At 50.9% G+C, this 71,234-nt stretch overlaps 4 protein-coding genes across 4 annotated transcripts; all 4 read left to right on the plus strand.

Annotated features, from left to right (window-relative positions):
• Positions 1 to 14,521: 14,521 nt before the first annotated feature.
• On the plus strand, positions 14,522 to 16,927 carry LOC123054420 (ubiquinol oxidase 1a, mitochondrial). Its single transcript, XM_044478196.1, has 4 exons — positions 14,522 to 14,974; positions 15,163 to 15,291; positions 15,940 to 16,428; positions 16,545 to 16,927. Exons 1-4 carry the CDS (start codon positions 14,642 to 14,644, stop codon positions 16,602 to 16,604), a joined length of 1,011 nt encoding a protein of 336 aa, XP_044334131.1. The 5' UTR covers positions 14,522 to 14,641; the 3' UTR covers positions 16,605 to 16,927.
• Positions 16,928 to 36,048: 19,121 nt separating this feature from the next.
• Positions 36,049 to 37,998, plus strand: LOC123049915 (glucan endo-1,3-beta-glucosidase-like). Its single transcript, XM_044472767.1, has 3 exons — positions 36,049 to 37,255; positions 37,337 to 37,655; positions 37,781 to 37,998. The coding sequence occupies exons 1-3, from the start codon at positions 36,218 to 36,220 to the stop codon at positions 37,804 to 37,806; spliced, it is 1,383 nt and encodes a 460-aa protein (XP_044328702.1). The 5' UTR covers positions 36,049 to 36,217; the 3' UTR covers positions 37,807 to 37,998.
• A 3,999-nt stretch (positions 37,999 to 41,997) lies between these two features.
• On the plus strand, positions 41,998 to 42,717 carry LOC123049916 (pathogenesis-related protein PRMS-like). Its single transcript, XM_044472768.1, has one exon. It carries the CDS (start codon positions 42,169 to 42,171, stop codon positions 42,715 to 42,717), a length of 549 nt encoding a protein of 182 aa, XP_044328703.1. The 5' UTR covers positions 41,998 to 42,168.
• A 7,102-nt stretch (positions 42,718 to 49,819) lies between these two features.
• On the plus strand, positions 49,820 to 50,362 carry LOC123049917 (pathogenesis-related protein PRMS-like). Its single transcript, XM_044472769.1, has one exon. It carries the CDS (start codon positions 49,820 to 49,822, stop codon positions 50,360 to 50,362), a length of 543 nt encoding a protein of 180 aa, XP_044328704.1.
• The last annotated feature ends 20,872 nt before the right edge of the window (positions 50,363 to 71,234 follow it).

The raw sequence follows: 71,234 nt of genomic DNA on the forward strand, positions 1-71,234 counted from the left end.
GGAATGGTGATGAACATGTCCTACTGTGTGTGAGCTAAGTGTGTGAACACGATTTGGTAAAGGTAGCGGTGAGAGGCCATGTAGGAGTACATGGTGGGTTGTCTCATTGAAGCCGTCCTCAGGAACTGAGTTCTGTGTTTGTGATCCATGATACAGTTACTACCACGCATTGGGCCCGAAACCAATGGACCCTCTCGGCTTCTTAATCACCCTTGTCCTCTGTCCAGGAGTTGCAAGTAGTTTCTGGTGTTTGTAGTATGCTGGAGGCCGTGGACAGCGCTGACCGAGGGGTGGGCTGTGATGCGGTAGGCACGTGGCACGGTGTACCGGGCGCCCGTTTGGTGTCTCGGGAACCCTGCACACATCGTTCGGGGCCGTATGTGGAAACCTCGGCCGGACTCCCTGCGGATGGAACCTGAATAGGCGATAAACCTGGACTAGAGACTTGAGTGTTTAGGTAGGCTGTGGCCGACTCCCTCGCCAGGCTTCCGCTTGAAGGTTGCCGAGGTACACGACGTGTACATGGTGGTAAGTGGCGAGAGCGTGTGTGACGAAGTACACCCCTGCAGGGTTAATATGATCTATCCGAATAGCCGTGTCCGCGGTAAAGGACTTCTGGGTTGCCTATAACAGTTCATAGACAAGTGAAAGTGGATACTCTAAAATGCGCAAGATAAGCGTGAGTGCTATGGATGGCGTTCTCGTAGGGAGACGGGAGCGGATCCATAGTGGTGTATTGATATGGTGAATATGTGGACTCGTGTGCGCCACCTCAAAAGAGTTACTTGCAATTGTAGCTTAGGATAGCCACCGAGTCAAAGCTGGCTTGCTGCAGTTAAACTCCACCACCCCCTTTTGGTACCGATGCATATGTAGATAGTTCTGATGTAAGTCTTGCTGGGTACATTTGTACTCACGTTTGCTTATTTTATGTTTTGCAGAGAGACGTCAGTCTCGCTAGTAGTTCCGTGTGGACTTCGACGTTTAGCTTGATACCTCAGCTACGATCTTGTGCCCTCGGCAGGATCTAGTAAATAGTCAGGCTTCGCAGCCTTTTTCTTTTGTAGATGTCTGTACTCAGACATGTTAAGCTTCCGCATGTGTTTGACTTGTATGCTCTGAATGTTGGGTCATGAGACCCATGTTTGTAATATCTGGCTCTTCGGAGCCTAATGAATAAATACTCTGAGTCGTAGAGTCTTGTTGTGATGCCATATTGTATTTGCACATATCGAGCATATGGTGTGTATGATTGAAATGCTTGGTATGTGTGGGATCCGACAACCTAGTTGTTTATCCTTGGTAGCCTCTCTTATGGGGAAATGTAGTCTTGTGCTTCCATGAGCCATAGTAGTCCGCTACAGCCCGGTTCACCGGAGTCCTGCTAGCCCAGCACTACTGCTCCGGAACACTTGACTGGCCGGCATGTGATTCACTTCGTTCCTGTGTCTGTCCCTTCGGGGAAATGTCACGCGGTGACATCCGGAGTCCTGCCTAGCCTGCTACAGCCCGGGTTCCCGGAGTCCTGTTAGCCCAGTGCTACAGCCCGGATTCGCACGCTGCTGACCGACACGTTCGATGTTGATTCATGTATGCCTGTCCCCATACGTTAGTGCCACTTTGGGTTCACGACTAGCCATGTCGGCCCGGGTTCTCTGTCATATGGATGCTAGCGACACTGTCATATACGTGAGCCAAAAGGCGCAAACGGTCACGGGCCATGGTAAGGCGACACCCGTGGGAATACCGTGCGTGAGGCCGCAAAGTGATATGAGGTGTTACAGGCTAGATCGGTGTGACTTGGAATCGGGGTCCTGACAATTTATTAAATGTTTTAGATATCTCGCTTGTGAATGCTCATCGGTAGCTAATATCCTGAGTATTTTGATAACGGGTTTAGGTCTGGACGGTTATTGAGCCTGCATTGATGAAATAGTTGACAAAGAAGGAACTGAAATGAGGTTATTGAGGCTGCATTTAAGAATCTTGGTTGATGAGCTCATATCTGACCAAAAACTCAAGAACTAGAAGCAAGCCTGACATCCTTTTTCTGTAATCGGTATGTTCTCGGTAGCAACCCTGTCATCCTTTCTATCCACATGATGCTTAGGGGCCGTTTGGATTAGCACCAACGCCGACCCTATCTGTTTTTTGGCATGCCCTTGCGATTTGGACCCTGTTTGGACCATCGCCAAAAGATTGGCTCACCCTGGCTCGCCCCGAAGGCTCAGTGTTACTTCTGCCAACACGTGGGCGCATCGAGGGCGCTGAAATTGGTCGCCAAAAAATTGGCGAGCACGTCCCTCGCCGGCTGATACGAGGATCTCGTGTTAGTTTTTTTAATCTCGTATAGTTCGAACAATCGGTGCGGCGGATTAATCGGCTGAGTATTTCTTTGGGTTGTTGTGATCACTTAGATCGTGCAACTAATTCTGTTTAGCACAGTCCAATAGCCGGAGAAGAAATTGTACTACTAAATTACGGTTGTTTGTCTCTTTTTCTTTTTTTGCGAATGAAATTGTCTCTGTTTTCGTAAAGGCAGCCGCAAGTTTCGTTGAGCACAAAAGTTGTATCTTTTCATTGTTTTTGTGAATGACCCATTTCATTTCTTTCTGCATGCTACAGTTAATTAAGTGTCCATATTACAAAAATAAAGTTTTGAGTTTATTTGTTATTGTCTCAACATTATAACTAAAAACACAAATCAATTCAAGTGGCTATAAACCAAACAATAACAACTTGCCAATTTTTTGGTCATGCCCTCACTTTGGTCATGCCAAAAATTTGATAGGGCAAATTGGGGCACAAACCAAACACACCCTTACTGTTTTTTGTACTTATTCGTCACCAATCAATAAAACATTGTGTATTCATTACATATGGTGAATGGCCTTCTAGATTTGTGAGTTCATAGGTAGTTATACAACAGCAGAGCCATGTTCTAAAAACAGATTCGAGCCTTTCCTTGGTTTGGAGTTGGGTCCCGAAGAAACGTTCGAGCGCATGAAATCAGTTCTTTTCAAGAACGCAATTGCTTTTTTTCTCTCATAGATTCCACTCGTAACATATCACAAGTATCTTCAGTCTAAGAAAATAAGAAAAGTGAACTTACATGATTTATTTAAATTACTAAATAACTTACTAGATAATGTATATTTCCGTTTGAGCATTCCAAAAACTGAATGCCACTCCATTAAGCTGTAGGATGCATAAGGTAAGGGAAATATAGGAAGCCCAGACATCTGTAGTAATACCAGAAGTGGAAGAACAAGGGCAAGAAAATATGTAAAAGGGCCAATGATAGGCGGAAAAAGATTCACATGGTTAATAGTTCATGTTTTGCACCAAGGAAGAACAGAGGAATGGAACCAAAGAGAAATGAGTGAACATACACCTTTGCCAGATTTTATGAACTGAACTAATGTACAAAAACACATATTGTTATCTTGGTGCATGTAGTTATTTAATTTAACAACTTGAATTCCACATGAAGCGTACTGTACTGGACTTCTCTGGGCTTTACATGTGCTCATATTCCATAATTTGAATCAAAAATGAAGCCTATGCGTATGTATAAAGCATTTGCATTATACTAATATTGTGTGTGTTGTTTTCATGAACTCCATAGCAGATATCCCGATTCAAAGTAATATAGCCAGAGATGTTAACATTTGTTGTTGGAAACACAAGCACCAATTTTTTTATTGCATTTGAACTAGATATGGTTGTATCTTAGAGATTGTTGCTTTGGACAGGATTTACTATATTTTTGCAGCAGGCTACATGCTTCTCTGAATGACCGTTTAAGGAGTGAACATGAATTGCTGATGTATATGTTCCATGCTCCATGGGGAGGGGAACAAGGATTGATTTTCGCCAGGAGTAGGGAGAGTATGGTGAGTTACTTCTATGCTTCAAGGGGCTTCCAGAACTACTTGATTTTGAAACAAGTCACTAGGTACTGCTCAGATGAATTATATGGATTGTACCACCGTCCGTCCAAGCTGTAGAAACTCCTATCCCTGAATTTCTATTTATTGGAACCATTAGATTTATTAGTATTTTAGTCATTACATTTCTACAGAGGCTATGTGAAGCAAAGAAACTCCTATCCCTTTTAAATTTTAATACATGTAAAGTACTACATGTCAGTAAGGAGCTGACACTCTTGGACGGTGAGAAATTATTGACGTTTGGTAATGAGAAATTATTGACGTTTGGTATAGAAATATAATTACATGAAAAACAGAGTTTAATTATTGATGTCATAATTTTTTTTGGCCATACCTGCATATTTACAACCCTCTTATCTTTATTACTACACTGTTCTTTGCTATACATGATAGTTCAGCTGTGAAATTGACTACAGCTTACATGCATACTTACCAGACTTGCCTAACAGAAGCACAAACACAAATGGACACTCTGCAGTTGTATCAGACACACCACCACAAGACATGCTGTGTGCGTCACAATTCTTAGCAGCGACCGTTACGACCGTGCAATGCCAAGATTGCTAGCGACAAGGATTTGAGGAGGACAAGACGGTAGCTATCAGTCGAGACGAATCTGAAAAAATTGAGTCAAGATGTGGAGATATGATGGATTTTGCAAAAAGAAATCGAGTAATTTTTTGCTACAGAGAACATATCGGTGTGCATGTACTGATTGCATTTGCTTCATGGCGCAATACGTTTATCCTGCTACGAAAAAATGTATTATTTTTTATTAGAGAAGGGTGGTTCCAAGGCAGAGATAGTGAGTAGAAGAAAAGTTATCTACCATAAAAGACGACAAGGTCACATGACATGCACTGATTGCATTTGCTTTATGGCGCAATATGTTTATCCTTCTATTAAAAATGTATTATTTTTTATTGGAGAAGGGGGCTTCAATGGCAGAGATAGTAGGAAGAAGAAAAGTTATCTACCATAAAAAATGTCACATGACATGCATGACGATCCTAACATTACATGTTAGACATGTTTTTAAAGGAAAGGGTTCCAAAAAAAAGAAATGTCTCGCTATGGCAGGAAAACGAGTAGTAAGGAGAGGGCCAGGCAGAAAAAAGAGAGACCATGTGTTGGTGATAACAGTCGGATAGTCTGGACAACCATATTTCTCCTCCAGAGTAATGCTACATCTACAGGAAGTTCTTTTACGGGTTCAACGAACTATCGATTGTGGACCAACATGATTTAAGATCAGGGAAGGATGGGGCCAACCCCAGCTGAAAATCAGCGGGAGAAAGATGAGTTAGAAGGAGATTCTCTAAAACTCTCGTAAGGGTCCGTGCGTCTAGGATTATTGTCTCCTTCATATATGGTATGTATTTAAGATAGTCCAGACTGTTTAGATGGATAAATTTTATGAAGACAAATTTATTATTATGCATTGTGGCCCGTAGCAACACACGGACATTTTACTAGTTATTGTAATGGTACGGTGTGTTGCATCTTATCTAAGTTATTAGGGTTTATTATGTGTGTTAAAAAATGTCCGTGCCCAAATATATCATTTCTTTCCTAAACCAAGTCATGAAGTTCGAGAACTTGTGGTTTTCATTAATGAAAATCGGAGGGGGTGAGAAGCCCTCTGTTTCATTCAAAAAAAAGAGTCATGAACTAACATGCAAATTTATTCCCTTTAAATCCTAAACCAAGTGCCACTCTAACCAAAATCATGTGGCAGTGCAAACATACGTTTTCAACCTTCCAACCCTTCAAAATTTCAGTGCAAAACAAAGGAAAACCACACTCACGCGTGTGCAAACATTCACAGTCTCACTATTTTTTTTAAAAAAAAATTCACAGTCTCACTATGTATACCTTCCTTCCCTACCCATGTCAAAGTCTTGCCATTTGTCCTAGTGGTTACCAGCGCAGCCCTAAACACCACAAACCCACGCGGTCCTGGGTTTGAATCCCCAGTCGCACCAATTTTTTGTGCATTTTCCACCCTTCATTTTTTAGACAAATTATTTTTTTCTCAATGTAATGCCCTTAAAAAATGTTCATTTATTTTGGCACCAGGTGTAAACCTCTACCAGAGCTGAGGCACATTTTCCATGACATTTTGGTCTTTGATTTAAATCACGGTGTATTTGAACTGGATTAATTAACAGCTCCAAAAAAATTCTAACCTTAATTGTTTGGCTCCAGAATAATTCAATTAGCTTTCACAAAAAGTTTCAGCATTATGATTTACTGCCTAAATTAAATCAGAACAGAAAACAGAAAAATACGCAAGAGAACCCCCGAATGGGCCTAATTGGATGCAGTTGGCCCATTAGTCTAGCCTGCACTTGGCTCTACGCTCTGAATTTGGCCCAAGAGCAACCTTTTTTGGACAGAAAGGCAGAGCAGAGAGCTGCATTTCATTGATCAAAAGTTTCTGAATTCCTCATTTCTTCTTTTTTTCAACATATTTAAATGTTGGTCACTTCTTCTCTTTTTGTTTCAACATTTAAACAACTTTAACCAACATTTAAACTAGGTGAATTTCTCATACAATTTCAAGATTACAAATTCCTCCATAATTCATGCCTTTCCATACATTTTCAACATTACAACCAATGCGATTACCATACCTACAAATGCCCAAAAGTATTTGCAAATGGGTATTGGTAGTGCTTGATCTTCAAGCTTCCTAACCTTCTTCTTCAACATACTAAGCTCAACAGCTAGCTCTCTGTCAGTGCGTGCTTCGCCCTCCATCTCTTCTTCCGGAGCTCGTGCTGCGGCCACTGCCGTTCGTGGCAGCATGCGCAACCATTCTTCATGCTCTTCTTGCAGTTCATTCATCAGAGTCTTGGCAGAGCATCGACCCAAAGAAAGAAGCATGTCACCTGCATGAACACCAAACAGATCAACCAATTGCTCAAAGATCCCGACCATGAAAATTGTGCAATTGCCCCAATTCTTACCCCATTCTCGCTGCACACGTAGAACGGACGATTCTGGTTCCTCGGTGTGTGAGAAACCCTCCGATCAACGCCCGCCCGGCACCGCGGACAGACGAAGACAGGCATGTCCACACGCGCCCGGCTCTGCATCCGCGAGGTGGCGCGGGAGCTTGAGGAAGACATGGAGCTCGGAGCCGAAGGGGATCTCAACGCCACCGCGCCCTCCACATCTAGCTTCCCACCGCCGCGCCCTCCACAGCTAGCTTCCCACCGCTGTGCTCTCTCTCGCCGTGGTCACCGCCGTGCTCTCTCTCGCCGTGGTCACCGCCGTTGTCGCCCGCTTATATAGCACACCTGCAACGGCTCTCTGCTGGGTCCCACAAGCCACGCATGCAACGGTCTGAATAAAATTGGCCGTCCCTGCTACCTGGTCCCACCTGTAAGGGCCGAGTCAAAAGGTTGACCTGACGGAGACGGCTGAGTTCACGGAACGAGTCAGTGCGCTTGGACTAGGGGCAAAACTGAGCACAATTCGCATCTGAGGACAAAACTGAGCACATGGACACCACTGAAGGCAAAAGGATAATTAACCCCTCTTCTTTTTCTTCTTTTCTTCATCTTTTCAGTTTCTTTGTAGCACGGCAGGGGCAGGCGTTCCCGACCAAGTAAGTACTGTAATATGCATGTGGGATTGTATCCAGTGGATTATATGTTCTTATATTTGATTTGTTTTCATGTCTGATCGCCTCAGGTACCAGAGGATAAAGTGCAGGAGTTGATTGCAGAGGCAGTTAAAAAGCTGGTACTGTGCTTGAATGAAATTGCATCTTGATATATACATACCTATTCAAAGATACCATTATGCTAAGCGCAAATCATTTATTTATTCAGAGGATAAAACCCGAATCCTGTGATGATATCAGAGAGAAGATAGAAATTGGCAAACCTGTATGCAACGAACAATGAACCAGAGATCAGACTCGTAGATCTTACCAAGTAGGAGCACAGTAGTATAGCAAGTACTGCTACTAGTCATGTGATGTTTGAGTGTGTTCCTACAACTTCCTGCGTCATGTTATGTTTATGAGCCACTTGTCTGATTTTCTGTACTTGGCTGAGATTTGTTTTTTAGGGTAGCCACTTGGCTGAGCTGCTCTCGTATTTTTCACTGGGCCGAATTGCTATCAGGCCTCGCTGCTTGGGCTACATTGGGTCGTCTTGTGCATATACTCCCTCTGCCGCTGGGATCGCTGTTTGCTCACACTTTACTTGGTACTACTTACTTTGGTTTTAGCAAAAAGTGGAGTCTCACAAATCACCAAACACCAGGGCAGGCTGAACTTTTTATGGTTGATAATGCAAAATAATTCATTGTTTAAATCAGGTGGTGCGCAATGGCGGAGCTACAGCAAGGCCGGATGGGCCATGGCCCGCCCAATATATTGAAATTTATACACAACTTTCTTTACTGTTCGGCCTTAGAACTCCGGCCCACTGGCTATTTCTTCCATTTTGGCCCTCCCAGGGTTGGCCTTCAAGCTCCGCAACTGGTGGTGCGCATCTGGTTGTGTGTGCAGGGATGTAGTTGGATTAGAGCATCTACAGCCGGACATCTCAAATCCGCCTCATATGTCCGGGTGGGCCATCCGGTCATGATTTTTTGACCCAGACGTGCCTCTCAAACGGCCCTCAAACGCTCGGGCTGACCGACGGATATGGGGGTGCCCGGGCACGCACGCCATGTGGATCTGACGACGGGGTCCCACGCGGAAACGCCCGGAAACCTGGCGGTCTGACGGACGCCGTGTTCGTCGCCGCGGTGTGAACGCCGCTGGTGCCGCTCCGGCTCGCCGCCCAAGACCAAATCCGGCTATTTAAGTCAGTCGGTGTCCCGCAACCCTAACCCATCTCCCTCCCCCATCTCCGCGCCGCCAGTTCGAGCCCATCCACCTCCTCCCTCTCCCGCTCCGGCGCTCTGCCCACAGACGCTTCGCCCACGCTCTGACACTCTGCCATGGTCCGGAGCAAGATCACCTACTACGCCATGCTGACGCTGGAGCACTGCTACGAGATCCAGCAGGAGATTCGGGTGAGGCAAGCGGTGCGCATCGCCCGCATCGCTGTCGGGCTGCCTCCAGACTCGCCGGAGCCGAAGGAGGAGGAGCAGCTGAGGAAGCGGAGGAGAAGGAGATGGCTCCGATGGAGGTGGAGGAGCCGGACCAATAGGTGTCGGCCTTCAACTTGGAGCAGGAGCAGGCGGAGTTCGCCGTTGCCCAGTCCGATGAGATGGCAGAGCAGCAGGCAAACCTGAAGTCCATCCAGGATGAGGCCTATGTCGAGGCCAACCGGGCGTTCCTCCGGCGGGAGCAGGCGGAGTCGGACGCGAGCGGAGGCGCCGGAGCTGCAGCTGCCGCCCATTCTACCGGAGCCGGGCACGGAGATCGTCGTTATCTCCGATGAGGAGTAGCTAGGATCGACGTAGTACGTAGGTTCTACTTCTTTTGCATGTCTTTATATGGATATAAAAATCTAATATGAGATGTTCGGATGCAAGAAGTGAAATTTAAGGCGTGCCTCGTCACTTGTCCTCTCTTTTTTTCTTCAAATGTTGTCAGATAGTCCAAGTGAACCGAACAGAGAAAATGATGAATCCCGCACAAATCACCGTTGATCAATAAGCCCAACCCATAGTGTGTGTTCTATGTGTGTATCTTAGTTAATCGAGGAATGGATATTCAAATTGAATATCAAGGCCAGTCAATCAAACTTTTTAATCGAGGGGTTCCTACTCTGCAAATAAAATTCATGATCAAACAGTCAAACTTTGCAACCAATGGGACGTTGTTTTCATGATCAAAGAATCAAACTCGATTTCTACTCTCCAAAATGGAGTTCACGCGCGCGCACAGAGACGCAGCATGGGAAGTACGACCTCTTAAACTGCAAAAACGTGTTACATTAGTATACATAGAGAGTAGCACTCTAAACAAAATCTCAGATGCTTCTAGCTGTTATCTTTTTTTTTTGAATTTTCAACGGGGGGGAGAAGAGTTCCTCCCCACCTGAATTGTATTTATTTGTTGCCTATAGGCTTTGCAGCCTAATACAAGATAGGGTTCAAGTGAACCAGAAGTACAGGGGCACAGAAGGGAGAAATAAAGCAAAAACAACACACAAACAAAACATGGCGAGGGGGGACACAACATAACAAGAGGGCACCACGAGCGCTCGAACTGCAGCGGCGAGCCAAGACTAAACCAAGACACTGCACCATCGACGCAATCGAAATGCACCAGGCAACCAAGACTGCACAACGCCGCGACACCACCTGTGTCATGGGGTACATTCGAACGGTCACGCCGGCGAGACGATGCCACGGCACCTGTGTGCCACCGGCATAGTCGGAGGGCATCTCCAAGCATAGAACTCCACAGAGCAAACCCAAAACATCACAACAAGGGGGCACCACAGGCGCTCGAACTGCAGCGGTGAGTCAAGACTAAACCGTGACACCGCACCGTCGACGCAATCAAAAAGCACCGGAGAACCATGACTGCACAACGCCGCGACACCACCTGTGTCATGGGGCACATTCGAACAGTCACGCCGGGCCGAGACGACGCCACGGCACCTGTGTGCCACCGGCGTAGTCGAAGGGCATCACCAAGCATAGAACTCCACTGAGCACACCCAAAACATCACAGGCCGACCAAGGATTTCTCCCCATCCCCGAACACATCCTCCACGCGACAAGACACAGAGCAGCCGCCAATAGCGTGGGATAGCGCTGAAGATGGACGGCCCCAGATCCAGATGAATCCGACCGGCGGAGCGACGCTGGCAGGCACCCTTGACGCCGAGGGCACCGGTGAGGACCACCGGTGCGGTGCCCCCAGCGGGAAAAGCCACGAACAGCGGCAGCCCACCGGGGGAACTAGGAGGTGGAGGGCTCTAGAGCACAGGAGCCACGACGCCACCTTCGTTGTCGAGTACGCGTAGAAGCACGACGACGATGGGCGGTGGAGGCGAGAGACATGGCAGTTTGGAACTACCGAAAGGCAGGAGGTGGAGCGTCCGACAGACAGTCAGCCGACGACGGCGAGCGGTTGAGGGCGGGGAGGCGGCGGAAGCCGGCGCAAGGCACGGAGCAGGGGGGCGGGGCGCAGCGCCCAGCCCAGCAGAACGGCGGGATGGAGCCGCCGCCAAGGCAACCACGAGGCCCTGCCACGGGAGCCGCCCCGAGGGCGCCGGAAGCCCGCATCCGCGGCGCGCCGGCTGAATCTGGAAGGAGGGCGCCGGGCGACGCCAGGGGAGCGGGCCAGAGGAAGCACGAGGCAGATCCGGCGCCCCCCGACGCGGATGAGGGGAGGGGCAGCAGGAGCGTCAGATCTGGCGCAGGAGCAGGACCTCCCAGACGCCAAGCGCTGGAAGCAGGGGTCAACGGAGACGCCCCGCCACCACCTTCCTGCGAGCAGGCACGGGCTTCGCCGGCCGCTCCTCCGGCGGCGGCGAGGTGCGGGGTGGGGGTGGGAGGGGCTGCGATGGTGTGGGCTAGGGTCCCCCGTCGCCGCCAGGAAGGGCGACGCGGGGGAGGGGAGGAGCGTGATGGTCCTTAGTAAAGAAATGTGTCGTGTATCGTTCATGCAAGAGTACTGCTCAGTGTTGTTAGAGCGTCTCCAGCAGCAAAATAAAAAACACCGTGTAAACAAAAACAGTTTTTCTTTTTTGGGGGGCAAAAAATCGGCTCCAACAGCATACCAAAACCTGTAGAGCAAACATTTTTTTTGTCTAGTAGACCAAAAGATTGCTATCAAGCAATGACCAAATCCGAGGTGCATCAAGGTGTCGACGTGGAAGGCCCACAAAACTGAATCAAAAGCACGCACAATATTAAGCTTGAGCAGCATCCACGACAACTTCAGGTTGTGTAGGAGGCGCAGAGTCTATTGCACCAACAAGTTATCGTGGATGTAACGTTCAGCAATCAACACCCTCTGATTACCCAAGACCATTGCCCTAAGCCAGGGCATGAGGCGAAGTGAGAGCACTTTCACGAAAGCTTGGCAAAGAGGTTCGGCCAAAAATCATGAAGGGACTCAGGATGCGGCTTCTTGGGCAGCAAAGTAATGAAAGCCTCGTTGAGCTTCTGGAAACCCCTGCCGTTTAGAGTGTATAGCTTATCAAAGGACACACAGACATTGGCCTTGATCATGGTCCAACAACTGCGAATGAATTCCGCCAAGAATCCATTGGGGTCGGGCACCTTGCCGGCAGGAAGAGACTTCACTGCCACCCAGATCTCATCCTCAAAAAAGGGGTGCCTAGTTTGGAAAGATCGAACGTAACATGATGGATCTTGGCCAGATTAATGGTGAAATCATGCACGTCGACGGTGCTACGGATGTTGGTGAGGTGGTCATATGCAGCCCTGCCAGATCATCCAGTTTCGAGACGAAAGTATCCCCCACCTTGAGAGAGAATATGTGGTTCTTTTGCATCCTGTGCGAGGCATGCAAATGATGGCAGGCGGAGGTAATCTTTCCATTCATGAGCCAAAAGAAATGAAGGAAGGTAATGGATCGGTCGAGGCGTGCCAGCCCAAGGTACACAACCTTGTGCTTGCGGCTGAGCCAGATTTCAAAGGCAGAGAGCAGCCGAAGGTCTTGCACGGCGCCGAAGCAAGTGATAACCTTACGGGCGACCTTTAGATGAAGGGTGACGTTGTCGATGGTGCAGGCGCTCCAGCTCTGGAGTGGGCGAGGAGTAGCCAGAAGACGCGAATAGAGGTGGCGGAAATGGTCGGGGTACGGGGTCACCGATTGCCATGCTTTGAAGATGACTTCTAGGAAGCCCTCGAGCTACGGCCAGAAGTGCTCAAAGTGGAAGCGAGCCGTTCAATCCACAAAAGAGCGGGCAGTTATCCGATGCACCAGAGGAGCGACAACACATCGGGCAAATGCAGGTGAGGATTTCCCAATAGAATGCGAAGAGAACGCGATCATTCCGAAAGAGCGTGGATGATCGCGCTCGTTCGACCAAGTATAGCGGCGCCCATGAAGATAGAGGTCACGAAGTTCCTCATCCACGATGAATAACCGGAAGCAATGCCTGACACAACAATTCATGCAGTGGTTGTTCTTACCAGCGGTGGATGTAATCATGTTGAAGTCACCCCCAAGAGCCAAGGCCCAACATGCGAAGCCCGTACTTCCTGAAGGTCGCCGATGAGGAAGCTTTCTCCTCGTCGTCGTCTTGAAGGTAGGTTGGTCGCTCGCCGGAGAGGAGACCAGAGCGTGATGTGATGGGTTGGCATTGGTTGAGTTTGAGATGGAAACCTCGAAGGGGGGCGCCGATGATTAAATAGTCACAATTTTGTAATCACGGGATTTGTACCGCGCATCTCAAATTTCACAACCAAACAAAATCCAAAATTTCACTATGCATTTTTCATTTTGCGAATCACAAACTGGCTAGCATGGTGGAATGAGTCAGACCACGGTGAAAATAACCGAGAGAACAAAAAGGAAGCAAGAGCCAGCACATCCAACTGATGGCACAAGTGTGATACAATCCTAGAAGAAACACAAGCGTGGCAAGCACAAGGCCACCAAAAGATGATTGCTAGTCCCAAGCAAAGCAAGATCCCAGATGCTTCTAGCTGCTACAGTAGTTAGCTCACGCAGGACAGGAGGGCCGTATTTGGTCACGTTCCGGTGCTGTTTAGCTGTTGGATTAAGGGAAGGATCTATTGATAGCGGTTGCCTCGTTTGACGGGTTCTTTCTTGGTCCACAAGCAAATATTAGGACGGATGGATGGATGGGCATCTGCCGGAACACATCTCCCATTTCGCTTTGTTTCCTTTCCGCCAGATATTTGCCAACCGTAACAAAGATAAACTGCACGCACCCGCCAAGTGTGAAAGGGTGCCAAACAGAATATTCCTCTCCTACGAGAACTACTTCAGAACCTGATTGTACAGCTCGGCTTCGATGATCCTTTTCCCGGTTTTTAAAAAAATCATTTGGTTTTTCGAAACAATCGTCGTTCATTGTACAGGACACTGTCTCAAATATTATATTCTACGTACTAACCAAACTCCATGATTGGACGCACAATGTCTCAACTTGAATACGTTCACTTTTTGCAAGCTTAAAGTTAAAGTAATCCCTTAGCAGCCACGGGCCTAAAAAAAATACTTACAATACTAAAAAAATCCCAGCAAAAAAGCAAAATTCGGAATTAAATCAAACGAAGTTAAAACGAGTGCTTACATGGCTAACACCGAGACGTAATTCGTGTCCCGCCTGAGCATCACACGCCGGTCCGGTCGCAAAGCTGCAAACACGTGAGCCTTTCGTTGGATGCCAGTAGTCACAGGCCGTTTCCACGCGGAAGGAACAAAAAAAAAGCAAGAAGAAAATCGCAACGACCAAAATTAATGCGATCGATCGACTTGGAGGAGAAGAAAAGACCCCCTCAGTTCCTGGGATCCCCGGGAGGCAGCGGCTGGCTCCCCCGCCACTGACGCCGCGGCCCCACCCCTGCCCTCGCCGCCTCCGCCATTGATCCCCCTTCCCATATAAAATCCCTGCAACGAATGACCCTTCCATTAGCAAACCGCAACCCCCACCCCACCCCACCCCACCCCACCCACCACAGCAACGAGGGCAAGCGTGCGTCAACATCAGACGACTCGTCCCGGATTGTGATTCGCGGAGGCGTTTCCCGGCGCCCAGATGAGCTCACGGATGGCCGGATCGGTCCTCCTCCGCCGCGCCGGCGCCGGCGCCAGCCGCCTCTTCGCCACCACCCCGTCTCCGGCGGCCAGGGCCGTCCTCGGTGGAGGTGAGGGCGCGTGGGTGCGGCTGATGTCCACCTCCGCGGCCTCGCAGGTCAAGGACGAGGCGGCCAAGGCGGTCAAGGCGGAGGCGGCCAAGGCGGTCAAGGCGGAGGCGGCCAAGGGCGACGGGGAGAAGAAGGAGGTGGCCATCAGCAGCTACTGGGGGATCGAGCAGTCGAAGAAGCTGGTGCGCGAGGACGGCACCGAGTGGAAGTGGTCTTGCTTCAGGGTACGCTCTTCGCTCGCTTCCTCCGCTCCGCCCCCGCTCTGCTCTGCTTTTCCCGTTTCGGTTCCGGCACCGGCGAGGGATCGCCAGATCGGAGCGTGTTGTATGCGGTCGATTGGCGCTATTATTTTATTTCCTTGTTGCGCCGCCGCCGTATGTGATTGACTGATTGGTTTTGTTGCCCGCCGCAGCCATGGGAGACGTACACCGCGGACACGTCGATCGATCTGACCAAGCACCACGTGCCCAACACGATGCTCGACAAGATCGCCTACTACACCGTCAAGTCCCTGCGCTTCCCCACCGACATCTTCTTCCAGGTATGCGCGCCTCCCCCCTCCCTTCCCCTCGCCGGCCTTCACGACCGCCGGTTGATCCTCCGGATGGTTCGTTCCGTGTTTTTTTAGTCCAACCCGTTTCGCCGAAGACGGCACGAACGGCGGTGTCTGCATCTTTGCGTGTCATGGCCTCATGGGTGACGGAAGTAGCATGGTCCCTGTCGCGCTTTTGATTCTGTTTCCCCCTGCTTTCCGGGGAGACGGCGTTTGGACTTGCTATTTAGAACGCCGACCCAAGCGGTCTAGCGGATTATTTTTTACCTAATCGTTCGTGGGAATGGGTGTTTTATATTCTACTGTATCAGATTACTGTGGATAATCGCGTGCTGGAGAAATCCGCTGATTATTTCTATCTGGATACAAGTAGGCGACAGTATCGACAGATTATAGACTGTCAGCAGACATTAGGAATTGAAAACACAAATAACATGGTGACCTTGACATCGCTACTGCATAGGATATTTTATTGATTGTAAAGCACCAGAGAGGATTCCATTTGTTTTGCCATGTACTTTACTTTATTAAAGCATCTGTTTATCATGATTTTTGCACAAGTTGTATCATCTTGATCTCCTCTCTGTATTTCGAAGTTTATCATGATCTGAAGCTGACCCTTCAAATTGGATGCAGAGGAGGTATGGCTGCCGCGCAATGATGCTGGAGACTGTTGCCGCAGTGCCGGGGATGGTGGGCGGCATGCTCCTCCACCTGCGCTCGCTCCGGCGCTTCGAGCAGAGCGGCGGCTGGATCCGCGCGCTGCTGGAGGAGGCCGAGAACGAGCGCATGCACCTCATGACCTTCATGGAGGTGGCGCAGCCCAGGTGGTACGAGCGCGCCCTCGTCATCGCCGTCCAGGGCGTCTTCTTCAACGCCTACTTCTTCGGCTACCTCATCTCGCCCAAGTTCGCGCACCGCGTCGTCGGGTACCTCGAGGAGGAGGCCGTCCACTCCTACACGGAGTTCCTCAAGGACCTCGACGACGGCAAGATCGACAACGTCCCCGCCCCGGCCATCGCCATCGACTACTGGCGCCTCCCTGCCAACGCCACCCTCAAGGACGTGGTCACCGTGGTGCGCGCCGACGAGGCTCACCACCGCGACGTCAACCACTTCGCATCGGTACGAATCCCACATCCTTTCTTGACCCCATTTCCTGACCAGTCCATGTGCATCTGTTTTGTGTGGATTGGTTCTGAATTTTCTGATGATTTTGATCTGTCGCATGTGTCGTGCAGGACGTGTACTACCAGGGTATGCAGCTGAAGGCCACCCCGGCCCCGATCGGATACCACTGAGGCTGGCCGTGTTCTGCTGAATTTTGCATCGCTACTATTACTACTACTACCAAGCAAATGAGTGTTTCGTTTTGAAGGCAGAGGAAATGAGAGCTCTTTAGCTGTATAGGATGTTGCAATTGTTGCTCGTTTGGTAACTATTCCGTACTGAGAAATAAGCAGTGTGCTTGTCAGTTACGTATCTAGGATATTGTTGAACCACCATGTCGCTCTAAGATGAACCTATTTGGCGTACGCCACGATGTCTTCGTTATCAGACCACCATTGATCTACCTCGCTATGTACATATCCCTTATTTGAAATATTCTTCCTTTTCCTTGCCACTGTTGCAGTTTCTGATCTGCAGTAGATCAGGTGTTTGTGGCTTGACTGAAAGCAATTGATGTCTTTTCTCATAGTCGGGCTTTGTTGGAGTTGTCACAGCATCTACAGCTGCACCCCTCCGGGGCGAACGGCCAAAAACCCGACTCGTCCGCCCGGTCATTGACCGGTCACAAAACCCCGATTCAACGGAACCCCGGGCTGTCCGGCACCCTTCAAACACCGCATATTTTTAAGGGTAGTAGATATTAAAAGGCATGACGCGTCCATCATGTCGGATCCGGCCTAAGTTCGCCCCCCCCCCCCCCAAACCCTAGCCACTTGCCACTCCACTTCCTCTCTTCCTCTCTGCCCCCTCCGATCCAATCATAGCTCATCTCCGGTGATCCCTGACATGGAGGGCAACGGATTCGAGTTTGGAAACTTCTGATGCGGGGAAGAGGAGTTTGTTGTCCACTTGGCTCGTCAACGATCCCAGAAGGAAACGAATCTGTCCCACGCTTCGCCATTCAATCCTTCCCATGGGAATCCATTGCTTCTGTGCAAGTGGGCACTGGCGGCTCGAGGCGGTCAACCGCGGAGGATCCAGAACTGGCGAGCAGAGGGTGGCAGGCGCTCTGCACCAGCCTTTCCCTGGCTGGTCGCAAAACCCCTATGGTGGGTCATCATAGCGGGAGGATTGGAGAAACCCCTATGGTGTTCTTGAGTTCTTAAACTAGCTACGGGGTGTAACTTGCCCAAAAGATCTGAATCCCCCTCCTGGACGCCTCGGGCCTCCTTTTATAGACAAAGGGGTTGCCACAGTGGCACACAGGAGGTGGAAAGGTGTACAGTGGATGAGTTTATCCTCTGGCACCGTCGGACAAACGCATTTAATGTGCTGCCGACGTGCCCCTCTCGCTTTATCGGGGACGGCAAGGAAGCTTGTCCCAGCTGTCGCCGCTTCGCCTGGCTCCGACGCGCGTCCGGGCTGACGAGGCGCTGAAGCGCCACGTTGGCTGGTTGCTGGGCTGGCGCAGTGGTGGAGCCTTCACGAATATCTGCATGCCACCACGCAGGTGCTTGCTGAGTCGGCGTAGAGGCCGCATGCTGCCACGCAGGTGCCTGCCCAATTGGTTGAGCTAGCAGCTGCATGGGAGCGGCGGTGGGGCCTTGGCAGACGTGGGCCTGGCCGCGACCTTGCTGGTGTCCTCGGCAAGGGTCTTGCCGTGGCACCGCGGTCGTCCCCGGCAAGGCGCTTGCCGGGGGTCTCGTGTATTTCCTTGGCAAGTATCTTGCCAAGGGCCTCGTCTTCTGGTTCTCATCTAATCTTGTATATTTATGATCTTGACAAAGATCTGCATACCACCACGGAGGTGCCTCCCGAGCCTTGGTTCCAATGTAGTTATTGGCGGCGTTGGAACCCTTGGGCTCAAGGGTGGCTCGCTCTGCCGGTGTTGGGCAAGCTTCCCCGGCCGCGATCTTGCCGGGGGAGTCCACCTCGCCCCTTTGCTCTTTTGTGTTTATTGGTCTTGGCGTTGTTTTGCCTGTCTTGTGCTTCTGTTCCTTCTCCCTGCCCTGCTCAGGGTGGCCGCAGGCGCGGCTCTGACTGCCCGTGCACAAGTAGAGGGGTACAAAGGAGAGCCCATACTTTTGTACACCGACATGAGCCCCCAGGCCTGGGCCACACATAAGCGCAACGCGTTGTTGGGCCAGGCCCAGAACGGAGCGCGGGCAGGCGGAGCGGATTTTTACCGGAGTAACTTTTCCGTCCGCTGCGCTTCCCCACGACCCGCGTTGAACGCGCGACGTGGAGGATCGTGCGTGACGTGGGGGTCATGCGCGGGGTGGTTCTCGCACGCATGCGTCACATCGCAGTAAATGGAAAAAGAGGCGGCCCGCGCCTTCCCCATAAAAAAGGAATAACTGCAGGCGCGTTGCTCATTTACCCTCTGCGCTTTCTCCAATCTCGGAATCGCCGTCCCCCTTTTCCTCCCTCTCAAGTTCTTGCCTTTGCTCGCCGCTGCTGCGCCTATGTTGCCCTTCATCCTCCGCTTCTCGCAGCCGCCATGGCACCCAAAACCAGCAAAGGCAAGGGAGTGGCCAAGGACGCCGGGGCGAAGGAGCCGCTGGAGAGCGAGTTGGCGGCGTGGCGGATGCAGTTCACCTACTTCCCCTCGACGGTCGACGCAGTCCACCTCCGGGACTACTTCAAGCCCCTGTGGGGGTGCAAGACGGGGGGGGGGGGTGCGACGGGGCATCCGGCCACGCGCGTCATCCCTACTGCTTTCGCTGAAGCCGGCCCGCATCGGTACCCATTCTTCGTCGACTACTTTTCTTGCGGCCTCTGCCCCCCCTTCTCCGATTTCTTCAATGATGTCATGCACACCTTTGGCTTCCACCTTTTGGATTTCACGCCAAATGCCGTGGCGTGCATGGCTCTTTTTGCCCATCTCTGCGAGGGCTTCGCCGGAGTGCTCCCCAACACGGCGCTCTTCCGCCACTACTTTTATCCTCGAATCCAAAAGGGAGGCACCATCTCCGGTTGTGTCGCCTGGATCCCAAGGTCCAAAGGGACATACCCGGAGGGCGCTCGGAAGGAGAGGTGGGAGGAGTGGCGGGGCCGATGGTGCTGGATTGAGGAGGAGGACCCACAGGAATTCTGCCGGGTTCGCCAGGCGCTGCCGGTTCGCAGAAATGATTGGGGCGATGTCGACGCCCAGGATGAGAAGCTCAAGGTCGCCACCACCAGGATTCATCGCCTCACCATTGCGGGGCTGACCCCAGAGATGATTGGGGCGGACTTCATCCACCGCCGAATCGCTCCACTGCACGACAAGGGGAGGCCGACCTGGCTCTTCAGGAACACGGCTGACATCATGAGGCTTCGCCCCGGCCTGAATCACAACTTTACGGTGATGGGGCACGCCCACTTCTGCCAGCGGCTCCTCCAGCTGGACGTGAACCGCGACGGCAAGGCCGAGAGGTCCAGCAAGGCTGCGAAGGTCGGCAAGGTCGCCAAGGGGCCCTTGTTTGGGTTGCCGGCGGGGGTGGTCCTGCTGAGCAACAACTCACACCAAACCGACATCATCGCCATGATGCAGGACTTCAACGCGCACGGCCTCGTCCCAAATTGGGCCGAGCCGCCGGCGGATCAGGTGCAGGAGTTCTTCGATACCTTGGTGGAGAGGTACGTCCGCGACGAGCCGCTGCTCATCCGGGACACCACCCAAGCGGAGCTGGACTACATTGCCGCCAGGGCGGCGGAGGCGGAGCTCGCCACGGAGGCCGGCAGAGCCGGCGGCGTGGAGGACGAGGCCGCGGCGGCCGCGAAGGAGAGGGAGCTCGCCCAGTGGGCGGAGTCCGCTGGGGAGGCCAGCTGCTCCGGCACCGGGGCCCTCTTATCGAAGATGTGTTCGACGAATCGTCGTCGGAGGAGGTCGAGGCCGTCGACCCTCCGGCCACAGGGAGAGGGCGAGTCCTGCGGCGGGCCAGCTCCGGCGAGCCGGTCCGGCCCGGCAGGGCTATGCAACCGCAGCAGACCCAGGAGGGGTCCGTGCGCCAGACAACGGCCGCGGCGGCGAGGAAGTTGGTGAAGGCCGCGGTGGCGAAGAAGAAAGCAACTGCCTCTTCTTCGCCCAAGCGTGGCCAGACTCCAACTTCTTCCCCTCCTCCGGCAGACGTCGACGCGGAGGTCTTCTTCGATTTTGGGTCCCTCAGCCCAAGGAGGAAGAGGAAGGCAGCAGAAGAGGAGGTGGAGGATGAGTAAGTACCTTGTTCCTTTTTGTCATCTCCTTCTCCTCAGACTGTGCCGCTTATCTTGATTTGTTCTCATCTTTGCAGGGATGCGGAGACGCTGGCTTAGAGGGTGAAGAGGGCCAGGGGCTCGGCGGGCGGCCAACCCCCGTCAGGCACTTCCGTACACCGCTGGTGGTGGTGAGCAGCCCGGACAGCAGCCCCTAGCGTAAGTTCGTCACTCGCCCCTCCTCAACGTGTGTCAGGGTACGACCCCTTGGTGCTGACCTTGCCGTGGTTGCAGGAGGAGGACGGCAGCAGGAGGAGCCACTGGGGGCCACCCCAAACACGCCGCCCCCATCAACCACGCCGCCCAAAGGGGCGTCCCCGGCAATGGCGCCAAGCGCCGAGCCCATGCACGCGGAGGAGGAGGAGGAGACAAACTTGGGCGCCGGTGGCTCCACCTCGGCGCCAGATGTTGGCGGGGAAGGGGCTACTTCTTCTCAGCCCGGCACGGGTACGTCACTTGCCTCCCGTCCCTGCTTTTTCTTCTTCTTTTTGAATCTTGGTCTTGGCTTCCCCTCATCCCCTTCTCGATATCCAGATCCTCCCTCGGCGGACCGAGAGGACATAGACACTGTCATCAAGGATGTTGCCAAGGACGCCGTGGTGGAGGCCGAGAAGAGTGCCGCCGAGGAGGCCGCCAAGGGCGCCGCCGAGGACGCTGCCAAGGAGTCTGCCAGGGAGTCCGGCAAGGCTGCTGCCGAGGAGGCCGGCAAGGCCGCTGCCGAGGAGGAGGTGGCTGACAACCAACCTTCCTCCTCCGCCACCTCTGGCTCGGGCAAGTACTTGAAGGTGAGCGACGACCTGTTCGTCCACCTCCCAAGGACGGCAAGCACCAGGGTGCCCACCGAGGGAGAGGTGTTCGGCGAGGAGGTGCTTGCCGCCGCCAGGTTTGAAGTTGTTGACGAGCCAAGCGTTGATGGCGGCGGTTCCCAGGAAGAGCGGCTCCTCCTGGCCATGAGTGCCAACTTCCGGGAGCTCCAGGCGCTTCACCGCGCCTGCCTGGACAAGGCCAAGTCCAAGATGGCGGCGGTGGACAAGGCGGAGGCGGACCTCGAGGGGCGCGTCGTCGAGACGCAGACTTGGTTCCGCCAGGCTTGTGAGGAGCTGAAGACCGCCCAGGACGAGCTAGCCAAGCGCAAGGTAGAGCTCGTCATGAAGCAGGCCGACATCGAGAAGGTCCAGGAGTAGGCGAGGAACCAGGCCGCCAAGGATGAGGCCGCTCGGTCCCAGCACCAGGTGAGGGAGTCCTGGATTAGGGGGTCCTCAGACAGCCGGACTATATCCTTTAGCCGGAGTGTTGGACTATGAAGATACAAGATTGAAGACTTCGTCCCGTGTTCGGATGGGACTCTCCTTGGCGTGGAAGGCAAGCTTGGCAATACGGATATGTAGATCTCCTCCCTTGTAACCGACTCTATGTAACCCTAGCCCCCTCCGGTGTCTATATAAACCAGAGGGTTTAGTCCGTAGGACAACAACAATCATACCATAGGCTAGCTTCTAGGGTTTAGCCTCTACGTTCTCGTGGTAGATCAACTCTTGTAATACTCATATCATCAAGATCAATCAAGCAGGAAGTAGGGTATTACCTCCATCGAGAGGGCCGAACCTGGGTAAACATCGTGTCCCCTGCCTCCTGTTACCATCCGCCTTAGACGCACAGTTCGGGACCCCCTACCCGAGATCCGCCGGTTTTGACATCGACATTGGTGCTTTCATTGAGAGTTCCACTGTGCTGTCACCATAGGGCTTGATGGCTCCTTCGATCATCGGCAACGATGCGATCCAGGGTGAGGTTTTCCTCCCCGGACAGATCTTCGTATTCGGCAGCTTCGTACTGCGGGCCAACTCGCTTGGCCATCTGGAGCAGATCGAGAGCTACGCCCCTGGCCATCAGGTCAGGTTCGGAAACTTGAACTATACTGCCGACATCCGCGGAGACTTGATCTTCGACGGATTTGAGCCCATGTCAGGTGCGCCGCACAATCGCGACGAGCATGACTTAACTCTGCCGTCGGACAGTGTTCGGGAGATCACACCTGCAACTACTCCGGCCCTCAATCCGGAACAAATTGCGCCATCTGAGGACGGGTGGATAGACCCCGCCACGGAGGCCGCACTCTCAGTGGCGATAGAGCCGAATACTGACCTTACCTCCTACGAGAGCCGTGTTGCCGAACCATGGGATTCGTCCCCGGCCACGGGCTCCGAGCCGCTTGCGTCCGTGCCTGTCGAATCCGATTGGGCACCGATCATGGAGTTTACCTCCGCGGATATATTTCAGCACTAGCCTTTTGGTGATGTGCTAAATTCATTAAGGTCTCTCTCCTTGTCAGGAGAACCTTGGCCGAACTATGTCCAGCTAGAATGGGATGCGAACGATGAAGAAATTTGCTCCCCACCCACCACCCACTTAATAGCCACTGTCGACGATTTAACCGACATGCTCGACTTCGACTCCGAGGACATCGACGGTATGGACGACGATGCAGGAGACGAGCAGGAACCACCGCCCACAGGGCGCTGGACCGCCACCTCATCATATGATATATACATGGTGGATACCCCCAAAGAAGGCGATGGCGATAAGACAGCGGAGGATGACCCCTCCAAGAAGCAACCCAAGCACCGACGTCAGCGGCGCCGCTCTAAGTCCCGCCATAGAAAAGTAGCGATACCGGCACAAGAGACAATAACACTCCGGATAGTGCTGAAGACGACGACAATCCCCTCCAGCCAGATTTAGAGCGGGAGGATGAACAAGCTAGCCCTCCAGAACAGGCAGCAGACGGAGAAACGGAGGATGACAATTACATGCCTCTCTCCGAAGACGAGGTGAGCCTCGGTGATGAAGAATTTATCGTGCCTGAGGATCCCGTCGAGCAGGAGCGCTTCAAGCGCCGGCTTATAGCCACAGCAAACAACCTGAAGAAATAGCAACAACAGCTTCGAGCTGATCAAGATCTGCTAGCGGACAGATGGACTGAAGTCCTAGCGGCCGAGGAATATGAACTCGAACGCCCAACCAAGAGTTACCCAAAACGCAGGTTGCTACCCCAACTCGAGGAGGAAGCATTAAAACCTACATCACCAGTGTATGATGCGGCGGATCGGCCACCTCGTGGCCGAGACAGAGGGGCATATCAGCCCGAAGTCCAGCCCGCACCCCGTCGCCAGACAACCAAAAACACCAATGCCCGGGGCAACACGCGGGACCTGCGAGACTTATTGGAAAACAAAGCAGGGCATACAAGATCGATCTACGGATCACGAGGGCGCGCCCCAACGCGGACGATGATCGTCACGCCGGATACACCAAATGCAAATCCGGCAGGGCTGAATACAGCAGACAAGACTCGTATGAACTGCGTCGTGACATAGCCCGGCACAGAGGCGCCGCACACCCCCTATGCTTCACCGATGAAGTAATGGACCACGAATTCCCAGAGGGTTTTAAACCCGTAAACATTGAATCATATGATGGCACAACAGACCCCGCGGTATGGATCGAGGATTTCCTCCTCCACATCCACATGGCTCGCGGTGATGATCTACATGCCATCAAGTACCTCCCACTAAAACTCAAAGGACCAGCTCGGCATTGGCTGAATAGCTTGCCAACAGACTCCATTGGCAGTTGGGAGGATTTGGAAGATGCATTCCTTGACAACTTCCAGGGCACTTATGTGCGACCACCCGATGCTGATGACTTGAGCCATATAACTCAGCAGCCAGGGGAATCGGCCAGGAAATTCTGGACCCGGTTCCTAACTAAGAAAAACCAAATTGTCGACTGTCCGGATGCAGAGGCCTTAGCGGCATTTAAGCATAACATCCGTGACGAGTGGCTCGCCCGACACCTCGGCCAAGAGAAGCCGAAGTCCATGGCAGCCCTCACGACACTCATGACCCGCTTTTGCGCGGGCGAGGATAGCTGGCTGGCTCGCAGCAACAATACATCAAGGAATCCTGGCACTTCAGATGCCAAAGATACTAACGGCAGACCACGCCGTAACAGACACAAGCGCCGCAGCAACAGCGATAACGCCGAAGAGACGGCAGTCAATGCCGGATTCAGTGGCTCTAAATCCGGTCAGCGGAAAAAGCCGTTCAAAAGAAGCAATCCGGGCCCGTCCAGTTTGGACCGCATACTCGATCGCTCGTGTCAAATTCACGGCACCCCCGATAAGCCAGCCAACCACACCAACAGAGAATGCTGGGTGTTCAAGCAGGCCGGCAAGTTGAATGCCGAAAACAAGGACAAGGGGCTGCATAGCGACGACGAGGAAGAGCCTCGGCCGCCGAACACAGGAGGACAGAAGAGGTTCCCTCCACATGTGAAAACGGTGAACATGATATACGCAACCCATATTCCCAAGAGGGAGCGGAAGCGTGCACTAAGGGACGTCTATGCGATGGAGCCAGTCGCCCCAAAGTTCAACCCATGGTCCTCTTGTCCGGTCACCTTTGATCGCAGGGACCACCCCACTAGTATCCGTCATGGCGGATCCGCCGCATTGGTCCTTGACCCCATCATTGACGGATTTCACCTCACTCGAGTCCTTATGGACGGTGGCAGCAGCCTGAACCTGCTCTATCAGGATACAGTGCGCAAAATAGGTATAGACCCCTCAAGGATCAAACCCACTAAAACCACCTTTAAAGGTGTCATTCCAGGTGTAGAGGCCCATTGCACGGGCTCAATCACACTGGAAGTGGTCTTCGGATCTCCGGACAACTTCCGAAGCGAGGAGTTAATCTTCGATATTGTCCCGTTCCGCAGTGGCTATCACGCATTGCTCGGACGAACCGCATTTGCCAGATTCAATGCGGTGCCGCATTATGCATACCTCAGGCTCAAGATGCCAGGACCTCGGGGGGTTATAACAGTCAATGGAAACACAGAACGCTCGCTCCGCACGGAGGAGCACACTATGGCCCTCGCAGCAGAAGCACAAAGCAGCCTTTTAAGGCAAACCGCCAATTCGGCGATAAAGCCCCTGGACACCTTCAAGCGAGTCCGGAGTAACCTGCAACGGGATCGCCTGGCACGTTCAGAGCTCGCCTAGCAATTCGGCCTCCGTCCTAGTCCCAGTCAAGCGACGAAATCTATGCCGCGCGTACATAATTACGCACTAAAAATACCATGGGCATAGGCGGAGGCACGGCCAGGACACGTCCCACAATGCGGCTCAACCGCCCCAGGGGTTGTATACCTTTATAATTTTCTCTCTTTCAGGACCTTACTCTCTGGAAGCCCTTTTCGGCAGTCTGATTGCTGGACGCATTACGGGAAGGAAATACCAAGGAGGCAAGAAGCTAAGATGTACAAGGGAATCCTCAGGTGGTCTCTGATAACGATCGAAATACCTATTTTAAATACCCATACGCAGCTTGCCCTTGGATAGGACATGTCAAATAGTCCTATTTTCTGCTTATTGCACTACTTGTATCCGTATGCTTTGACATACTATTTAATAACAATGCGTAGCGTTAGCCTATTATTGCATTACCCTTTTTTTTCTCTTGTCTGCTTAATTATGACAGATTGCACCCGTACATTCTAGTACGACTAGTACGCCAGGGGCTTCAGTATACCCCATAATACGGCGTGAGAAGTCCGAACACTTTCGACAGTGCGGCACCCCGAACTTATAGCATTATAGGCATCAGCTCCGAATCATGTCTTGGGTCAATAGTTGGGTTTGCCTGGCTCCCATGTTTTGGTACCTTACGTTCCGCAATATCGGCTAAGGTAGCGCTGGGAGAACTACTGCGATTGTGTCCCGGTTCTTCCGGACGAGCACCTCAGTAGAGAAAGCCGAAAACTGACTGTCATGATGAGGCGAGAGCTGGTCGCTGTTCGAGAGGTCTCAAGTCCTTAAAAACTTTTTCCGCTTCGGGCAAGGAGTCGGCCTTGCCCGACTTAGGCGTATATAGCGCCCCAAATTCGGCCTTCCGAATACTAGGGGCTTCGCCAAAATTTAAAATTGTAGACTTCTATGGCTAAGTGAGAGTGATAAAGCTTTATAGTCCGATTGCCTGGTTCGCTGTGCTGAACACCTCCTTCGAAGGACCCAAAATTGGGATAAAGAGTGCTCAGGTTTATCCCGAACACCCCGGCACTAGTTACATGGGGCAGAAGCCGACGACTGGCCAACTCTCAGATTTCATAAACGGCCGCACAAAAGGTAATATTTTAAATTAACAAGCATGGTATAGCGCAAATGAACTCGTTTCATATTACAGGATCACATGAGTACATTCACTCGAATATTACATCCTTAGCGCATTCCTCCGCAACAAGGCGAGCACCCTTCAGGACACTGTCATAATACATTTCGGGGTGGCGATGCTCCTTGCCTTGCGGCGGCCCCTCCTTCACCAGCTTTTCGGCGTCCAGCTTCGCCCAGTGCACCATCGCCCGGGCAAAAGCCCTGCGCGCACCCTCGATGCAGACGGACCGCTTTATGACTTCGAGCCGAGGATAGGCATTCACAAGCCGCCTCACCAGACCAAAGTAGCTATCAGGCAGGGGCTCGCCAGGCCACATCCGGACTATAAGACCCTTCATGGCCTATTCGGCCTCCTTGTGGAGCTCGACCAGTTGCTTCAGCTGGTCGCTCAAGGGCATTGGGTGTTCGGTCCCAGTATACTGAGACCAGAACAACTTCTCCGTCGAGCTCCCCTCCTCAGCCCGGTAGAACTCCGCGGCATCTGACACACTGCGGGGAAGATCTGCGAACGCTCCTGGAGAGCTCCGAATTCGGGTAAGTAAAAGGAAAGTTTCCTTCACATGCTTGCTTTGCATAATGAATGCCTTACCCGCTGCTATCTTCTTAACCACCTCAATTTCCTGGAGGGCCTTTTGGGCTTCGGGCTTGGCATGTTGTGCGCTTTCGAGGGCCTTCGCAAGCTCGGACTCTTGCGTCTTAGAGTCAAGCTCCAAGGACTCATGTTTTTTGGCGAGAGCCTGGAGCTCTTGCTGCACCTCGCCAACTCGGGCCTCTTGTTTCTCGCGCTCGGTGCGCTCCATGGCCGCTTTGTCTTCAGCCTTGGATAGCGCCTTCTTTAGGGCCGCCACTTCGGTCGTGGCCCCAAGCAAAATTCATGACAATCTTATTATTCTAAAACCAAAATTTTCAATATACAGACGGGGTATCGCTTACCTTTGTTCTCTTCGAGCTGCCTCTTGGTAAGGCCGATCTCTTCCTTGGACCGCTCAAGGTCCTGCTTCAGTGCAGCGACCTCCGCAGTACGTGCGGCAGCGGCTAGCACTGAAGCCTGCATATGCACATAGACATATTCCGATCAGACTCCTACGGTTATTATTTGATCCTCTATTCGGTCTTTCTTCACGAACGCCAAACAGAGCATCAGAGGCTACTGTCTATGCTGCAACATTTTCTTATAGTTTGATTACTTACCTCAAAGCCTGTTAGGAGGCTGGCACATGCTTCAGTCAGTCCGCTTTTGGCGGACCGAACCTTCTCGATCACCGCACTCATGATAGTGCGGTGCTCTTTGTCGATGGAAGCGCCGTGAAGCGCTTCCAGTAAGTTGTCCGATGCCTCTGGATGGACAGAGGCCATCGGCACAGACGGATTGCCCCCCTTAGCGGGGGGGGGGGGTTGCCTGACAGAATCCGGAACCACTGGAGGTTCCGGCGCCGTATTCGGCTTGGGGCTAGACTTGCTGCCCCGGGCGTTAGGGCCTAGGGGAGTCTTACCCCTCGTGCGCCCAGCGCCTGGAATGTCGCCTTGAGGCGCCTCCGGAACTGTCTCCCCCTGGTTCAGTTCCCTTTGGGACAACACCTCGGCGTCGTCTGTAGGGCGGGGGGAGAAGGCGGTCGGGAGAGAATCACTGTTCAGGTCCGACGGGCCCAAAGAATCATCCGACGAAGATACGTCGATGTGGGCTCAGGATGGGTTGCGTAGTCATGCGCGGCGTGATAAGAAACAATACAATAAAACGTACCAAGAACTACTGTGGTATCCGGATACTTGCTACTTCGCCAGGGGCTTGTCCCTGGGCAACCACTCCTCTTCGCTGAAGGCGGCGGTGGTGGAGTTGTCCGGAAGGAGGGTCCTTCCCTTCTTGGACCCTTCGGCCGCCCCAGACGGGGCGGCCTTCCTTTTCTCCCCCCCCCCGGCTGGGGGGGGAGAACTTTCCTCTTCCTCCTCCTCGTCTTCGTGGGAGGAGTGCGCCTCGGTGTTTTTGGACGATGAGTCCGATATAACCTTGCACCGGAGACCCTTCCGAGCCCCCGTGGCCTTCTTCTTGGCCTTCTTCACCGGCACCTCATAAGGCGCCGGAACCAGCATCTTCGTCAGGAGAGCATCTGCTGGATCTTCGGGCAGGGGGGTTGGACAATCGATCTGCTCCGCTGTCTCTACCCAGTCCTGTTAAATGGCGTGGAGGCTTAGATCCCGCGCATGGTTAAACTGGGGAAAATGAACATCTTATGAGATATAAAAGACTTACCGGATTGGCAGGGCGCTTTGTGCTGAGTCCGCGGTCCTCGGTAAGAGGAGGAGGTACCTCGGCACCCTTGAACAACACCTTCCAGACGTCCTTGTGCGTCGTGTCGAAGAGCCTTCGCAGCGTCTGGTGCTCGGCCGGGTCGAACTCCCACAAATGGAATGCCGTCTTTGACACGGGAGGATCCGGCGGAAGAGCATGACTTGGACCACGTTGACGAGCTTGATTTTCTTGCTCATCATATTCTTGATGCAGGTCTGGAGCCCGGTCAGCTCTGCCGAGGAACCCCAGGATAGGCCCTTCTCTTTCCAGGAGGTGAGCCGCGTGGGGATTCCGGATCGAAATTCGGGGGCCGCCACCCAGTTGGTGTCGCGCGGCTCGGTGATGTAGAACCACCCCGGATTGCCACCCCTTTATGGTCTCCACATAGGAGCCTTCGAGCCAGGTGACGTTGGGCATTTTGCCCACCATGGCGCCTCCACACTCCGCTTGCTGGCCGACCACCACCTTCCGTTTAACATTGAAGGTCTTCAGCCACAGGCCGAAGTGGGGCCTGATGCGGAGGAAGGCCTCGCACACGACGATAAACGCCGAGATGTTGAGGATGAAATTGGGGGCCAGATCGTGAAAATCCAGCCCGTAGTAAAACATGAGCCCGCGGACAAACGGGTGGAGGGGAAATCCCAGTCCGCGGACGAAGTGGGTAAGAAAAACCACCCTCTCATGGGGGTCTGGAGTCGGGACGATCTGCCCCTCATTTGGCAGCCGGTGTGCGATATCCGTGGCCAGATATCCGGCTCCCCGTAGCTTTTTGATGTCCTCCTCCGTGACGGAGGAGACCATCCACTTGCCTCCCGCTCCGGACATGCTTAGAGTGGATTGAGCAGAAAATGCGAACTTGGGTGCTGGAGCTCGAGTGCGCAAGAATGGATGAGCAAGGCGGAAGAGGGCGTGGGTGAAAAAGGTGAGTCCTTGTCCCTTTATAAAGGCGGAAGAAACCATGCGCCTCCCCACCTGCCTGGTAAAACTCGCTTATTCCCCAAGTGCCGTAATTGATGGCGCGGTTGGGTTACCCACACCCGTATTGATGAGAATCCCGTGATAAGGGGACACGATCTCTGCTTCGACAAGACGTGCCAAGAAAACCGCCTCGCAATATGTGCAGTCGCTGGTTGAGAAAAACGGTTCGAATAATGACCGGGCCATGGTATGATGTCATGCTGCCGAATGTATCAGCAGATTAGATTCGTCGAAATATTATTCTCTCTACGGGGGTATGTGGAATTTGTTTTGCAGAGCCGGACACTATCCTTGTGTTCAAAATCTTCTACGGAGTATTTGGAGAAGAACCCGCCTTGCAATGCCGAAGACAATCTGCGCGCCGGACTCATCATCATTGAAGCCTGGTTCAGGGGCTACTGAGGGAGTCCTGGATTAGGGGGTCCTCGGACAGCCGGACTGTTGGACTATGAATATACAAGATTGAAGACTTCGTCCCGTGTCCGGATGGGACTCTCCTTGGCGTGGAAGGCAAGCTTGGCAATACGGATATGTAGATCTTCTCCCTTCTAACCGACTCTATGTAACCCTAGCCCCCTCTGGTGTCTATATAAACCGGAGGGTTTAGTCCGTAGGACAACAACAATCATACCATAGGCTAGCTTCTAGGGTTTAGCCTCTACGATCTTGTGGTAGATCAACTCTTGTAATACTCATATCATCAAGATCAATCAAGCAGGAAGTAGGGTATTACCTCCATCGAGAGGGCCCGAACCTGGGTAAACATCGTGTCCCCCGCCTCCTGTTACCATCCGCCTTAGACGCACAGTTCGGGACCCCTACCCGAGATCCGCCGGTTTTGACACCGACACCAGGCCGCGCTGAACTCCCAGGAGGAGGACCTTGCCGCTCACGAGGAGAAGCTCGCCGCGACACTCCGCGGCAAGGATGAGGAGGTCGAGAAGCTTGTCCTGCAGCGGACCCAGGAGCTGGAGCAGAGGCACAAGGAGGCGCTCAATGCCCAGGCTCAGGTCCACGCCAGCAAGGTGAACGAGCTGGAGGTGGAGCGGGACGGGCTGAAGAAGCAGGCCCTGGAGCTGACGGGGGAGAGGGACGCGACCAAAGGCGCCTTGGCTGACGTGCAGGCCGCATTCCTCAGCAAGGCCGGGCTACTCTCCCCGGCCAATGAGTCCATCAAGGACCTGAAGTTGAAGGTGGAGGGGCCTCCAGGGGATGCTCTCGGAGGTCGAGGCCCGGGAGGAGACCCTGGCCAAGGATCTGGAGGCCGAGAAGCAGCTGCAGAAGAACGAAGCCGCCAACCACAGGGACTTTGTGAAGGGCGAGAACCTCTGGATCAGCCGCCTCGAAAACGTCGCCGGCAGGATCACCACGCGGCTGGCTACCATGGGGATGCCAAATGTGAGGTACGCCCCGGAGCCCAAAGTGAGTCCCAACGCCAAGCTGACCCTATTCTTCGAGGGTGTTCTCGGGGCCCTGGAGCAGCTTCGCCTCAATAGAGCGGCCTCCCTGGCAAATGAGGCCCGGAAGCTTTGCCGGGGTGCCATGACCAAGGTCCTCACCAAGGTGGTGTACTGGAACACCAACCTCGACTTCGCCGCGCTGGAGAGCTTGTCGGAGGATGCTGACCTCGCGGCGCTCGAGGAGCGTATCGAGCCATCATCAGCCTCGCTGGGATTAGGCACCCCGTTCCTTATCGCCGCTGCAGGTTCATGACCAAGACAATTTTTATCTTTAGTTAGAACCGCAGCAACAATTGATGTAATATAACTCTGCAGTACTTTTGAGATGATGCATGTTATTTCCCTGTTTGATCCCCCTTTGTATGTACCCCCTACGTGGATCGGGTTGGCTTGCCGGCGCGTAACCCAGGGGCGCCTTGAGGACAGAGCCTGCCGGGTATGCTTGCTGCCAGGCAATCCACCTTACTGCTCTCAACGGGGCCGCACGAACCGTCGAGCGGACTCGAGACAGAACGAGAGCGTTGCCATTGCAGAAGGCCACCCTGCTGTTTCTCGACGCAGCTGCTTGAACTGTTGAGCGGACTCGAAACAGAGCAAGGGCGTTGCTAATAGTGGAAGGGCCCCTTTGCGTGCAGGTTTTCCATACATAGGGCAGATCTCCGAGGATGATAACTTGATATGTAAAAAGGAGTTTGCTCAAAGTTTCGCATGACTTAGCTTTTCTGTCGCTGTACGAGCATTTTCGGCATCCGCAGACGGCGCCGCCCATTTGGTCGTCTTCTTCCTTGGAGTGACGACCACGATGGAACCGCCAGGTTCAATCAGACCAGATTTTCACAACTGCGCCCCCTACCTAGCGCGCCAAAGATGTCGGGGGAAATCGACACCTATGGGGTCACTGGGATCCCTTCTACGGTTCGCGGGCGCGAGGAGCGGGTCTGACAGGAAGCACAAAGATCGTTTACCCAGGTTCGGGACGCGAGGAAGCGTAATACCCTAGTCCTGCTTTGGTGTGTATTCGAGTGTTCTTGAGTTCATGAACTAGCTACGGGGTGTAACTTGCCCAAAAGATCCGAATCCCCCTCCTGGACGCCTCGGGCCTCCTTTTATAGATAAAGGGGTTGCCACAGTGGCACACAGGAGGTGGAAAGGTGTACAGTGGATGAGTTTATCCTCTGGCACCGTCGGACAAATGCATTTAATGCGCTGCCGACGTGCCCCTCTCGCTTTATCGGGGACGGCAAGGAAGCTTGTCCCAGCTATCGCCGCTTCGCCTGGCTCCGACGTGCATCCGAGCTGACGAGGCGTTGAAGCGCCATGTCGGCTGGCTGCTGGGCTGGCGCCGTGGTGGAGCCTTCATGAAGATCTGCATGCCACCACACAGGTGCTTGCTGAGTCGGCGTAGAGGCCGCATGCTGCCACGCAGGTGCCTGCCCAATTGGTTGAGCTAGCAGCTGCATGGGAGCGACAGTGGGTGTCGGTGTCAAAACCGGCGGATCTCGGGTAGGGGGTCCCGAACTGTGCGTCTAAGGAGGATGGTTACAGGAGGCGGGGGACACAATGTTTACCCAGGTTCGGGCCCTCTCGATGGAGGTAATACCCTACTTCCTGCTTGATTGATCTTGATGACATGACTATTACAAGAGTTGATCTACCATGAGATCGTAGAGGCTAAACCCTAGAAGCTAGCATATGATTATGATTGTTCTTGTCCTACGGACTAAATCCTCCGGTTTATATAGACATCGGAGGGGGCTAGGGTTACACAGAGTCGGTTACAAGGGAGGAGATCTACATATCCGAATTGCCAAGCTTGCCTTCCACGCAAAGGAGAGTCCCATCCGGACACGGGACGAAGTCTTCAATCTTGTATCTTCATAGTCCAACAATCCGGCCAAAGTATATAATCCGGCTGTCCGAGGACTCCCTAATCCAGGACTCCCTCAGTGGGGCCTTGGCAGACGCGGGCCTGGCCGCGGCCTTGCTAGTGTCCTCGGCAAGGGTCTTGCCGGGGGCCCGGCAAGGGTCTTGCCGTGGCACCGCGGTCGTCCCCGGCAAGGCGCTTGCCGGGGGTCTCGTGTATTTCCTTGGCAAGGATCTTGCCAAGGGCCGTCGTCTTCTGGTTCTCCTCTGATCTTGTATATTTATGATCTTGACAAAGATCTGCATACCACCACGGAGGTGCCTCCCGAGCCTTGGTTCCAATGTAGTTGTTAGCGGCGTTGGAACCCTTGGGCTCAAGGGTGGCTCGCTCTGCCGGTGTTGGGCAAGCTGCCCCGGCAAGGCTCTTGCCGGGGGAGTCCACCTCGCCCCTTTGCTCTTTTGTGTTTCTTGGTCTTGGCGTTGTTTTGCCTGTCTTGTGCTTCTGTTCCTTCCCCCTGCGCTGCTCAGGGTGGCCGCAGGCGCGGCTCCGACTGCCCGTGCACAAGTAGAGGGGTACAAAGGAGAGTCCCTACTTTTGTACACCGACACCCAAACATTATAAAAATTATAGCGAGGTGTTGAAGTCTTCATGCATGTGCCTCTAAGGATCAACACCACAAAAGCCGCAGTCATCGCCGTTGAACCCTTGAATCGATCTAAAAAATCTGACACCAAATCTGTAGTTGTGTATGCACAAGAAAAAGAGCGAATTGCCACAATACCACTAGTTAAAACCGAAAGTTCCAAAATAGCACTTGGTAAACCAATGTTGCCAAAATACCATTACAATCCAGTTTTTCATGCCAAAATACTACAATGCACTAACTGAGAGTAACATCCACACAAAAAGACTGTTGCGCCCTTGACTCTTCACACACAACCACTCTCGTTCCCTCTCATTTTAGCAGGATTATTGAATTGTTCAGTAGTAGCAGTTGTGATCTCGACCGCTTGAGGTAACTAATTCGTCGGAGGTGCTTGTTGCCGGGCTGTACCATGGCCAGTGGCCAAGCTTAGTTCAACTCTGAGGGGGCCGTGCCCCCCCCCCCCCCCCCCCCCCCGCGCCCAAGATAAAACAATGAAGAAAAATTACTATGCATGGCTTAGATTTGCAAAAAATCAATTATTTCCCTCCTAGTTGTTCATATTTTCGCATTGCCCCCCTGAGATTACTGTCAAGCTCCGCCACTGACCATGGCCCTGCTGGCCACGGCCGAGTCGCCGTGCCCTACGCGTGCCCGTGCGCCGCTAGCCACCCCGCAGCCGTGTCATCGCGGCAACGCGTCGCGTGCTGGCCCCGCGCGAGGACTGCGTCCCGGCGGCCGCCGCACGTCATGGCCACCGCACCGCAGGCCTCGACGCGTCACGCCCCGCTAGCATGTTGCCGCCACCGTGCCTAAATCGTCCTCCGACGCGCACGCCGCCCAGCTGGCGCTGCCGTGTCGGCTACCGCGGCGCACCGCGCACGCACAACATGTTGCCGCCCCGGTCCATGGCCTCGCCGTGCCGCACCCTGCTGGCCCGGCCCTTCGTCGTGTGCACCAAGCGCTGCGTGTCGCGTTGCCCCACATGGGCAGCACCGACGCGGCATGGTTCGGCGCGCCGCCATGGCTGGTAGAAGAGAGGGATGGGGTAGGAGAGTTGGACCGGGCGGGGGAGCCATGGAAGAAACGGTGGGCTGGGTAGGTTTAGATAAAACAGAGGGGTGATTTCGGAATTTAGGAAATGCTGACAACCATCACACGGTTTGACTTAACAGAAAACGTTTGACAACAAACGGGAGTGCTATTTTGGCTTCAAAAACAGAGATCACAGTGGTATATTGGCACCTCGGTTTTTACTAGTGGTATTTTGACATGTTCGGTTTTCACTAATGGTATTTAGGCTATTCCCTCCAAGAAAAACCCTAAACTCGGCACCCCGAGGAGTTGACTCTACACCGAAGGGTCAGTTTAATCCGTCCCGACAAACGAACTTGAGGAGGATCGGAGTTCGGAAGACCGACCAAAAGAAAAGGTGTTGCCATTCGTCCTAGCGTCGATCCTGCGAGGACTAAAACCCTAATAAATCTAATACCTGATGTCGAGGCGCCACGATTCCCCTTCCGGTCACTGTCCGTCAGAGCGGCGGGCAGAAGGGATCCGAATTCACAGGCTCGACGGCAGAGATCGAGGGAAGGAAGGCTTCACATAGTCGGGATTGGACCATGTAACTGACACGCCAATGGTCTTTCCTTAATACCTTGCTTTCTAGTGATTCTCTCCATTGTCATAGGCACGGTTGCTGTGTGGGGATCTTCCATTGGAGTTGTCAGCGTCCATCAGCAGTGTGTGCCAAGAAAGGGACAAAGCTAGCATGCATCGCAAGGTAGAACAAACTATGGCCAAGGAAAGAACATGTTCATGCGTATAGCTCAGAGCCAAAGAAAAGAATCTTCTTACGGTTAGCAACCCTCTCAAGTCATACTCCAGAAATTACCACACTGCACTGGCATCACACCTCTAGTACTAACTGCACATCGCTCGTCATATTTTGTTGATAAATGGATCGATCTCTCCTCCATTCCATTGACACACACCACTCCACTGCTAGCTACTGAACTGAAGCAGCATCCGGTGGTCGACGACGATGCACGCGCCGATGTTGATCCTCCTGCTGTCGTCGATCGCCGCGGCGGACGCGGCCGGCATCGGCGTCACCTACGGCAGGCGAGCGACGAGCCTCCCGCCGCCGGCGGACGTCGCGCGGTTCCTCGCCCGCGGCACCGTCCTCGACCGCGTGAGGCTCCTGAACGCCGACCCGCTCGCGCTGCGTGCCTTCGCCGGCATGGGCCTTGCCGTGGACGTCACCGTCCCGAACGCCCTCGTGCCGCGCGTCGCCGACAGCGTCGCCTTCGCAAGGCAGTGGGTGCGCGACAGCGTCGCGCCCCACGCAGCGGCCGGGACCAACGTGTCGCGGATCCTCGTGGGCCGCGACGTCATCTCGCAGGCCAACCGGACGCTGCTGCTCTGCCTCGTGCCGGCCATGCAGAACCTGCACGCGGCGCTGCTCGCCACGTCGCTGCACCGGCGGATCAAGGTCTCCGCCGCGCACTCCCTCGGCGTCCTGGCCGTGTCCACGCCGCCGTCCGCCGCGCGGTTCCGCGAGGGGTACGACGCCGCCGTCGTCAAGCCGCTCCTCGGCTTCCTGCGCGCGACGGGCGCGCCGTTCATGGTGAACGCGTACCCGTTCTACGGCCTCACCAGCGACGCCGAGCTCGACTTCGCGCTGTTCAGGGTGGGCGCCGAAGGCGTCACGGACGCCGGCACCGGGCTGGTGTACACCAACGCGCTGGACGCGCAGCTCGACGCCGTGCACTCGGCGATGAAGCGGCTCGGCTTCGGCGACGTCGACGTTGTCGTGGCCGAGACAGGGTGGCCGTGGGCTGGGGAGGACTGGGAGATCGGCGCCGGCGTTGACCACGCCGGGGACTACAACAGGAACGCCATCCGCCACCTCGGGTCCGGCGTGGGCACGCCGCTCATGCCGAACCGCACCTTCGAGGTCTCCATCTTCTCCCTCTTCGACGAGAACCTCAAGCCCGGCCCGATGTCCGAGCATCACTTCGGCCTGTTCCACGCCGACATGACGCCGATCTACGACGCCGGCATCCTCACCGCTCCGGAGGTAATTCATTCGTGACACCATCGGTTCTACACTCCGCTCTTTTTCACAGTGATGTTAACTAGCCACATTGCGGGCGTGCAGTCCGTTGGGCCGGTGAGCGCCAAGGTAACACCGGCGGCGCCGGCGCCGGCGCCAGACGCGGGAGCGGCGGACTCGGGCGGGCGGCAGTGGTGCGTGCCGACGCCAGCGGCGGACGCGGCGGTGCTGCAGGAGAACATCGACTTCGTGTGCGGAGGGGGCATGGACTGTGGTCCGATACGGCCGGGCGGGCGCTGCTACGAGCCGGACACGGTGCAGGCCCACGCGGCGTACGCCATGAACCTCTATTTTCGGAGCAATGGGCAGCATGCGTTCGACTGCGATTTCGGTCGCACCGGCGTCGTTACCACTGTTGACCCAAGTAAGATTTCTTCTTTCTCTCTCAAAAAAAAGTAAGATTTCTTCTTCTTCTTCTAAGTGAAGTGTTTCAGCTGGATCGACCTTGTCTCTAATTACACGGCGACACACTCTGTTTTTCCATGGCAGGTTTTGGAAGTTGCAACTTTACATAAGGAGGGTGTACTTGGCAAGAAGCAAGAAGACTTTGCCATTGTGTTTGGTGCTCAACATGTTTCTTATGCAACTTTGTTTGTCAAATTTATTAGAAGGCGAAACAAAATGTTTTTAGACCCTTAAGTTGTTGCATGGTTGCATTTGGTGTGCCAACTTATTTTCTATATATTTTTGTCCTCTTGTTTGTTAAATTTGCGGGTTTTGACTGTTTGAACTACGGGATGGGTAGCCTTGGACGTGTCCGCGGATACTTGAGAAGTTGTCTTTAGGGCTAGAGATACCCCAAAAGTCATATTTAGGGAGAAAATTTCTGATTTGGGGGATTAACACTTAGCTAGCATATCCCTCAAACACTTTGTCCCTCAAAATTACAGTTTTTTTATTCCAAAAAGGCATCATGTGGCTTGTGTTTTGCTCTGAGAAGGGCAACTCTCACCAAAAGTTGGGAGACCAAACTGCCCCTCACGACCTCCAGCCGCGCCGCCACAGAGCCATCAACGTCAGAATCAGTCCCACAGCCTCACCATCCCCTTCTCTTTCACCGCTGGCACCAGAATCAACCTGATTCGCCGCTGTCATCTTCACAAAGCTTCAGTCCGCCGATGGTGAGCCTTGATGTGGTCATAAATTAAGTCGCATGAGCTTGGGAAGCAGTAGTAGCCTTGTGTGTGAGACCATGACGGTCTACGACATTGGAATGGGCCTTCTTCACCGCCTTCGTTATTGAGCTGCCCAGCATTCCTGTATGCTCGGCCATGAACTCTCTATCATGGCTTGTGCATTTCGGCGAATTATCGTGTTGTAGCAGCTTCTTCGTCGAATCCGCCCACAAATCGTACACCGCCGGTGGCAATGCCGTCCGAAATCTGGCAAGGCATAACACAAACGCCCTCTATGCTTGCAATTTTGTATATGATTCCCATTGCTCAAAACATTACACACGCAAAGAAAGAGAAATGATTCTCTTGCAACACATGTATATGGATATCTAAACTAGATGCTAGACTACTAGTATCGAGAGAAGCTAGATGATGCGCTGATAGAATCATGCAAGAGGCAAGTCCAAACTCAACGAGAAGCAAATCCAAATCAATGAGATGCAAGCCTAGAGAAGGAAATATAAAAAGATTCACCGTGCACTCCTAGCTTCTATAATGATTTGGTTGATACTCCTTGGATCAGTAGCAACAGTTCTTCTTGGGCGAGCCATTGCATTGGTGATGTTCTTAGTGTAAGCAATTAGCTAGAGAAACTATTGCGTTCTTAGTAATTTCCACTCTTGATCGGCAGCAGTGATTCTTAATGCGCAACATTATTTTTGATTTGTATCCTAGATCAAGTATCGAATAAAAATATGTTATGACAATATATGTCCAAATGAAGTTTGTATGCAAACATGTGTTTTTTTTAGGATTAAGTGTTTGGCAATCTTCTAGATGAAGAAAAGATTAATTCTTTAAAATACAGGACATTTACACTTTTGCCCTTAGTTGTGCCAGCCCGTGGGTTTTGCCCTTACTTTTCGCGTCTACTCAGATTTTCCCTTAGATTTGTTTCTTAGGTCGTCTAAGTGCCCTTTGACCGTTTGACCAATACTTTGACAATTCATAACAAATTCATATGAGCTCATAAAAATGCAAATAAGATATCAAAATATTCAGAAAACATTACCCTTATGTGCATGTCATTTGCATTTCTCAAAAAAAAAATTTGTTTAAGCAACACGATGTTATTAATGCTATTAACATTATTAAAAATAAAAGGTATAAAAATATGTTTTTCATGAATAAAAATTACAGGCAAATAAGGTGATGTTTGAAATTCATAACAAGTAGATATGAACTCAGAAAAAGGCAAATAAGAAATCAGGATGTTCAGAAAACATCACCTACACTTGCAATTAATTTTTATTCATTAAAAAGTATTTTTTACCTTTTTATTTTTAATAATGTTAATGACATTAATAACCTTGGGTAGTTTAAACATTACTTTTTTCCTTGATGCAAAGGGCATGCACATAAAAGTAATGTCTTTCTGAACATTTTGATATCTTATTTTCATTTTTATGGGTTCATATGGATTTTTTATGAATTTTGAAAGTATTGGTCAAAAGGTCAAAGGGCACTCGGACGACTCGAGAGAAAAATCGAAGGGCAAAACTGAGCAGAGCAGACTAAGGGCAAAAATGCATTTGTTGAAGGAAATATGCCCTAGAGGCAATAATAAAGTTATTATTTATTTCCTTATATCATGATAAATGTTTATTATTCATGCTAGAATTGCATTAATCGGAAACATGATACATGTGTGAATACATAGACAAACAGAGTGTCACTAGTATGCCTCTACTTGACTAGCTTGTTGATCAAAGATGGTTATGTTTTCTAGCCATAGACATGAATTGTCATTTGATTAACGGGATCATATCATTAGGAGAATGATGTGATTGACTTGACCCATTCCGTTAGCTTAGCACACGATCGTTTAGTATTCTGCAATTGCTTTCTTCATGACTTATACATGTTCCTATGACTATGAGATTATGCAACTCCCGTTTACCGGAGGAACACTTTGTGTGCTACCAAACGTCACAACGTAACTGGGTGATTATAAAGATGCTCTACAGGTGTCTCCGAAGGTACTTGTTGGGTTGGCGTATTTCGAGATTAGGATTTGTCACTCCGATTGTCGGAGAGGTATCTCTGGGCCCACTCGGTAATGCACATCACTATAAGCTTGCAAGCATTGCAACTAATGAGTTGGTTGTGGGATGATGTATTACAGAACGAGTAAAGAGACTTGCCGGTACGAGATTGAACTAGGTATTGAGATACCGACGATCGAATCTCCGGCAAGTAACATACCGATGACAAAGGGAACAACGTATGTTGTTATGCGGTTTGACCGATAAAGATCTTCGTAGAATATGTGGGAGCCAATATGAGCATCCAGGTTTCGCTATTGGTTATTGACCAGAGACATGTCTCGGTCATGTCTACATAGTTCTCGAACCCGTAGGGTCCGCACGCTTAAAGTTAGATGACGGTTATATTATGAGTTTATGTGTTTTGATGTACCGAAGAAGTTCGGAGTCCCGGATGAGATCAGGGACATGACGAGGAGTCTCGAAATGGTCGAGACGTAAAGATCGATATATTGGACGACTATATTCGGACATCGGAAAGGTTCCGAGTGATTCGGGTATTTTTGGAGTACCGGAGAGTTACGGGAATTCGTATTGGGCCTTAATGGGCCATACGGGAAAGGAGAGAAAGGCCCCAAAGGGTGGCCGCACCCCTCCCCATGGACTAGTCCGAATTGGACTAGGGAGGGGGGCGCCCCCTTCCTTCCTTCTCCTTCTCCCTTCCCTTCTCCTACTCCAACAAGGAAAGGAGGAGTCCTACTCCCGGTGGGAGTAGGACTCCCCCCTTGGCGCGCCCTCCTCCTAGGCCGGCCGCCTCCCCCTTGCTCCTTTATATACGGGGGCAGGGGCACTCCATAGACACAACAATTGATCTATTGATCTCTTAGCCGTGTGCGGTGCCCCCCTCCACCATAATCCACCTCGATAATATCGTAGCGGTGCCTAGGCGAAGCCCTGCGTCGGTAGAACATCATCATCGTCACCACGCCGTCGTGCTGACGGAACTCTCCCTCAAAGCTCGGCTGGATCGGAGTTCGAGAGACGTCATCGAGTTGAACGTGTGCTGAACTCGGAGGTGCCGTGCGTTCGGTACTTGATCGGTCGGATCGTGAAGACGTACGACTACATCAACCGCGTTGTGCTAACGCTTCCGCTTTTGGTCTACGAGGGTACGTGGACAACACTCTCCCCTCTCCTTGCTATGCATCACCATGATCTTGCGTGTGCGTAGGAAATTTTTTGAAATTACTACGTTCCCCAACATTTGTCCCTTAAAATATAGCTTTTTAAAAAATATATAGGACGTGTGGATTAAAGTTTAGAGGGTCTGCTAGTGATGCCCTTAGTTACCACTCCGAAACCGAATATTTATGAAATGTTCAACAGGCCAATAAATTTATTCATTTAGTTAAAAATACAAATGTATTCATTTGTCCTCACTTTTTTTTTGGTTACGAAAGGAAGAAGGTCAGTTGTGCAATACTATAAAGGAAGTCGTATGTACATGCAAAACGGCTAACCTATTAATTCTCGGTGTGAATGCCATTAATTACTCGGAGATGAACGCTTTATCTTAATTCTCCCAAGTCCAAACTGACGCATACACAGCACACTTAGATCCAAAACGCCTATCTGCAAGTTAACCCCTCGTGTTGTCCTATATAAGCACGTCAATTCCTCTACAACTTCACCAAATCAACTGAGCTCACAGTCACATATGCAACAGATGAGCATGTCTCCTTCCGTCTGCCTCGCCATCTTGTTACTTGCACTGGCCTCGCCGTCGCCGGCATCAGCCAACATCCCCAGCACTAGCAACAATGGCGTCGCCGTCGTGACCCCTAGCGTGCCCACGGCGACCCAGTTCCTGCAGTCGCACAACGACGCGCGCCGCGATGTCGGCGTGGCACCCCTGACGTGGAACTCGACGCTGGAGCAGGACGCCCAGCGGTACGCGGACCGGCTCAGCATCGGCTGCAAGCTGGAGCCACTAGACATCGAGCTGATCTACCTGCAGAACACCTACAACGGCAGCGGTTACCAAGATGGCGCCGCCGTCACCGCCTCGTGGGTGAACGGGCGGCGGTGGTACGACTACCGCGCTAACGCATGCGCGCCCGGCCACGAATGCGGGGCCTACAAGCTGGTGGTGTGCAGCAGCGCGCAAGAGCTCGGCTGCGCCCGCCGCACCTGCCGGAGCAGCCCGGACACCGTGGCTGTTTGCAGCTACTTCCCTGACTGCGACTACAACGACCGGCCATACTGAGTATATACGGAAGCTAAATCAGAAAAGATGTGTTCAAATAATATATGATGCGAAATAAGGTGTTTGGTCCGGCGATTTTTGGTCAAGTAATGGGAAATTCGGACTACGTACGCTGTGACTTAAGCTGTCTGTTACTTTGTTTGGTTCAGTTCGCCCGTAAACCACTTTATTTATCTGTAATCCCGGTATTGCATCGGAGGTGTGTGTGACTAGTTTTCGACTTTCCTCACGTACGATTAGTTTCCCACGACAAACTCTGAACGCCTTTCTCCCCGCAATCTGATCTGCTCGACCCTACTCTCCATCCACGATATCCTGATTTCTGTTTGCTCCCCAAAAAAACCAAACGGTTTGCATAGAATATCATTTTCACTGATCCGATTATAGAAAGAAGAAAATTGTATTTGAATAGCCATGGCATCAAGAAGTACCAAAAAGTGAAATTAGAGGAAACAAATCTCCAACGTTGCATAGGGAGCCAGACAAAAGGATAGAAACTAACAACCTCGAGAGAATCATTAAGACGAGGGAAAACCAAATATAACAGGATTAAGATTATGTCCAATGCGTCCTTTAAAAAAAGATTATGTCCAATGCAGTGTAGTAGAGTTAACACTCGCAATAAAGACGCATGATGATGATCGAAATGAAATGACCCCGTTCTACCATGGACATCTGAACCATAACCCTTCTGTTTCTCACGGAAATCATGAGAGGAAACATAAACAAACAAAAAGTGTCAGTTCATGCACCAATAACAAAAGACAATGATCAGCAGAGGTGAAGGTGAACAACACTCCACAAGGCTGCATGAGACATAAACATCACTTGCTGATTACTGCAGGTGTAGTTCACATGTTCATAAAATGCAGGAAATATGAGTAGAGAATTCGAGCAGTACAAAGATTACTACATGTCAATTTCAGTTAGTTACTGAAAATTGGACTAAAAAATCTGCTACATTTGTCCCTAAGAAAACTCAATCAAGGATTGCCTTCATCTGGATCACTGCACCATGACTGCCCTCCTTCTCTTCTTGGGTCCCTTCAGTATTCTTCAGGCAGTAGATCAAACCCCCAGCTTTGCGGCTGATATCCATCAGCAGTGTTCGATTCTGCAGAATTTCTTCCGCAAATACATTGAAGTTTCCTAAGCTCGCCAATTTCAGCTCATGGCCATCATTGCTGTCTATCTCACCTCCATCCGCCAACCCCTCAAAGGGTTGTGCATCTCCAAGACTCACCGTGTGCCGACATACTTTGGCCTTCTGCTACCTTCCCTAGTGCTTTCACTATACTTCTTCACCCCCGACCCTCGTTTTGGTTCTCAGCAGCAGCACCAGTTTCCTCAGAATGTTCTTCATTGTTGTCCACCTCACCTCCATCAGTCAACACCTACAAGTGTGAAGCACCAAGGCCCTTCTGCCTGCCCTTATGCATGTGTTGGCCTTCTGCTACCTTCTCGAGTGCTTTTGGTATTCCTGAACGAGTGCATGTCCAGTTGACAATGGTGATATTGTTACTCCGTGCAGGAAACGAGAGCCTTGCAATTGCATGTCCTGATGGTTCCCAGTCCTAGCATGTACGTGGCTATCAATGAAACTCACAAAGCAATTCCAATTGAGCATAAAATTTCGTGCATGTATGAACCTAAGAATGATTGGGCTCTACTCCTTTGTTGGCTCAGGTGGCCAATATGGTTTGCTTGTGAAGTATTGTTCCATCTCTCATCCCACGCTTAAATAAGAACATCGTGTGTTGCAACAACCATCGAATGGATGCTTTCTTGAAGTTTAGTACTTCCATAATGGGCACATGGGCATTCATGTATTGTTCAGCATCACTCGCTCAATGAAGTAATCGTACTGACTTAGGTTCAACAGTAAGTCCAGTACGACAGAAGTTACATGATCAGTCTGCAAGGGCGCGTACAAGTTCAAAGTGCTCCCCTAATTGGCTATACTATGAGACACTTTATTACAGTTCTTCCTAGCCAAAATAAAGCAACTTTAGAGTTTTGCTTCAAGCATCCTTTGATTCTGCTAGTGCCAGCAAGCAGGTGATCAGTCAAACTCGTCGCTGTTAATCCCTTGCAACAACAACATATCCTGACTTTCAAAGAACACATATTTTAAGCCTCTTGTTGCTTCTAGATGGGCACCCCGCAAGACAACCATGATCTCAGCGTGGTACTTTTCATGCACCGCAAGCTTCTACCTCACTTTTTGCGATTCCTGATAATAGCAACCCACCCACCCTACAGTGTTGATTCAGTGTTAAAAGTGCCATCGATATTGGTTTTCAGTTTATTCTCATTGGGAGGGCTACATTTGCTTTGTGCAACCTGAACTACTAACCAGTTTGATTTTCAGCAATAAGACACATAGCATCATTATCTCCATGTTTACCTTCCTCCTTGATTCTATTCCTCTCATTCCACCATTGTCGTAGGAGCACAACACCTTGATCTTATCTTTTTTCCGAATCCAAAAATGCATATACTTTCTGGTTTGGGGGATTAACCCTTATGATAGGATCGATATTGTTGACTAGAGGGGGGGGGGGGTGAATAGGCAACAACCAAAATTTAGCTTTTCTTAACAAATTAGATTTAGCAACAAAGTAGGTTGTCAAGATGTGCAACTATGTGAGCAACCTATATGATGCTAATGATAACAACAACAAGAGCAAGCAAGATATGCAACAGAAGTAAAGCTTGCACAAAGTAAAGGTAATAAGTAACCACAAGTGGAGCCGGTACAGACGAGGATGTGTTACCGAAGTTCCTTCCCTTTGAGGAGAAGTACGTCTCCGTTGGAGCGGTGTGGAGGCACAATACTCCCCAAGAAGCCACTAGGGCCATCGTATTTTCCTCACGCCCTCACACAATGCGAGATCCCGTGATTCCACTAGTGGTGCCCTTGAAGGTGGCTACCGAACCTTTACAAACAAGGTTGGGACAATCTCCACAACTTGATTGAATGCTTCCAACAACACCACGAAGCTTCACCACAATGGAATGTGGCTCCGAGGTGACCTCAACCGTCTAGGGTGCTTAAACACCCAAGAGTAACAAGATCCGCAAGGGATTAGTGGGGGGAATCAAATTTCTCATGGTGGAAGTGTAGATCGGGGCCTTCTCAACCAATCCCTAGAAAATCAACAAGTTTGATTGGCTAGGGAGAGAGATCGGGCGAAATGAGCTTTGGAGCAACAATGGAGTTTTTGGGAGGAAGAGGTGAGTCTTCTTGGAGAAGAAGACCCCCTTTTATAGTGGGGGACAAGATCCAACCATTATCCCCGTGCTCAGCCCGCAGCGCGCGGTACTACCGCTCAGAGGAGCGGTACTGCCGCTTGACCCAGCGGTACTACCACTGGGACAGCGCTCCGCAGCTTACGAGAGGACAAGGGGGTGGTAGGCGCGGTACAAACAAGAGAAAGCCACGAGCGGTACTAGCAGCGGTGGTAGGCGCGGTACTACCGCTCCTACTACCGCTTATAAGCGGTACTACCGCTCCTACTACCGCTCCTACTGCCACTGCTACTGCCGCTGCTCGATTGGGCCTAGATGGGGTCAGCGGTAGTAAGCCAGACGGACTACCGCTGGACCCGACACGAGAAACCCGAGGCCCGAATCGAGGCGGTAGTACAGCGGTACTAGAGCGGTACTACCGCCTGCCTACACAGGCGGTACTACCGCTGCCGACCGCGGTACTGCCGCTGGCTACAACCTGAGCCACTCCAACACAAATGAAGGACACTCCAAAGACGCGGGAAAGAGCTAGGGGTGCAAGGGAGTTGTGTACGTGTTGATTCCGCCCAAACATTTTCGATACGGACCCCCTCTTAATAGTACGATATATCCTACGACTCAAGTCCATCGAAAATGAAACGAAGGAAAAACACCGTCTTCTCTTTTAAACACCGAGGAGTAGAAATCGTCTCGTGCCATACGAAGGATTATCTGAAATGCTCAATGCACACGATTAGTCCGCAAAAGCATTGCCATCGATCACTAAAACCACTTACGGAGAAATATGCCCTAACACCTTAGCTAGCATATCCCTCAAATGGTCAATCCCTCAAAATTATAGTTTTATCTCCAATAATAGACCTAGCAAAATGTACATAATTTATTTCAGAGCCTTTTGAATTTATATTCTACAATATATGAGTATAACTTCAAATCCAAGTACAATATGATCTAAATTCAGTGCCCAAAATATTGTTTAAAAATGTTCAAATTTTTTAATGGGCATAAAGAATTTCAAAACATTGCCAAATATTAAAGAAGGCATTTTTGGAAACATTTAATGAGATTTTCAGGGTTCTTTTGCCCTTTTTATGTAAATTTTGAGGCTTCAATTTTTCCCAAATTCAAATTTATTTGAAATAAACATGATGCATGGATGCTTCACACTAAAATGAATATTGGCACTAAAATAATTCTAGGGCTGTGACATCTTCTAACTTGTGTTAGCGACGTTAGCTTATAGTTTGTGGACGACTTGCAATAATATATAATATGGTGATTGAGCGGGTCTTTCTTAGTCGGGCCTCTGCGTCTATCTTCAAATTATTAGCAATTTTGTAGCACTAGCACCTACTATCTAGACAGGGAGATCGCGATCGCTTGGGTCTTATGATGGATGCGATGACTGCTCTCGCTCGCCAACTTGCCTCGCAGCAAGCCCTCTGAGACTTCGGCCACTTAGTGGTCCTTTTTCCTCTCTCTTTCATGCTTTTTTAGGCGTGTTTGTGTTGCTGCCCCAACAGATTAGTTTATTTTATGACACTTGAACTTATTGTATGGACGCGTTGTTGACTTTATAAAGCGGGGCGAAAGCCGAAAATGCCAAATGAAAGCCGAGCTTCATGAAGGCCTTAATTTGGAAACTTTAAAATTCAAACTTTTTAGTTACAAAAAAATCTGAAAAAATACACATATACCTAGAGACAAAATGTACAGGTGTAAAATTTCAGATAGAAATAGATTGAAACGAGATCTACAAAAAAAAAAAGACAAATCTGTGGCTCTTTTAGCATATGTGTACTCTTTATCCTCAAAGTCCATGATTTTTTTATTTTTTTGCAGCTTGCAATTCAATGTATTTAATAATGTAATTTTGCACATGTAGACATTATTTTTTTGAAACGAGGCAAAAGACTTGCCATTTTCATTGATTAAGAAGGAGTGAGAATTGCCCGGTTAATTGACGGAAAACCGAGCTAAAACCGATACAATCCAACCCATATAACATGGGTACCACCGGCCAACCTGGCCACCGACATGGGATCACAGAGCTACAATAGCTGCACCAAAACCATGACGGCACATGCCAACAGAAGGCCACACGCGCGAACAACTGACAGCTCCGACTCCGACGACGATCATCACAAGGGAATATGCAGGACTTGCGCCGACCGTGCTCGCCGTAGCCGAACGGGCACCTCGGACACGCCGGGAAGATCCGACTACCGAAGCCCGAGCTGCGACCAAAGCTCCTCTCGACGCCATCATCGTTGCCAAACAGAAATCAGCGCCCCGAAATGGCCGCCTCAGCAAACTACACGGCGAAGATGCCGCAAACCACTTGGCAAAGATGCCGCAACCCACGCGGCGAAGATGCCGCCATCCACTGGTCTCCAGGTTGTGGCCGGCTCCGAGGCGATGCCCCCAAGGAGGAAGAAGACGTGAAGGCGTCTTCATCGCCCGATCTCGAAGATCTGAGGTTTCCCTCCGGAGCCAAGGCCGCGGGAAGGGGGGAGGAGCACCACACAACAGGAACGCTTCCAAGAAAGAGCACGACGCCCACGGGCGTCGCCGTCGCCAGATCCGGCAGAGGCCGGACATAGGATTTCTCCCGGAGATGCTCAACCACCACCTGCCCGCATCAACGCAGCCAACGAACCCCATCCTGCCGAGGCCGACCTCGAACTGGCCGTGGGATCCCGAGACCCACCACGCCCAGATGCACGCACCACCCCCCAGCCGAAGCCGCTTCCACCAAATCCGGGGCCGCCGCCCCGGCAGCCGCCACCACGCCGGGCTAGCAAACTGGCCAGCTCCTTAGCACCAAGCCGGGAGGGGGGGCCGCCACCCCGCCCCAACCCGCCGAGCAGGGCTGCTGGGCCGAAGCCGGAGCAACCCACTGCAGCCGCAGCACCGCCGAGAGGAGCCTCGTCCAGCAGCCAGGAGCCGCCGTCCGCATCCCCACTCGCCGGATCCACGCGCCAGGAGCCGCCGGAGCGCCGCCAATCGTCATGCCGTCCCCGCCAGATCCCGTCGAGGGGCATCAAGGCCACACCCGAAGCACGCGCCACCACGCCCCTCGCCGCGCCAGCACCACCTGGCCGCGCCCGCCTGCGCACCGCTCGCCGCCACCCCGCGCTGCCTCGCCGCGCCGCCCCGAGCGCCAACGCGCCCGAGCTCCCTCTGGAGCGGCCGACCCGCGCCACACCATCTCGAGCGGGAGGAGGAAAAAGGAACCCCGCCGCCGCCGAGCCGCGCGGGCTTCGCCCGGCGACTCTTGCCGGCGGCGGCGAGGGGAGGGGGCGGCGGGGGTGGCTAGTGGCGGCGGCGGCTAGGGTTCGCTCCTGGCCGCCCGCGGGAGCGACCGAGGAGCGACACTCAAGTAGTGGTAGTACACGTAGACATTACATCCCTGTATACATGTGTATTTTTCAGATGTTTTTGAAAGTGAAAAGTTTCATGGAGCTCAGTCTCCAAAATGGCCTACTCGGCGAAAGCCTCTTACGGGAAACGGAATGTTTAAGAAATGTTCAACAGGCGAACAGATTTATTTCATTTGTCCTCACATTCTTTTTGTGTACGAAAGGAAGTCTGTTGTGCAAGTATCAGGGAGAAAGAAGTCGTATGTACATGCAAAACGGCTAACCTGCTAATTCTCGGTAGCAGTGAATGCCATTAATTTACTCGGAGATGAACGCTTGTGATGTAAATTCTCCGAAGTCCAAACTGACGCACACGCAGCATCCAAACGCCTATCTGCAAGTTAACCCCTCGTGTTGTCCTATATAAGCACGTCAATTCCTCTAAAACTTCACCAAATCAACTGAGCTCACAGTCACATATGCAACAGATGAGCATGTCTACTTTCGTCTGCGCCGCCGCCGTCCTGCTGCTTGCACTGGTCTCACCATCGCCGGCATCAGCCAGCATCCCCAGCACTAGCAACAATGGCGTCGCCGTAGCGGCCCCTAGCGTGCCCACGGCGACGCAGTTCCTGCAGGCGCACAACGACGCGCGCCGCGATGTCGGCGTGGCACCCCTGACGTGGAACTCGACGCTGGAGCAGGACGCCCAGCGGTACGCGGACCGGCTCAGCATCGGCTGCAAGCTGGAGCCACTAGACATCGAGCTGATCTACCTGCAGAACACCTACAACGGCAGCGGTTACCAAGATGGCGCCGCCGTCACCGCCTCGTGGGTGAACGGGCGGCGGTGGTACGACTACCGCTCTAACGCATGCGCGCCCGGCCACGAGTGCGGGGCCTACAAGCTGGTGGTGTGCAGCAGCGCGCAAGAGCTGGGCTGCGCCCGCCGCACCTGCCGGAGCAGCCCGGACACCGTGGCTGTCTGCAGCTACTTCCCTGACTGCGACTACAACGACCGGCCATACTGAGTATATACGGAAGCTAAATCAGGAAAGATGTGTTCTTGTTCAAATAATATATGATGCGAAATAAGGCATTTGGTTTGGTCCGGCGTTTTTTTGGTCAAGTAATGGGGAATTCGGACTACGTACACTGTGACTGAAGCTGTCTGTTGCTTTTGTTTTGTTCAGTTCGCCCGTAAACCACTTTATTTATCTCTAATTCCGGTACTGCAATGTTATTCGTAGCTGATTCTGATGGTGATATGGCCTGAACCAAATAGCAGAGGTGTGTAGTTTTCGACTTTCCTCACGTACGATTTAGTTTCCCACCAGAAACTCTAAACGCCTTTCTCCCGGCAATCTGATATGCTCGACCCTACTCTCCATCCACGATATCCTGATTTCTGTTTGTTCCAAAAAAAAAACCAAACGATTTGCATAGAAGATCATTTTCACTGTCGGATTACAGAAAGAAGAAAAATGTATTCGAATAGCCATGGCATCAAGAAGTACCAAAAAGTGAAATTAGAGGAAACAAGCCTCCAACGTTGCATAGGGAGCCAGACAAAAGGATAGAAACTAACAACCTCGAGAGAATCGTTAAGACGAGGGAAAACCAGATATAACAGGATTAAGATTATGTCCAATGCGTCCTTTAGAAAAAGATTATGTCCAATGCAGTGTAGTAGAGTTAACACTCGCAATAAAGACGCAGGATGATGATCGAAATGAAATGATCCCGTTCTACCATGGACATCAGAACCATAACCCTTCTCTTTCTCATGGAAATCATGAGAGGAAACATAAACAAGCAAAAAGTGGCAGTTCATGCACCAATAACAAAATACAATGATCAACAGAGGTGAAGGTCAAGAATACTACAGAAGGCTGCATGAAACATAAACATCAATTGCAGATCACCGCAGGTGTAGTTCACAGGTCCATAAAATGCAGGCAATATGACTAGGGAATTCGAGCAGTAGAGAGATTACTACATGTCAATTTCAGTTAGTTACTGAAAATTGGACTACAAAATCTGCTACATTAGCCCCTAAGAAAACTCAATTAAGGATTGCCTTCATCTGGATCACTGCACCATGTCTGCCCTCCTTCGCTTCTTGAGTCCCTTCAGTATTCTTCACGCAGTAGATCAAACCCACAGCTTTGGAGCTAATATCTATCAGCAGTGTTTGATTCTTCTGAATTTTATTCTGCCAATACGTTGAAGTTTCCCAAGCTCGCCAATTTCATCTCATAGCCCTCATTGTTGTCTATCTCACCTCCATCCGCCAACCCCTCAAAGGGTTGTGCAGCTCCAAGACTCACCGTCTGCCGACGTACTTTGGTCTTCTGCTACCTTCTCTACTGCTTTCACTATACTTCTTCACCCCCCGACCCTCGTTTTGGTTCGCAGCAGCAGCAACAGTTTCCTCATAATGTTGTTCATTGTTGTCCACCTCACCTCCATCAGTCAACACCTACAAGTGTGAAGCACCAAGGCCCTTCCGCCTACCCTTATGCTTTGGCCTTCTACTACCTTCTCCATTGCTTTTGGTATTCCTGAACGAGTGCATCTCCAATTGACAATGGTGATGTTGTTACACCGTGCAGGACACGAAGGCCTTGCAAAGTTGCAATTACATGTCCTGATGGTTCCCAGTCCTAGCACATTGAAGTTTCCCATGCTCGTCAATTTCAGCTCATAGCCATCATTGATATTCGCCTCACCTCCATTTGCTAGCCCCTCAAAGGGTTGTGTAGCTCCAAGCCTCTTCCGCATGCCGATGTACTTTGGCCTTCTGCTACCTTCTCTAGTGCTTTCACTATTCTTCTTCACCCCTAACTCTGGTTTTGGTTCACAGCAGCAGCACCAGTTTCCTTAGAATTTTCTTCATTACTGTCCACCTCACCTCCATCCGGCAACACCTGAAAGTGTGCAGCACCAAGCCCCTTCCGCCCGCCCTTATGCTTTGGCCTTATGCTACCTTCTCCACTGCTTTAGTGCTTTCGGTATTCCTGAACGAGTCCATCTCCAGTTGACCACGATGATGTTGTTACTCCGTGTAGGACACCAGAGCATTGCAATTGCATATCCTGATGGTTCCCAGTCCTAGCATGTCTATGGGCGTCGATGACACTGACAGAGCAATTCCAACTGAGCACAAAATTTTGTGGATGTATGAACCTAAGAATGATTGGGCTCTACTCCTTTGTTGGCTCAGCTGGCCAGTATGGTTTGTTTGTGAACTATGGTTCCATCTCCGATCTCACGCTTAAATAAGAACATTGTGTGCTTCAACAACCATGGAATGTATACTTTCTTCAAGTTCATTACTTCCATAATGGGCACATGGGCAGTCATCACTCCCTCAATCAAGTGATCGTACTGACTTAGGTTCACACACTAAGTTCAGTACAACAAGAATTACATTATCACTTTGCAAGGGCGCGTACAAGTTCAAAGTGCTCCCCTAATTGGGTAAACTATGGGACACTTTATTACTATTCTCCCTAGCCAAAGTAAAGCAACTTAAGAGTTTTGCTTTAAGCATCCTTTAATTCCTCCAACGTCAGCAAGTAGGTGATCGATCAAAGTCTTTGTTGTTCATCCGTTGCAACATCAATGTATTCTCTTTTTTAGCACTTAATGGGGGAGGGAAGGGGGGCGATCACCTACCTGAACTCATTTTTCTATTAATAATATGACATCGGTTCAATTTTTACATAGCTTTGTAGAACCGAGAGAGATTCGTGGTCCGGATGTGATCAAACACCATTTGGTTCCGGGTCTTCCAGGTAACCCAAAGGACACACCACATTGTCGTGCTGAGAAGTGGATGGCTCTAGGAGGGGTGACAGGTGGAGAAGACACACCAAACATTTTCAACACAACAATCGAACAAGCATACTGTGGCGGTCGAGGACGCGCGCCCACATCAGATGTAAATGGGGGCACTCAAAGAATAGGTGCACGATCGTCTCAGACCGAGTGGGGCAAAAGGGGCAGTCATCATGTTTGAGGAAGTCAATCCGATGTAGGAAGTCCTGCACACGAGTGCACTACAAAAAAATACACTTCCATGATGATACATGTTTGTCACAGTAGGTCACGTTTTCTATCATGCATGTACATCCATGACGATTTTATGACAGAATCAAGATAGTCATACCTGTGCTGTCGTAGAAGTGTTCCATGACATTACCAAAATTATCATCATGGAAGTGTCCACTTCCATGACGAAAAATCGCGCGTCACAGAAGTGTTTTCGTCAAGGGTGACCGACACGTGGCATCCACCGTAACGGAGCGCCGTTAAGCTATCGGGTCCGGTTTTGGATCCGATAACCCGTTAACAGCCCAGACCAATGGCAATTTTCCACGTGTAAAATCATCATTGGCTGGAGGAAACACGTGTCAGCTCCCCGTTGGCACAGGTGTCACTCATCCAATGGGCGAGATGCGCTTATAAAATGTTGACACGTGGACCGGCCCAAAAGTGGCCCATAAAGTTTAAATGGGCCGGCCCAACTAAAGGCCCACAAGATTTTGCGGTCCATAATGGGCCGGCCCAGCAAAAGGCCCACGAGATTTTCCAGACCATAATGGGCCGACCCAGATAAAGGCCCACAAGATTTTGCGGGCCATAATGGGCCAGCCCAGCTAAAGGCTCGCGAGATTTTGCGGACCATAATGGGCCGGCCCAGCTAAAGGCCCAAAAGATTTTGCGGACCATAATGGGCCGGCCCAGCTAAATGCCCATGAGATTTCGCCGACCATAATGGGCCGTGTCGGTGTCAAAACCGGCGGATCTCGGGTAGGGGGTTCCGAACTGTGCGTCTAAGGCGGATGGTAACAGGAGGCGGGGGACACGATGTTTACCCATGTTCGGGCCCTCTCGATGGAGGTAATACCCTACTTCCTGCTTGATTGATCTTGATGATATGAGTATTACAAGAGTTGATCTACCACGAGATCGTAGAGGCTAAACCCTAGAAGCTAGCCTATGGTATGATTGTTGTTGTCCTACGGACTAAACCCTCCGGTTTATATAGACACCGGAGGGGGCTAGGGTTACACAGAGTCGGTTACAAGGGAGGAGATCTACATATCCGTATTGCCAAGCTTGCCTTCCACGCCAAGGAGAGTCCCATCCGGACACGGGTCGAAGTCTTCAATCTTGTATCTTCATAGTCCAACAGTCCGGCCAAAGGATATAGTCTGACTATCCGAGGACCCCCTAATCCAGGGCTCCCTCAGTAGCCCCCGAACCAGGCTTCAATGGCGATGAGTCCGACGCGCAGATTGTCTTCGGCATTGCAAGGCGGGTTCTTCTCCAAATTCCGAATACTTGTTTGAGTAGTGTCCGGCTTCCCATAAATGTTGCACTCCTTGGCTTCCGCGCCTAATAATGGATATCCTCCACGCGTCGAGCGAATGCGAGAAGTCGGGGCATTTTTACAATTGCCACCCTAGCCATGTGGGTAAATCGTCTATTAAAGAGACGGGGATTCTCATATCCAGATCACACCATCCTCCCACAGCGAGTATCCATCGGAGCGCGCCCGGAAAAAATCCATTCTAACATGGCCGGTCGTCGCAGCTCCTTCTCTCGCTCCCGTAGCCCTAAGCCCGACAATTGGAAGAAGTGTTCCGTCCCCCACAACCAATTAGTAGAGTTACAGACCCAGGGGTTTCTCCCTCCAGTGTATATGGTCCCCTTCGAGCCGGGCTCGCCACCTATAACAGCGGGGAGCAAGCGGAGATCTTTCCCAGCCCATCCATGGGGGAGCGGGTATGCCTCGTCTCTTACTTATTAAGAGGGCTTGGATTTCCAGTTCATCCGTTCCTCCACGAGCTCCTGGAGTTCTATGGCCTCCAGCTGCATAATTTCACTCCCGCCTTCATATTACACATAGCTGGCTATGTCGCCCTTTGCGAGCTGTTTCTGGGCTGCGAAGCTCATTTCGAGCTATGGAAGAGGCAATTCTGCCTCATACCCCGTACACAGGAGGGGTCACTGTACCAAGTGGGCGGAGCCGAAATATGGCGCATCGCCGGGACCGGATGTTGGGTAACATAGTAATTTCAAAAAAATTCCTACGCACACGCAAGATCATGGTGATGCATAGCAACGAGAGGAGAGAGTGTTGTCCACGTACCCTCGTAGACCGAAAGCGGAAGCGTTAGCACAACGCGGTTGATGTAGTCGTACGTCTTCACGATCCGACCGATCAAGTACCGAACGCACGGAACCTCCGAGTTCAGCACACGTTCAACTCGATGACGTCCCTCGAACTCCGATCCAGCCGAGCTTTGAGGGAGAGTTCCGTCAGGACGATGGCGTGGTGACGATGATGATGTTCTACCGACGCAGGGCTTCGCCTAAGCACCGCTACGATATGACCGAGGTGGATTATGATGGAGGGGGCACCGCACACGGCTAAGAGATCCATGGGATCAATTGTTGTGTCTATGGGGTGCCCCCTGCCCCCGTATATAAAGGAGCAAGGGAGGAGGAGGCCGGCCCTAGGAGGGGCGCGCCAAGGGAGTAGGATTCCTACTCCTAGTTGGAGTAGGTTTCCTCCTTTCCTAGTCCAACTAGGAGAAGGGGGGAAAGGGGGGAAGAGGAGAAGGAAGGGAGAGGGGGGCCGCGCCCCAAACCCCTTGTCCAATTCAGACTGGGCTTGGGAGGGGCGCGCGCCACCTCCTGGCTGCTGCCTCTCCTTCCCACTAAGGCCCATTAAGGCCCAATACTTCTTTCCCGTATTCCCGTAACTCCCCGGTACTCCGAAAAATACCCGAATCACTCGGAACCTTTTCGATGTCCGAATATAGTCGTCCAATATATCGATCTTTACGTCTCGATCATTTCGAGACTCCTCGTCATGTCCCCGATCTCATCCGGGACTCCGAACTACCTTCGGTACATCAAAACACATAAACTCATAATATAACCGTCATCGAACTTTAAGCGTGCGGACCCTACGGGTTCGAGAACTATGTAGACATGACCGAGACACGTCTCCGGTCAATAACCAATAGCGGAAACTGGATGCTCATATTGGCTCCCACATATTCTATGAAGATCTTTATCGGTCAGACCGCATAACAACATACGTTATTCCCTTTGTCATCGGTATGTTACTTGCCCGAGATTCGATCGTCGGTATCTCAATACCTAGTTCAATCTTGTTACCGGCAAGTCTCTTTACTCGTTCTGTAATACATCATCCGCAACTAACTCATTAGTTGCAATGCTTGCAAGGCTTAAGTGATGTGCATTATCGAGTGGGCCCAGAGATACCTCTCCGACAATCGGAGTGACAAATCCTAATCTCGAAATACGCCAACCCAACAAGTACCTTCGGAGATACCTGTAGAGCACCTTTATAATCACCCAGTTACGTTGTGACGTTTGGTAGCACACAAAGTGTTCCTCCGGTAAACGGGAGTTGCATAATCTCATAGTCATAGGAACATGTATAAGTAATGAAGAAAGCAATAGCAACATACTAAACGATCAAGTGCTAAGCTAACGGAATGGGTCAAGTCAATCATATCATTCTCCTAATGATGTGATCCCGTTAATCAAATGACAACTCATGTCTATGGCTAGGAAACTCAACCATCTTTGATTAATGAGCTAGTCAAGTAGAGGCATACTAGTGACACTATGTTTGTCTATGTATTCACACATGTATCAAGTTTCCGGTTAATACAATTCTAGCATGAATAATAAACATTTATCATGAAATAAGGAAATAAATAATAACTTTATTATTACCTCTAGGGCATATTTCCTTCACCGGATACCTGTCCGGTACTCTGAAGAAGACATCCGAGGACTGGCCTTCGGAGTGGTTTTATATGGAGGACGTCCCCCTTCCGGACCCTATTCGGACGGGCCTCCCTGAGTTCGACAATGCTCCCCTGAAGAAACGCCGCAGCTGGCGCCCTCGGAGCCCTCAGGAGGAAGATAACGGAGAAGTCCTTTACCTGATGGGCCGGATAAAAATGCTGGCTCAATCAGGACTGACAATAATCGAGGTTATGTCAATATGTATAATGCGGGGGGTACATCCACTTCAATATCGAGGGCACCCCATGTGGCACTTTAACGGGGAGGATGATGCCACCCGCTGCGGGCGTAAGGGACCGGACTCAGTTGCTGCTCTAGCAAAAATCCTGTCCGATTTGTACAAGGGAGAGGAAGAGGAGTTCATCCGCATTAAGCCACGGGATGGATTCTCCATGTACAACCCTCCAAGCTGGGTGAGCCGTCACTTTTTACTCCCAACCTTCCCGCATTCTTCGTCATAAGTACTTACCTTGCCGTTCCATGGCAGGAACTGCGAAAAGCTGTAAGGGAGATCCACAGCCCGCCTCCACAACCGGAGGACCCTGACCGGGCCATCGATCTCGGACTCGAAGAGGATCCGGACATATTTGTGGAGCTGATCGACAGGACATTCTACCAATTGAGCTGCGATGATGCCATGGTGGCCATCACAGCTGACTATCCTAGGCTACTCCCTGCATCGCATGTAAGTAAAACCGGAGTCCCAACTTCCGAGAAGGATCCCCTTTTCTGCACTTCACCTACCGTACACATATGGTGTCTTACGGGGAAGGCCCTCGGGATGCCATGCCGAACCCGTAGTGACTCGCCAACAAGGGGCACCGAAGCCGGGTAGGCTGAAAAGGAAGGCGGTCAGGACTGAGACGCCGTCGCAGAGGTATGATACAGAACCTTGCTCCGTGGTTGTCGTCTTTTAAAATATAATAACGTCCATGTTTCCTAGTAGGAAAAACGCTCGCCGGACTATATTCGGAGAGGTTGCCGATCACGCCTCTACCAGTCGGGCTCCAGGGCCGCACATAGAGGCGGAATCTAACACGGGGCGAGCGCCAGATGTTCCTCCTACAGAGGATGCAGATAGATTATCCGCTACAAATTCCGAAGTGGAGAGCGCCATGAATCACAGGCGTCGCCGGGCCGTTCTCCGTGACGCTTGTTTCTCCCAAGAGGCGTTTGATGCCTTCAACTCAGGAGACGCATACATTCGTGCTGCTCAAAATGGTCTTGCCAGAGCCACAGACCAGTATGTAAAGGATATACGGGTAAGAAAATCTGATGATTATATATATCAGTAGCCCCTGAGACTTGAAACAGTTGACACAACTGATTTAAGGATCATTATTTGTGCAGGTTCTTACAGAGAAGAATACCCAATTGTCTCAAGAGCTGGAAGAGTGCCAAGCCCAGCTACGGGCCGCAGTTGCCGTGCTAAAGGAGTCCGAGAAGGCCCCCTCTGGTAACACTTGTCTCTATTGCAAAGAATGACAGGTACCAGATAGTATGCGGCATGCATGCAAATCTAACAATAGATTCTGTAGATGACCCCGGAGTGAATCCGGAGGTCGTGACAGGGAACGAGCCGCATGCCCAACGACAGCTAAAGGCTGGTGAGCGCGTGCTTAAAAAGGTTAGGCAGGAGAAAAACACTCTCCAAGATGCCAATATCCAACTGAGCGTGGAACTGAAGGATGTTCGGGCCTAGCTTGCTGACTCCATAAAGGAGAATAAGAGGCTTCGACGCGGCATTTTCAGTAAGTGCTTGAACGAACTTTTAGAGAGTTCGGCGAAGAAACCGGCTAACAGACTTATATCTGCAGGTATGCTGACGGGTCGTTCGGAGAAGGAGATGCCCGGGTCCGCGGGTGATCTTCTGCCAGAGCTCTCACAACTGCACGAACAAGTTCGGCAGGTGATGCAGGGCATTGCCCAAGCCTTGTGGCCATCCGTCTCTCTGCCCGGAGGCATGGGGGAGCTTGTAGAGAAGCTCAAGGGAGCGTGGCGGCGCTTCCGGTTATGGAAGATATCAGCCTGCCGACAAGGTGCGAGGGAAGCCTGGGCCATGGTGAAGACGCGGTATACCAAGGCTGAACCTAACCACATGGTCGAGGTCGGACCTATGGGGCCTGACGGGAAGGAGATCCCCGTCAGTTTGGTGTATGACCAAGTAGAAGTAGCCGCAAAGTATTCCCAACAGGATTGTAGGCTAGACAGCCTGTTGGATGGTATAGAAGAAGAATTTAGTCAGTCTAAGTGACTGTGTACTTCAAGTGACATATATTGTCCCTAGCTGGATTGTAAATCATTTGTCATGGCGGACCTTTTCGCTTCGACCTCTGGACCCGATAGTCCGGAGTGTATCCGAATACCCGCTCAGTTATGTAAAAACCGGGGTACGCGTGGAAACCAGGCGTAGGGGTCATAAGTGCTTGAACAGACAAGTACCCAACTAGTTATGTTATATTACATGGATAGTAAGAAACATCTTCCAGGGAGCATAGTTCCGTTAAGGGTTCCTTTCCCTGGGTACGCATGCCCTAATGTGCATGTCCGAACTGCGAAAAGAGACGCAGGCTATAAACATCTGGGGGCATGTATTAAAATAAATAAAAGCCATCTTTTGTTCACCGACCGAGTATTCCCTTAAGAAAGCTAGCTTCCGGCTTCACCCAGTCTGAGGTACACATCCGGCTGACCCGGCAGTAACAATCGCAGAGGTGCTCCCCTTATGCCCTAGCCGAATTAACGGGAACGTAGGGCATAAACACAAGAGCCAGGCAACCCAGCTTGGCCAAAACTTAAGTCATATCGATGCATATAATGGCGAAAAAGGTACATGTGGAAGGATAACACATGTTTGGGGCATAGAGCCCGGAAAATAGTTATATTAAGCTTCTGTATAAGAAGCCCCCAGGTATAATGAGCGTGGTTAGCGCGTCAATATTGTGTAGTCAAGACATAATTTAGCCTTTTAAGGCCTTGAAGAAAAGGAAAAAGGAGAGAGATAAAAGACAGATGAAGGATATTTTAAAAAATTGATGGAGGTAAGGAGACGAACATAGAGTCCGACACTAGGCGTAGAACCTTTGGAGTCTGGCTGCGTTCCATGGGTTTGGCTCGAGTCGATTGTCCGATGCATCCCGCAGATGATACGCTCCACTGGTCAGAACCTGGTCAATAATGAAGGGACCTTCCCTTTTGGGCTTGAGCTTGTTCTTTTTCTTCTCCGGTAGGCATAGAACGAGTTCGCCAACGTTATAGGTTTTGGCCCGTACTTCTCTGCTTTGATACCTTCGAGCCTGTTGCTGATAGAATGCGGAACGGGCTTTTGCCACGTCACGCTCCTCCTCCAGGGCGTCCAAACTGTCTTGCCGATCAAGCTCGGCTTCTTTCTCTTCATACATGTGCACTCGAGGTGAGTCATGGATTATGTCACAGGGCAGTACCGCCTCTGCGCCGTACACCATAAAAAACAGTGTGTATCCGATAGTGCGATTCGGCGTGGTCCGCAGCCCCCATAGTACGGAGTCGAGCTCCTCTACCCAGTGCGTGTTTGATTCCTTTAAGGACCGCACTAATCTGGGTTTAATGCCGCTCATGATAAGACCGTTTGCTCGCTCGACTTGACCGTTAGTTTGCGGGTGATAGACAGAAGCATAATCGAGCCTGATGCCCATGTTGCTGCACCAAGGTTTTACCTCGTCGGCTGTAAAGTTCGAGCCGTTATCTGTGATGATGCTGTGGGGGACGCCATAACGGGGTACAACCCCAGATATGAAGTCTATCACTGGTCCGGATTCGGCCGTTTTAACAGGTTTGGCTTCTATCAATTTGGTGAATTTATCCACCATGACCAATAAGTATTTTTTCTTATGGCTTCCCCCTTTGAGGGGTCCGACCATATCGAGCCCCCAGACCGCAAAGGGCCAAGCAATGGGGATTGTTCGGAGGGCGGTAGGCGGCATATGGCTTTGGTTTGCAAAAAGCTGGCAGCCGACGCAACGTTGGACACGGTCTTGTGCGTCTGCTCGGGCCGTCGGCCAGTAGAAACCTGTACGGAAGGCCTTGCTTACAAGGGCCCGAACTGCGGCGTGGTGGCCGCCAAGTCCAGCATGAATTTCTGCCAAAAGTTTCCGCCCTTCCTCTTCGTAGATGCACCTTTGAAGGACTCCGGTGGCGTTTTTCTTATAAAGCTCTCCCTCGTGGACCTTGTAGGCTTTAGACCGCCGCACAATGCAACGTGCCTCGTTTGGGTCCTCCGGTAGTTCCTGGCTAGTTAGGTAGGCCAGGAAGGGTTCTGTCCACTGGGCGATGACAACCATAATCGCGTGGGTGGAAGGTGTTATTTCGGTGGCGGAGCCTCCGATTACGTCAGAGTGTTCGGTATCTGGTGTTGTGGCCAAGTCCGGACTGTTGTTGCCGGTCTCTCCTTCCCATACCACGAATGGCTTAAATAGCCTTTCCAAGAAGATATTGGGTGGGACAAGGTCGCGCTTAGCGCCGATGCGGGCGAGGATGTCCACCGCTTGATTGTTTTCTCTGACCACATGGTGGAATTCGAGCCCCTCGAACCGAGCTGACATCTTGAGGACGGCGTTGCGGTAAGCCGCCATTTTTGGATCCTTTGCGTCAAAGTCTCCATTTATCTGAGATATTGCGAGGTTCGAGTACCCCCGCACCTCCAGGCGTTGAATGCCCATGGAGACTGCCATCCGGAGACTGTGTAACAGGGCCTCATATTCTGCCGCATTGTTGGAGTCTGTGTATAGTATTTGGAGTACGTACTGGACTGTATCTCCGGCGGGGGATGTCAGGATGACACCAGCCCCCCCAGACCCGCCAGAATTTTGGATCCGTCGAAGTGCATGATCCAATTGGAGTACGCACCGTATTCTTTAGGGAGTTCGGCTTCTGTCCACTCGGCGACAAAATTGGCCAGTACTTGCGACTTAACGGCTCGCCGTGGTTTATATGTTATGTCGAACGGGAGGAGCTCGATAGCCCATTTAGCAATCCGGCCCGTGGCATCGCGGTTGTTTATTATGTCGCTGAGTGGTACTTCCGAGGCCACCGTAATTGAACACTCTTGAAAGTAGTGTCATAGTTTTCGGGATGCCATGAATACCGCGTATGCTATCTTTTGATAATGTGGGTACCATGATTTGCATGGAGTGAGGACCGTGGATACATAGTATACCGGCTTTTGAAGTGGGAATTTATGTCCGTCCATCTCTCGTTCGACGACGAGCACTACGCTTACAACTTGGTGAGTTGCCGCTATATATAACAGCATTGGTTCGCCGACATTTGGCGCGGCCAAGATTGGGTTGGTGGCTAGGATGGCTTTTATTTCTTCCAATCCGGCCTTGGTCGCGTCCGTCCATTCGAAGTGTTCGGTGCACCGAAGAAGGCGATAAAGGGGTAGTGCCTTTTCTCCTAATCGGGAGATAAAGCGGCTTAAGGCCGCCACACATCTAGTTAGTTTCTGAATTTGCTTTAGGTCTTTTGGGGTAGCCAACTGTGACAGAGCTCGGATTTTAGCCGGATTTGCTTCGATTCCTCTACTGGAGACGATGAAGCCCAGGAGCTTTCCGGCAGGCACGCCGAAAACGCATTTTTTCGGATTGAGCTTGATGTCGTATGTTCGCAGATTGTCGAACGTGAGCCTCAAGTCATCTATTAAAGATTCGACGTGTCTAGTTTTAATGACCACATCGTCTACGTATGCCTCCACTGTTTTGCCGATCTGTTTTTCCAGGCATGTCTGAATCATGCGTTGATACGTTGCCCCGGCGTTCTTAAGCCCGAAAGGCATGGTGTTAAAACAAAAGGGGCCGTATGGGGTGATAAATGCCGTTGCGGCTTGGTCGGACTCTGCCATCTTGATTTGATGATATCCGGAGTATGCATCGAGGAAACACAATGAGTCGTGTCCTGCGGTAGCGTCGATAATTTGATCTATGCGGGGGAGGGGGAAGGGATCCTTGGGGCAAGCCTTGTTAAGGTCCTTGAAATCGACACATAGGCGCCAGGATTTATCCTTCTTCGGTACCATCACCAGGTTTGCTAGCCAGTCCGGATGTTTTATTTCTCTAATGAATCCGGCCTCCAGTAACTTGGCTAGCTCCTCTCCCATGGCTTGTCGCTTAGGTTCAGAGAAACGCCGGAGGGTCTGCTTGACCGGCTTGAATCCCTTTAGAACGTTAAGGCTATGCTCGGCCAGCCTGCGTGGGATTCCCGGCATGTCTGAAGGATGCCAGGAGAATATGTCCCAATTCTTGCACAGGAATTCCCGTAGTGCGGCGTCTACAGCGGGGTTTAACTGTGTCCCGATGGATGCTGTTTTTGTAGGGTCCGTTGGGTGGACTTAGAATTTGACTATTTCATCCGCTGGTTTAAAAGAGGTGGACTTGGATCTTTTGTCGAGTATCACGTCGTCCCTGTCCATTGTGGAGCGCAGCGCAGTTAATTCCTCGGCCGCGAGGGCTTCGGATAATGCCTCGAAGGCCAGTGCGGCTGTTTTGTTTTCGGCGCGGAGTGCTATGTCCGGATCACTAGCTAGAGTGATGATTCCCTTAGGCCCGGGAATTTTGAGCTTCATGTACCCGTAATGGGGTATGGCTTGGAAGATCGTGAATGCCTCCCGCCCTAGAAGGGCATGGTATCCGCTACTGAAGGGGGCCACTTGGAATGTGATTTCTTTGGACCTATAATTCTCTGGCGTGCCGAATACCACATCTAGTGTGATTTTCCCAGCGCATCGTGCCTCCCGACTAGGGATGATTCCTCTGAAGGTCGTGCTGCTTTGCTCAATGCAGTTTCTTTCTATTTCCATTTTTTGGAGAGTCTCCTCATAGATGAGGTTTAATCCGATGCCGCCGTCCATGAGCACTTTAGTAAGCCAAAAGCCGTCCACAATTGGACTGAGGACCAAGGCGGCTGGTGCTCGGGTTGTTCAGAATTTAGGTTCATCACTGGCATTGAAAGTGATAGCCGTGTCGCTCCATGGATTTATTGCTGCCACGTGGCAGACTTCGGCAAGGCTGCGGAGTGCTCGCTTACGCCTATTATTTGAGGCGAAGGTCTCGAAGACTGTCAATACTTTATTGATGTTATCCACGGGATGGTGCTCTGCGGTATTTTTAATGAGGAGATCCTCACCGCTCTTGGCCACCTACCGGAGTACCCAACATGCTCTGAGGCTGTGTGTTGGTATGGTATCCGCTGTACTGTGAATTTTGCATGGCCCATTAAGCCATCCCTCCAATACGGTTCCATGCCCTGTAGTGGGCTTTTGCTTCTTTGTAATTGAGTCGGGTGACTTATGAGAGTGCACCCTTTTAGTTCGGACTGGGGTTTTTGTCAGAGCTGGATTATCCCAAAATTTTGTTTGGGTTTTCCAGGCGCTTTCCATCGCACAGTACTTCCGTACTATGGCCGCCAAGTCAGCGAAGTGTGCTATGTCACGGCGACTTATGGCGTTGAGGATTCCCTTGTCCGTGCAATTATTGCAAAAGAGTGAAATAGCGTCTTCCTCGCGACAGTCCTTGACCTTGTTCATTACAAGGAGGAATCTGGCCCAATAGTGGTGTACTGTCTCCTGTGGCTCTTGTCTAATGTGGGAAAGATCGTTTATATCTGGGTGGGTGGGTGGATTTAGGTCCGGACCTTGACCCGATCTGAGACCCAGGGGCGGAGGAGTTTCCGATCTTGGAAGTTCGGGCTCCGGGATGTTGCCTAGTAGGTCTGGCCCGCTGCCTGATTCTAGGTTCAGGGTTTGGGCGATGTCCTCCCGTAGACGGGTATCCGGCTCAGAGAGCTCGGGAATTCGGACATAGTTTGTCCTCAAGATAGAGGAAGAATCGCCGCATTGCTCCTCCACCACCGCTATCTGATGGGTGACCGGCGGGGACTTAATCTCCCTTTGGTCGGGTTTAAGCCCGATCTGATCATAGTCTGTAGCGACTCCCAAAGCGGCGATGCGATCCAAGAGCTCGTTCAAAGAGGAGAGCTCTATTGGATCCAACTTCTCGGCGAGTCCAGAGCTGACGTGGAGGCTGTTTTCGATGACCCGGGAAGTCATTGTTGGCGCAGCGGCCGAACAGGCGGTCATGACGAAACCGCCTAGTCGGAGAGTTTGGCCTATAGCCAGGGCTCCCCCAGAGGTGATGTTGTCCTTGACAACAAGGCGAGCCATCCAACCTTATGATGACGACACAGTGGAACTCTCAGTGAAAGCACCAATGTCGGTGTCAAAACCGGCGGATCTCGGGTAGGGGGTCCCGAACTGTGCGTCTAAGGCGGATGGTAACAGGAGGCGGGGGACACGATGTTTACCCAGGTTCGGGCCCTCTCGATGGAGGTAATACCCTACTTCCTACTTGATTGATCTTGATGATATGAGTATTACAAGAGTTGATCTACCACGAGATCGTAGAGGCTAAACCCTAGAAGCTAGCCTATGGTATGATTGTTGTTGTCCTACGGACTAAACCCTCCGGTTTATATAGACACCGGAGGGGGCTAGGGTTACACAGAGTCGGTTACAAGGGAGGAGATCTACATATCCGTATTGCCAAGCTTGCCTTCCACGCCAAGGAGAGTCCCATCCGGACACGGGTTGAAGTCTTCAATCTTGTATCTTCATAGTCCAACAGTCCGGCCAAAGGATATAGTCCGGCTATCCGAGGACCCCCTAATCCAGGACTCCCTCAGGCCCGCCCAGCTGAAGGCCCAAAAGATTTTGATGACACTGGTAGGCCGGCCCATTAACACGCTGCCATGTTTTGGGCCAAATGCCGGCCCATATTTGATCCGGTCCATTAACAGTCTGCCACATTCCGGGCCTAATAAAGGCCCATATGAGATCTGGCCTGTTAAAAGCCTACCACGTTCTGAGCCAAATTATGGCCCACATCAGGTCCGGCCCTTTGAGAGGCTTTGGGCTAAATTATGGCCCATATCAGATTCGGCCCGTCAACTGGACGCTATGCTTTTGGGCCCACTTGATAAAGGCCCATTTAGTAATTCGGCCTGATATTAGTTTTGGCCAGTTAAAGGCACGTCTAACATTTTGGCCCTATATATATTTCGGCCTGTTAAAAGCCCGTCATTTGATTGCATCCGGCCTGCTCACAGACGATAATCTGATTGGGCCAAACAAGGACCGAGACAATTTTGGCCTGTTATAAGCCCATGATTTGATTGGCACAATCATGGGCCGAGGTCTATTTCGGCCTGCTGCCGGCCCGTGAGCTGTTCGGCACTTTCCAGACCCAACCTACTTTTCAGCCTCCTAAAAGCCCATTGAGTTTTCTTGGGAAAATAGGGCCGGCGGTTTACTCGGCCTATTAAAGGCCCGAATCTACTAGTGGGCCAGTTTACATTTAGGCCTGTTAATGGACCAAGATGGGGCCCATGATGCGGATCATACATAGTGATTTGCATGACAGCCTGATTATGTACCGTAATTTTACGATTTGGCCGGTTTACTGCGAAGATAGGATATATATAGTAAAATAACTACAGCATCGTGAATAAGAAAAAAACCTAAACTATACAATAAAGAAATTATGGCATATTACATCCACTGGGCATCAAAGTTCGCCACTATGATAATAAAGCACAAGCAGACAACAGATTACATACGCTGGGCATCAAAGATCGCCACCAGTGCAATTAAACACGCCAACAAAATAATATACAAAACCGACAGCACTTCAATAGAGTTCAAGAAAGGTTAGCCCTGCTCGGGAGCTGCAGCGCAAGCAGCTGAGCAAGCTGATGAGACTTATATCCTCCTCACTCTGAAAGATAAACAAGCAGACAGATGGCAGGTTTTGCACATATAAGTATCAGTGCTGACAATTCATCACATTTCTTACTGACGAATAAAGTGACACCGTTTAAAATAGCATTAACACAATATGGTATTGTTCAGGTCAAGACATGGCAGGAAATGACATTGTGAAGGAGTTGGCAGCTTCACGACGCCACTGGATCACAGATCAAGAACTCATAAGTATAAATGGTTAGTGTGCTATCAATTTATCCCATTTCAGATTGGCAAAATAAGATCACTTGCTCTGTATAGTTTAATTTACATGGTATGAAGAAGGAACTTGGTTGTGCAACTGAAAACTTAAATTGAGAAGGACAAACTTTTGTTTATGAAGTACATAATAAACTTTAAACATGCAATTTGATGCAAACACCAAAAATAAACAGCTGTTGCAGTCATGCCTAACCAAATATACACAACAAAGTTTGAAGGCTTGAGAAGGACAAACTTACATTATTGGTGAAGGCAGGCTCTATAAAGCCCTTGTCCATGCTGATGGGGGGGGGGAGGGGCAATTCAAGAAGTTTACCACAGAATCTTCTTCATAAGCATTGCCTTTATTCTACATTTTGTTAAGAGTAAATATAGATGTGACAGTATAAGAAAAAATGGAGAATATTTAAGATAAGATGAAGAGTAATGCTACATAACCAAGTAGCTATAAATGTAAGTACAACAATACAGGCAAAAGGTACAGCCAAGAGCAATGCAGAGCTAAACTTCTTCAGTACCATCGGTGTTATGCAACCTTATGGTAAGAGTAAATATAGATCTTATGTGTAGAAAATGGAGGGCAAAGGAAAATAAGCTGCAGAGTGATGGTACATGAACAACTACCTGTCAATATAAGTACACTGATAAAGGACAGCAGGTACTTACAAGAACAATGCAGAGCTAAAAAGTTTCATTGGCATTGGATATATTCTACACTAATGTAACCATTCATACGGATTAGATAATTTGGAGAGAACAATTGATAAGCAAGCTATCATGCATACTGCTGTCACATAATGAACCAGGTATGTATGCAAGTACAGTGATACAGGACAACATGTACTAACAAGAGCAAAGCAGCAGGCAGCATATTTGCGATATCCTGTTGTTCTTCTCAAACCGGAATTCCTTTTCGAGCAGATTTCCTGCAAAAAAGATCCGTAAGGCACATGCGGAAAAGTAGAAGTTCAAATTGTCATGCGATATCATAGACAGTTCCTCATCCTCGGAACGAGGCCAGTGCATAACAAGGTTTTTCCATTCAATGTCTTCTAAATTTAGCACAGGAGACTTCACCAAAAATTTGTTTATAGACTTGCCATCAAAGTGTGATTTCCTCAGGTAACACCGATACTGCTGCAATGCTTCCTTGAAAAGCGCAAGCAAGCTTTGCTCGTCATGACTATCCAGATTGACCCTCGCCTACTTACAACAATGTAACGTGAATCATTGATGTGTTCAACTAGCAAAAAATAGGAAAATAATCACCATGAATAATAGCACTTACACGTAAGTGGGATAGGAAGATGTGAAAATGGTGTTTGTCTTCACTATAATCTTCCCATGATGGGAATATATGCACGTAGTCCCTAACAACATTGAAAGCATTGTCTTTTAAACTAGGAATAACTGGAATGGGGTTCCAATCTGCAGGATTTGGCCATCTCTGCAGTTGGGATAGGTCTTCGGCCGGTGGACTTGTTGTACTTTTTGCTGGAGTGGGATTTTTCTGTGGTACGGCTGGTGCTATGGCAACTTCAATCGGCATACCTTTTGCTGGAGTGCATGTCCTGTGTGGTGGGGCTAGTGGTGTGGCCAGTGAAGTATGGGTACAGTCTGCTGGAGTCAGTCCTACGTTTTGTGTCACTGGTTGTACAGCCAATATAAGTGGGGTGATGTCTGATTTCTCCGGCACCACCATGTTTTTCAAGGATTTGCTGGTGCTCCTTTAGGTTCGGCAATCACCCTCTTCCTTTTTGATATCTGATGCAAAAGAACAACATTTGAGTGGAAAAACATGGTATGATGACAGATGGAATATGTATTGATATGGATGGGCATGGCATCTTGACATATATGATGAGTAAACTAAGCAGATGGCAGTGCAACAAAATAGAAGAAATACAAGACAACATATGCAAGATACGCGCAATCAATAAAACCTTGCCAAATTAGAACAGGCACCTTGATGGGTGAACATGACAGGCCATCTGGCTTTGACTCCTCGAGGTTAGAATAGTCATTAGGATCATATTCTGAACAAGAATCAACAGGTGGGGAGCGTATGAGTTTCATTGCATCCAGGATGGCACTCAATGCCTTGGTGCCAATTTTGTAAGTCATTGTGGTGTTTAGCTTCAAGAGTGGACGGCTGCTAGTGCGACACAAAGCAGCTACACAGATCATAGTGTAGATATAACGGGAAAACCCTATGCATAAGAGTAAAATCAGCAAAGTGGAACTTGCTGGAATATATGTGCTAGTATTGCCGGTACGGCTAGAAAGGCTTCGGATACCAGCTCTCTTCAACTGAAGGTGCGGTACTGTTAATATCAGTGTAACTCTCAAAGGCGACACAGCTCCCCGCATTTCCTTGCTATTCTTATAGGATTCAAGTGTTCAAAGTGTCCATCACAACCGACCGTATAGACCTCTACACTGCAAATGTCCCTGCTCATCTTCACTACAAGGAACATACTGTACTATTATCATACTCCCTCCGTTCCAAAATATAAGTCTTGGTAGAGATTTCCACTATGGATCACATACAAATGTATCCAGATACATTTTAGAGTGTAGATTCACTCATTTTGCTCCATATGTAGTCCATGGTGGAATCTATACAAAGACTTGTATTTAGGAACGGAGAGAGTACTTATTAAAGAAGAACGGAAGAGGAACATGATAAAGAAGAGCAATCAGATTTTGGATAATAAAATGTTCGTTACGTAGTGCCCACACATGATGAACCAGGGCGCATTAAGAAAGCAGCTCCCTGCTGTCTCTCTATATGTGGTGCACGTGGTTTTCGAAAGTAAAGTAGGAACATTAGCTGACCAATTAAATGTTATCTGTTTTAGTAATATCAGCATCATATCAGATTCGTACTTGAGCAACAAGTTTGGAATTATGAGTGGCACGTTGTTTAGCTTGATGGATTCAGGAGCAGTGCTAAGCAGGTACGGTGAAGGTACTAAATATAAAGGCATGTCTGCATGCAAGTCGCGTGACTTTTGTCATTTGGGTCAGTCGACCATTTCAGGCGGTTGGATGAAGATCCTACGTCTCCTAACCCTTCTTCTTCCTCGTCTCTGATTCTTCCCATACAGAACACCGCACGGGCCGCCGGCCGGACCACCGGCGCCCACCGCCTGTGTTCCTCCGCCACCCCCACCCCCACCCCGCCCCCACCCGCGTCGAGTTTTCTTCGTTGGGCGAGGCCCCACCACCCCCCAACCACCGTCCCCACCCGAGCCCCTTCGTTCGCACCGGCGAACTCCGGCGAGCTCTGAAAAATTGACTGACCCAATTTTGAAATTTAGTCTACTGTGATTTAACTAGTGTGGAATATAAAAGGGGAAAACCATAAGCATTGGGAGTATAGTGTTGAGCGTGCCATGGCGGATGTGAAGGTGCAAACCGGACAAAGGCAACTTCGCAACCAATGTTTGCTTTCAACTAGCAAGTAAGTGATGGACAAGAAATCAGAGTAAAGCAGTGGCGATCTATTTTCTTGCTGCGATAAATAAGTTGAGCAGATACGAAAGAGTACCACCTCTGGTGCGGCGCCGTGTATGCATCTGCTGAGAATTTGACGGTGCTGCGATAGCGATGGCTGTCGGCGGCGTGGAAGCAGATCTAGGAGGGTAGACTGTGGCGGTAGGGCGGGGTGGACGAGATGGTCGTAGGAGCGGCGCCGGCAAGGTGGACGACGACGGGGATGAAGCGAGAGGATGGGATGCAAGGATCCCGGTCCAAAGCCGTGGATGAGAGAGGTCGATCTCTTGTAATGGACGGCGGCATCGGGGTATCAGCTCCGGCATGGTGGAGGAGGACGGTGGTGGATGGGGTGGTAGACGGAGGAGGCTGGGGTGGAGAGGGTGTTTTGGCGCCCACGGAGTACGAATGGGGAAATGGAGGTGGAGAGGAAGGGGGGAACCATGTCTTCAGGACGCGCTTGTCTCAAATGCGTGGAAATTTACAAACTT

The sequence above is a fragment of the Triticum aestivum genome, chromosome 2D (assembly GCF_018294505.1).
Source record: "Triticum aestivum cultivar Chinese Spring chromosome 2D, IWGSC CS RefSeq v2.1, whole genome shotgun sequence".
Taxonomy (NCBI): domain Eukaryota; kingdom Viridiplantae; phylum Streptophyta; class Magnoliopsida; order Poales; family Poaceae; genus Triticum; species Triticum aestivum.

Coding starts and splice junctions, on each gene's coding strand:
- LOC123049915 (XM_044472767.1), top strand. CDS start 36,218: ATGCACGCGCCGATGTTGATCCTCCTGCTGTCGTCGATCGCCGCGGCG. Junction 37,256..37,336: donor GCATCCTCACCGCTCCGGAG/GTAATTCATTCG, acceptor GCGGGCGTGCAG/TCCGTTGGGCCGGTGAGCGC. Junction 37,656..37,780: donor CGTTACCACTGTTGACCCAA/GTAAGATTTCTT, acceptor TTTCCATGGCAG/GTTTTGGAAGTTGCAACTTT.
- LOC123054420 (XM_044478196.1), top strand. CDS start 14,642: ATGAGCTCACGGATGGCCGGATCGGTCCTCCTCCGCCGCGCCGGCGCC. Junction 15,292..15,939: donor CCACCGACATCTTCTTCCAG/GTATGCGCGCCT, acceptor AATTGGATGCAG/AGGAGGTATGGCTGCCGCGC. Junction 16,429..16,544: donor ACGTCAACCACTTCGCATCG/GTACGAATCCCA, acceptor TGTGTCGTGCAG/GACGTGTACTACCAGGGTAT.
- LOC123049916 (XM_044472768.1), top strand. CDS start 42,169: ATGCAACAGATGAGCATGTCTCCTTCCGTCTGCCTCGCCATCTTGTTA.
- LOC123049917 (XM_044472769.1), top strand. CDS start 49,820: ATGAGCATGTCTACTTTCGTCTGCGCCGCCGCCGTCCTGCTGCTTGCA.